General features: G+C 41.9%; 2 non-coding genes across 2 annotated transcripts; one reads left to right on the forward strand and one right to left on the reverse strand.

The window, feature by feature from the left end:
* Positions 1-13166: 13166 nt before the first annotated feature.
* On the reverse strand, positions 13167-13273 carry LOC141589084 (small nucleolar RNA R71). Its single transcript, XR_012520038.1, has one exon. It is a non-coding gene; the product is annotated as a small nucleolar RNA R71 (small nucleolar RNA).
* A 54372-nt stretch (positions 13274-67645) lies between these two features.
* LOC141589335 (small nucleolar RNA R71) lies at positions 67646-67752 on the forward strand. The gene has a single exon (XR_012520278.1). It is a non-coding gene; the product is annotated as a small nucleolar RNA R71 (small nucleolar RNA).
* Positions 67753-72089: the final 4337 nt, after the last annotated feature.

Below are 72089 nucleotides of genomic sequence, written 5' to 3' on the forward strand. Positions count from 1 at the left end.
GGGTGTTTTACAAGCATTCTAACAAGCAAAGTCTTAAGAAGAAAAAGTATCTACAAGGGCCTTATATACACTTGTCAAGCTTCCCAAATAGACGGTTTCACAAAATTTTTCCTAAATGCAACTATATGCCATGATGCAACTAACATATATATAACCTAATGCATGTGCTTCTACCAACTAGTATGCCAAATAATCTAAATGTAATCCTAAATTCACATTGTTTATACCGCATCAAACAAAATAAAGCCACATAATCATTAACATAAAGAGGAAAAAGGAGATTGGAAAGATCATACCATGCGGTCTTCTATATCCTCATGTCTCGGATGTAGCGTAGTCTATCAATGTGAAAAAGGATAAACAAACACAATATATACAATATATACAAGACTACACTATAAAGGAAATGAACATGTTTTTGGATTTTTGAATTTATCAATTTTTTATGGATTTTGTTTTAATGAAATTAAAAGACATGTTTTTGTATTTTTAAAAATTTTTCAATTTTTATCATTTTTGTTTAAAAAGTCATGTTAGAATTTCCCATCCCCACACTAGTATAGGCATTGTCTTCAATGGCCAATACGATAGGAAATTATGCAATTTATATGAAAATGCGTGATTTCTTAAGCTAAATGCAAACTATATGACATATAAACAAGAGTGAATGCAAACTAAGCTATGCTATATGATGCATGAGTTTTTGTTATGTTGGAGAGCATAATTTAGATTAGCTCCCGATGCATATGCATAAACTTCTCCAAACCCAAAGACACTATTTCTAATGTCAAAAATTGGGGGAGTTCATGCATAAGGATGCTATGCATGAAACTACATTTGTCATTTTGGATTTTGAATGTGGGAACAATAAAAGAAACACCTTAATGTGGCCGAGGTGTGAGTCCTCTAGATGATGCTAGGACTCCAAACTATGATCAAGATGCAAATTATATGAAAAAAATAAGAGAAATAGACAAACCTCAATCTTTGCCCATGGCGTCATCACTATCATCATCATCATCATCAACCTCCTCACTTGAGTCATCATCAACCTCCATGGATGCGGATTCATCACCATTCTCACTTGCACTTGAACTTCCTTCTTCTTCCTCACTACCATCTTCTTCTTCTTCTTCTTCTTCTTCTTCTTCTTCTTCTTCTTCTTCTTCTTCTTCTTCTTCTTCTTCTTCTTCTTCTTCTTCTTCTTCTTCTTCTTCTTCTTCTTCTTCTTCTTCTTCTTCTTCTTCTTCTTCTTCTTCTTCTTCTTCTTCTTCTTCTTCTTCTTCTTCTTCTTCTTCTTCTTCTTCTTCTTCTTCATTCTCTTCATTTTCTTCATCTTCTTGAGCACCACACTCAACAACAACCATCTCCTCTTCACCCAAGCTATCACCTCTAGAAGCACTAGGAAAGAAGGTTTCCTTATCCGCCCAACTAGGCAAAGGACAAGATGGGTCAAGAAGTCCTTGCCTAGCAAGATGTAGGAGACGCGGATATTGTGCTTTATAAGCATTGACTCTATCCTCATAAGCTTGCTTGTGCATTTCTTTCATCAAGAGAGTCAAGTAGTCATTCCCCGCCTTAACATTTTCGGGTTGAAATTCATGGTAGGTGAATGGGTAAGGTGGGGTGATAATGGAGGAGGAGGGCTCGGCAATGTCTTCCCCTTGGTGTTGTATAATATACTCGGCTTCCTCGGAGAGTGGGAGAAGGTAGTTTGGCCTATGAACATTCAATCGGCAAATCTTGCTTGGCAATGTAAGGGATTTAGCATCTTTTGTTAACCACCCAAATTTGTCATCAAGAGTATCATTCGTGACCCATTTGAATTTTTGAACCATGGTGGCTAGATCAATGATATGGCCTCCCTTAACCGGTTTATAGGTGCTATCCTTGTTGAAGTTCCGGTTGAAGTGTTTTGCCAAATAAGTTACCAAACCTCCATTAACAATAAAGGCCGTGCCTTCTTTGCCATGATCGACTTTTAGCCACCTCTCAATCAAAAGTTGAAGAATGTTGTACTTTTTGGTGAATTCTCTTCCAATGTTCAAGGTCGACTCGAGATAAATAAAGTCAAGTTCGGTGAATGGTTCGTGCCCTTCCTAGCAATCAAAGTATGGCCAACAACCTTGTGCCATACCCTTATGCCCGGATGATGGACAAAAGAGCACGGAAATCATGATAAGATGTAAACTCTCTCCCGGTAATAGCCTTCCATAGGGGAGAGGGGTCATACTTGGTAGGTTTCTTCGTGTAGGTCGGGTCATTGCTAAGGCCAAAAACATTACCAAATTCTTCAAAAGATAATTTCCTATCAATATTCTCGAGCCGGAATTCAATGTTCCTTAGAGCCTCCACTTTGGTAACTTTCAATGAGCTTAAAAACTCTAAGGTGAGGGATGAGTAAGTCAACTCTTGCATATTAAACAATGTACTCAATCCCATGGACTCGAAAAAGTTCTTGGTTTGTTCTAGGACACCCAATTTTGACAAGGTCTCTTGGCATATGAATTTGGTGGGTAAAATAGATTTCTTAGCAAAGGAAACAAATTTCTCCCTATGAGAGTCGGAAGTGAAAATTACCTCCGGATAATCATCTAGTTGTTCAACAACCGGAGTAGAAGTAGTAGCTTCCATAGGAGTAATAGACTCTTGAATTTCCAACCTTGCATTTTGAACCACCAATGCCTTTGATGCTTGAATAGCTTGAAGAGCTTGTTGTCTTTTGGAAAGGTTCTTATTTGGGGGTGCCTTACTTCCACCTTTTGTTCTTGCCATGCTCCTCTATGCAGTAACACCAAAGATAAGCTTGATTTCTTCAAATTTAAATAAGACCCAAATCGATTTAGGATAGTTGAATGTTGCCTTGTATCCCAAAAATTGACTCAAACTTTGAAGATGTTGGTGTTTTAATCACTTGTTGTTGGTGAAGGAGTCATTTAATTGTGTTTTGAGGAGGTTTGGATTTAATTTGGGTGATTTTGGTTGAGAAATTTGATGTTGGTTGATGGAGAGAATGAGGGTTTTGAGGGTTTGGAGTAGTGTTTATGTTGTGAATGAGGAAATGAATTGGGAAAGGGGTATTTAATCCCGTTATTTTTGAAAATCATAGAGGGAGACGAGTGATACGTGCCTAATGTATAGTCTTTTTAGACTATTTCAGCACGTATTTCTATGCATTTTCATATTGTTTTTATGGTATTTTGCCCCGAATTGGCTAATTTGGTTCGTTTTGTCCATTTTGTAGAAATGAACGCGAAAGTAGTGGAATCGTACCCTTTTTCGTCCTTTTTGCATGCATTTAGAGGAGACGGGATTTTCCTGAGTGAGATACTGCGTTTGGAAGCGTCGTGGCACGCAATACGAGGCACTCAGACGCGGACTTGAGCTGAAATGAAGATGAAGTACTCGATCGAGGAGTTTTACCACTCGATCGAGTGGTTTTCACGTCCTCTGATGGTCGATCGAGTGGTTTTTCACTCGATCCTTAAGCTGCACAAAGACCTGTTACTCGATCGAGCACCTTTCCAGTCGATCGAGTAGAAATTGCTGAAGAGTTGGTCGATCAAGTGGTTTTAAACCACTCGATCGAGTGGTTTCGTTGGTTTTGGGCTTTAAACAGCCCGTGAGTTGTTTATTTTCGCTAAACTTACTTTCTTTTGCTATTTAAGCACGCTTTACTAGGTTAATTAGGATTATCTTTCATATTATCAAACACTCTACTGTAAACTTTAGAACGCTGCTTTATTCCTCTCTACTGTTACTTTATTTTCGTGATTGTTTCACTTGGAATTTGTGTTCTTTACGCCGATTCGCTTGGATTGTAATTCCTTCTCTCCCTTTATTAATAATTAATCATTTGTTTGCTTTTATTACTTGTTTCGTTGCATTTACTTCTATGCCCTAATTTTCCTTATTGCGATCTATTGTTATTTCATTATGTTTTCTGCTGGAATTTTAATTGCTGTTAGTTTAATTAGCGAAATGAGTAACTAAATCCCTTTCATGTTGGGATTAGGGAATCTGCGGTAGAAATATGACGACGTAGTAAATGAATTAGATGAATTAATTGTGAGACCCTGTCACCATAGCAATTTAACTGTATTTATCCGACCTAGTTGAGTCCACGCTTCTATGTCACCCTTTAATCTGGCTAAAATTAATCCTGGATCGAAAGATTGGACTAAATAGGCCTGCTATGAAAAGTAGACTACCCTAATGAGGACGAAAGTTAAGTTAGTGGTATTTTAGGATAGAAAGTGGACCGAAAGGACCTTTCAACATCCGTCTCACATTAGTTCGTCTGAGTCATTTACAGCTGAGTTATTGGACTACCGTAGTGAACCGAAATCCCGACATGTCCCTCTCTTCTTGATAGTCTAAACCGATTTTCTGCCCTTATTGCTTTTGTTTTTATTTCTTTTTCCTTAAAATCTCGTAGTTTAGAAATCAACTCAACAAAACCCCCCATTGTTACTTTAGGACTAGAATTAGGCAGCTGTTAATTACATTACCTCCCTGTGGATTCGATACTCGACTGCCTCTGCTACATTTTAGTTGAGACCGTTAGGTTTTATCTTTGATAGGGTTGCGATAGTCGTGTCAAATTTTGGCGCCGTTGCCGGGGAGGCAATTGTTTTAAATTATTAGTTGTTTTATTTTTAGTCATTCTTTTAGTTTAAGGGGCATCCGTTCCTTAAACTATTCTTATATTCTTTTCGTAGTTTCTTCTTATGCGCAGGTCGCAGGGTGGTCCACTACTACCATTCAATCCTGAGATTGAGAGAACCTTGCGCGCAAAGAGGAGATTATTTCAAGACCAACAGTCAGAGGAAGAGTCTGGTTCGCATTCTAGCTTTTACGAGAACGAGCTGTTCGAGGAGGATCCACCTTCTTCTCCAGTTTCACATTCATCAGTTGAAACCGTTACTTCTCCAGACTTTCCCTAAATGGCTGAAGAAGCAACCATTGCTAGTCACTCTGAGCCTACAGCTGCGAATCTCTATAAGGGATTTGTCTTACCAGGGGAGGCAAGAAAATTCGAGCCGAAGCCGTCCCTTATCAATTTGGTTGAGAGGAATTAATTTGGGGGAGCTGCAACTGAAGATGCAGCCAAGCACATGGAAATATTTATTGATTATTGCAGTTCCATGTCTCCACCAGCTGGCGTGACTCCTGACCAAGTAAAGGAGACTATGTTTATATTCTCTCTTCGTGATGCTGCACGAGAGTGGTATAGGGATATGGACCGGGCTGCTCATGGGGTAACAGATTGGAATTCGCTAGCCTTGGCTTTTTACAAGAAGTACTTTTCCGCCTCAAAGACTAATGCTATTAGAGCTCAGATCACGAGCTTTAAGCAGGGACCTGACGAGAACTTTCATGAAGCATGGGTCCGTTTCAAGAAGCTGGTGCGAACCATTCCGCACCATGGGTTCGAAAAGTGGAGCCTTTGCAATCAGTTCTATAACGAGCTGTATGATGATCAGAGGGCTATTTTGGATGCTGCAACCAATGGCCGATTTGCTGAGAATATGGGAGAGACCAAGGGGTGGAAGATCATCGACGATTTGGCCACCCATAAGGCTGAATATGGGAACTCCAGAGGCAATCAAAGAAGAGCTGCTGAATCTTCTTCTGTAGCTGCACTAGAAGCTCTTACTACAAGATTTGATAAATATGAGTTGGGAGGAGCTTCCAAAGGAGGGATGTATCAGGTGAATGCTGTGACAGACGGTCCTTTCGTCTGTAGAAGATGTGGAGGAGAGGGACATGTCTCAGATCATTGTCCCAACTCTTATGAGTCTTGTGCTGCCTTTCAACATTACAGGCAGAACAACACTTATTACGAGCCGAACGTCCATCCCAATTTGAGGTGGAGTAGTCAGAATATGCTCAATCCCACTGCTCCTCCGAATCAGCAGCAGCCGTATATTCCTGCACACAAGAATCAACAAGGCTTTCAGAAGCCTCCTTCTTTCAATCCTCCTAACCATGGTGCATCATCTTCCAGTGGGGTGAATGAAATAGAAGAGATAAAGTCTATGTTGCAATCCATTACAAAGCAGTTGCAGCTGAGTGATCAACAGAAGGACGCGTCTATTAAGGAACTTGAAACTCAAGTTGCCCAATTGGCCGCGAATCAGTCCACGAGAAAGCAGGGTCATTTACCGACTCAAAATGAGAAGAATCCACATGAGACGGTAAATCTTATAGAATTGAGAAGCGGTCTTTCTTATGAGGGACCGAAAGTGTCGAAATCAGACCCGAGGGAAGCTGTAACTGGTGATGAACAGTATTCTGTTAAGAGAAAAGGGCTCACGACAAAGGAATTACTCGATCGACTGAAATCTGGTGTTCGATCGAGTAGAACTGAAGATGAAAGCCCTCGATCGAGTAGAACTGAAGATGAAAGCCCTCGATCGAGTGGTTTTTCCACTCGATCGAGTGAACAGGAAGAACAGGTTGGTCGATCGAGTAGTTTATCTACTCGATCGAGTGAAGCAGAAAGTGGAGTTGGTCGATCGAGTGGAAATTGTACTCGATCGATTGACATTGATGAAGAAGCGCTTTCGATCGAGTGAGCAAATTGGTCGATCGAGTAGTATTGAAGACGGGAAGCTTATTCGAGAGCCTGCTAGTGCTCGTTTAAGCGAGAAATCACCGGAAAGACCTCGTTCGAGAGGTAAGAAGCGTCCAAAGGATACAGAACTTGCACCGGAAGATACATTGGAAGCGAGAAACAAGGGACTTGAGATACCTATCACGGTTCCCTTCCTGAGACGGCTGCAAAATACTAAAGCTAATCAACAATTCGGCAAATTTGTCGAACTTTTGAAGAGCTTGGAATTCACCGTGCCGTTTGAATTCTCGACTAAGGTACCCTCTTATTTAAAGTTTATGAAAGAAATTTTAGCGCGTAAGAGGACTATTAATGACAGTGAGACCGTAGCTTTGACTAAGGTGGGGTCAGCCCTATTTCAAAATAAGTTACCCCCTAAGCAATCAGACCCGGGTAGTTTTTCAATTCCGTGTTATATCGGTATGCATTTGATTGATAACGCGCTATGCGATTTAGGCGCTAGCGTAAGTGTCTTACCTTTATCTCTGGCCAAGAGATTTGGTTTGACAAAGCTGAGTTGTACCAACATGACTGTCCAGATGGCCGACCGTAGTTTATCACGGCCACTAGGTGTAGTAGAAGACGTACCTGTTCAGATCGGGAAGTTCTTTATTCCCGTCGATTTTGTTGTCTTAAAAATCCCCGAAGATGCACACACCCCTATTATTTTAGGGAGACCATTTTTGTCTACTGCCCGTGCAGTTATAGACGTCGGGGGGAAGACTTTGACCTTTCAGGTAGGGGACGAGGAACTGATTTTTCATCAGTCTAAGTTCCGGAGAGCTCCCATGCAAGCCCAGCCTTGCAATGCTCTCTCTTCTATTGATCCTAGTATTGACACTCCAAATGAAAATTGGGAGAATTGTGCCGCTATTGTTAACCCTCCGCCTCAGACTGAGAGCAAAAAGGAGGAAAGTTCGTCTGTTTTCCTTGCTTTAGCTACAGATGAAAGTAAAGGGGAAGCTGTCAAAGGACATGGTGCAATCATTATCAATCAAACTGGAGATGTTGACGCTAAAGCTGGTGATAAAGGAGCAAGGACGAGGAAGGTTCACGCTTATGTGGATGTGAACTACTCCCCTCCTACCGTTTCAAGTGATTACTCATGCTCATGGAAGTTGAAGAGGACAATCAATTTGCCGAGGTGACGTCCTCTAGTGAAGCCCACCAAGGGGCTACTGAAATTTGATGGGAATTAAACGGGGAAATGCCCCGTGTAACACTTTGTAAAAGATAATTTTTGAATTTCTTTTGAATTTGTTTTATTGCGTTTTAATTAGGACAATTAGTTTTAGACAGTTTTTAGCATAAACGTAAGCTTATAGACTGTGCTTATGCGTATTTGGTATTTTGGGAAATTTTTGCATGTGTTTTTATGCAGGTTTGGGGAAGTTTTACGCATTCCAGAGGAAGAATTGACGAAATTAAAGAGCTTACGCGAGAAAAGTCCTCGATCGAGTACTTTTTGTACTCGATCGAGTGAAAAGTCGGTAGATCGAGCAGTTTTACAAGTCGATCGAGTAAAGCAAAAAGAGGGATTGGTCGATCGAGTAGAATGCTACTCGATCATGCAGCTGAAGCATCAACAGTGCTCGATCGAGGGGTTTAAAACCACTCGATCGAGTGAAATGAACAGGACACGGGAGTTTTTCTAACTTAAACTCTTTATTTCCTTTTCTAATTCATTTTGTCCCTAAATTTCGTCTAACACTTCCCTTTGTGCGATCAATTTCTTCCCCAAATCCCATATTTTCTTGCCCAATCTCCAAATCCGTCACCTACAATCTCTTGTTTGCTAATTGATCTTCAAAAGCCCCTTATGTTCCCCTTAATTTGTGTTGATTTTCACGGTTTTCAAAGAGGGTTAGGGTTTGCGGTTTTGAGCTCGAAAATCGCTTGTTTTTGCTTGATTTTTGAAGATTAATTGCATATTGTAGGATTCTTATCATCAAGTAAGTGTTTCCTTCACCTTCTTTGCATTTTAATTTCGACTATTTGGAATTTTATGAGGTGAAAGTCGAATTTAGGGTTTGTATATCCATTGTTGGTCGATTTTTCGATTTTAATTGAGTTTATTGCCCTTATTCTTCTTGCTTGATGATCATAATTCCCCTTCCTCGCTGTTTTGCATGCTTAGTTCGATTTTTACATGGATTTTTGCGATTTGGGTGCTGGACTGTCGATTTTTCGACTGTCAATTGGTGAATGCTGCTGTTTAGACTGTTATCACACCCCGTCGATACCTAACATGTTTCCATTCAAATTTTGTGCAAAATTCTTGCGATTAGGGCTGCCTTAGTCGACTTTTTTTTATTTGTCGACGATTATATGTCGCTCTGTTTATTTAACCTCGCATTCTTTGATGTCGCTTTTTGTTAATGTTTTTCCCGTCCTCTATCACCATTTGCATGCTGTAGTTCAGAATTTCCGAGGATTGTTGGGATTTGTATGCTGTAAGATCGAAATTTTCGACTGGCAGGGGAGTTTTTATGGTTTCACATGCTGTCACATGCCGGTTTTACGTGTTGTTTAGCCACGGTTAGCAGCTATTTTCTCATGATACCCCTTAAATTTTGTTTATAGGATGGATTCCAGTTCCTTACCATCCACTAGTTCATCCTCCATCCGTCTTGAGTGAGACAGTGGCCCTGCTGTTGCCACTTTGTCTCTACTTTAGTGACACTGCAGCCCAGATTTTCCTTGTTTGGTGCAAGTAGGCTGGTCTTTGCTCCGCTAGCTGGTGGAAGCCCGATTCAGTCGCCACTTCCACTACGGTCACCACCGCTAGCACCGCCTTTGCTAGTCCCTCTTCGATGGTGACCACGGCGGCCACTACGTGTACACCCGCCTCTACTTCGCACGTGGCGGACTCACTGCGGTTGCAGTTTGCCTTGTAGCGCCCGGTTCCTTACACCGTCCGAGAGCGAGCTGCTGCCTTGCGTTCCAGAGGCCGGGGTCGTAGACAGCCTCGAGCTACGCCAACTCCTTCTACCTCTACTTCCGCCCCTAGCACTTCTACAGTTGCTGCTCCTCTTCTACTTCTGGGACAGTTACAGTTCGAGGGGACACTTCCCTCGATTCTCACCCAGATTATCCACAGGTACTCTTTGTTAATGCTTTACACCGTGATAAATTTTATAACTTGTTGAAGTGTATACATGTGCCTTCCCGATTTTTGGATAAATCGGCATTAGAGAAACTCGGCATTTACGAGTCAGTCTGTACTTTACTACGGGTCACGGGGATGCCTGGGCTCGTTACTATGAGAGGCCACACCTTCTTAGAGCTGAGTCTCGAGTTTCTCAGCTCTTTTACCTTCTCCCGGATGCACATAAGACCGATCCCGACAGCGGTCTTTGGTCTCCTTCCGGTTGTTCAACCGGACTTTCCCGATGCCTCTAGCGGAGTTTGGTAGGTTACTTGACCTTACCTCCTCGGGTGTGACATCAGACTCGAGGAAGGTTTACCGTCAGGTTTGGCGGTGCCTGGCCCAGACCCGTTTCCAGGAGCGTAAGCTCCACCAGGTCCACCATCCCCCCGTTCGTTGTTTTCTTAGACTGATGGGGAGCTCTATTTTCGGCCGAAAGGAGCCGAACAACACTACCAACACCGAGCTCTCCATCGGGCGGTTATCCGAACGTCGATCGTGAAGGTCCTTTTACCTTCAACATTGCCTACCTCACCGCCCGCACCTCCACGACTGGGGGAAGAAGGAGGCGGGAACCATTACTGCGGTGGCATAGCCACCATTTCTTGCCATCGCCTTTTCCCCCACTTGGCCTCGTGACTGCAGTACCTCGAGGGAGAGAGGTCACCGAGTCCGGCTGCCATGCTCGCTCGGCATTGGCTTACCCAGGACTACCGGACTTGGAAGATTGACGGCTCCTTGTCTGTGACTTACCTTGCGACAGTCTCCCCGTCTTGAGCCCTTACCTACTGTGGTAAAGGGCCATCGTCTGCCTGCTTTGCCTCTACTTCACCTTCCACTTCAGTCTCGTCCACCTCCTGCTGCACCCGCCGCTAAGAAGCGGCGACTTGAGACTGGAGAGGGGTCCACACCTTCAGGGAGTACCCAGCTGATGTGACCACAATTGGCGCATATTTAGCCCCCGAATTACCATTGTTTTCATGCTTTTTAGTGCCTATTTGGGTCATTTCTTATCTTTAGTTCTTTGTTTTGCATATTCTTTGAGATTTTGATCCCTTGGTAGGAAAGGAGTAAGAATCTTGCATTTTCGTGGCAAAACGAGGCTAAATTGATCGTATTCAATGACCAAGCATCAAGGAGAGACAAGACTAGAAGGCCTTTGTACATAGCATAGTAGAAGAGCAATGTTGAGAAAAGGATCCTTGAGTCCCCAAGGAAATCCCCAAGGAATTCATGAAGAAAAGGGAAGAAAAGAAGAAGAAAAGATCTTCGCCATACAATCCGAACGGATTGTACACAATCCGTCCGTCCGTCCAAGCCCAATCCGAGCGTCCCGCAAAGGAATCCGCTCGGATTCCCCCTCGCCAATCCGAGCGTCTTGCCCAAGGATCCGCTCGGATTCTCCAGCCCAGATCCGGCCGTCCCGACTCCCATCCGCACGGATTTCAAGACAAACACGTTTTCATTCTTCAAGCCACGATAAGAGAAGCCCTTCTCTCGGAGAATACCGGAGTCTCCTTGCTCAACTTAAAAGTGTAATTACTAGTTTAGCCCTTAGTTAACCCTAATGCATCCTCCCTAATTTTCACTATAAATACCCCATTAGTCTAATTAGAGGAGCATGTTCTTCTTATCAATAATTAGTGTAGTTAATATCAATCAAATCTCTCTTCAATATTGTAATCAAATATTAATCAAGTTTTAATCCAAGTTTTAGTTCTTTAATCTCTCTCTTGTTCTTACTTTATTTTGGGTAATTGAAGATTATTTGGGTTATTATTGGGAGATTGACAACCTCTCAATCTAGGATTCAAGTACTTCTATTATTCTTGCTTTATTATTGGAATCATTAGTAGGTATAATCTCTTAATCCCTTTTTAATTATTGCTAATTACTTTCATTTATTCATCATGTTTCATTATGTTAGTATGATTGACAACCTTTCTAGCATGATCAATATGATAATGAGTGAGTAGTATCTTAGCTAGGGTTTAATGGGTGATTAGGGGAAATCAACATGGGGAATGATTCATGCTTAAATTAATATGCTTTCATATCTTATTTGCTTGCTTGTTTTGATCTTAATACATGCACATGTTATATTTGATGAAATGCTAAGCCTATGAATCCTTGCATTTACTATCATCACCTATCTTTTCAACTTGACTTGTAAGACATAACCCAACTCGAGTCTTGTTAGACCATGCATGTGTTGAGTAGGAAAGATTAAGTCGACTTGTAGGTGTTGAACAATCTAATCGATTCGGCTCCGGGACCCAAACTTTCCTAGGATTGTAAGATATAACCCAACTCAATCCATCACAACAATAATTGCTTGCTTATAATTTGAGAACATGTTTGTATGATCATATCCCATGATTCCCCTATGAACCCATGACACCCTAGTGCCTTTAATCAATTGTTTACACCCCTTATTTTATTTACCTTGTTAGTTTATTTTCATTACTATTTTAGTTTAGTAACCTTCTACATCAACCCAATTTGTGACACCCCCTAGACACTACTAGTTACAATAGAATTCTCATTTCAATACCCGTCCCTTGGGATCCGACCTTTACTTGCCTCTTTACTAATTGTAGAGTTGTTTGTGAAGTATAAATTGTGTTTTGTATCGACCATTGACCAACGACCACATATGCTTAATTTGTGAAACAAAATGGACTCGATCAAAAATGGCGCCGTTGCCGGGGACGGTGTTTAATTGATTTAAGATTTCTTTTATTGTTTTTAGTTGTGTCTTTTTCACCTTGGGGAAGTAAAACTCCTCAAGGTTTTTTCTAATTGTTTTTGAGTTGTTTGATATTTTGCATGTCTAGAAGGTTACAAAGAGATTTGTTACCTTTTGACCGTGAAATCAAAAGAACCTTGACGAATAATAGGAGACTTGTTAGGAGGAATTTGGGAGGTGTTGGTGAAGTTGTTCAACCCACTAGTGAGTTTGTCAATCCTTTCGCAATAGAAGGAGAAGAGAACCCATTAAACAATACCACACAAAATCCACCTACAATGCCTAAATTCTCGTCACACTCTATACCCACCGAGGAGGATTTACCAAATGGTACTCCTACCCCACAACATCTTACCGGAAACTTTATTGCCAAGTCCGCCTTCATCCAACTAGTTGAGAGGAGCCAATTCGGGGGAATGCCTAGTGAGGACCCTCATTCTCATATGGAAACCTTTTGCGATTATTGTGAAGCTATCTCTCAAACGGGCGTGACTCAAGACCAAATAAGATGGGTCTTATTTCCTTTTTCGTTAATCGGCACCGTAAAGCAATGGTTGAAGGGCCTTGATAAGGCCACCCTTGGAATAGATTCTTGGAAGAAGCTAGCTCTAGCTTTCTACAAAAAATTCTACCCACCGGAAAAGACCAATATGCTAAGAGCTCAAATTACGGGTTTTAAGCAAAGGGATGAAGAATCTTTGTATGAAGCTTGGGAGCGGTTCAAAGGTATTTGTCGCTCATGTCCTCACCATGGACTTAGCGAATGGTTTTTAGTGCAACAATTTTGGAATGGTTTATATGAAGATTCAAGGAACATTCTCAATATGGGATCAAATGGAATGTTCACCGAAGTTGATGACAATCAAACATGGAACAAGATTGAGGAAATGGCGGTCCATAATTCACAATATAGTAGGCCTCGCAAGGCTACTAGAGGAGGAAAGTATGAAGTGGACACCGTTACTCAATTGGGTGCTCAACTTAGTGCTCACATTGACACAATCAACTTGAAATTTGAACAAGCTATGGCTAGACTTGAGGAAAACTCAAAATCATCAAAGCATCATGTCAATGCCATGACGGCATCCTCATCAATCCCAAGCGGGATATGTGAGAATTGTGGAACCTTGGGTCATGACTCAAGTGAGTGTAGGGGAACAACCGAACAAGTCAATGCTTTCCAAGCTTACAAAAGTGGTACCCCTTATTCAAATTTAAACAATGAAAACACCAAGTTCCATCCAAATCTCTCATACAAAAGCCAAAATGTTCAAAACCCTCAAACAACATACACTCCACCACCCATGAGAAATCAAAATCAAAGACCCTTTTACAATCAAAACCAAGGTTACCAAAATCAAAATCCATACAATCACCAAAATGATCAAGGTTTTGATGTCCAAAAAGCGGTCCTCCAAATGCAAAGGAATCAACAAGAATTTTTCACCCAAATGCAAAAAGATAGCCAAGCAAAAGACACCACCATCAACAACATTCTAGCTCACACCAAGATGTTGGAAACACAATTGACCCAACTAGCATCTTCAAGCTCACAAAGACAAAAGGGGCAATTACCACCTCAAAGTAATCCCCCTAGACATGAAACGGTTAGTGCCATTCACTTGAGAAGTGGTACAAGATATGAAGCACCGAAGAAGCAAGTTGAGGATGAAGTTGTGAAAGCTAGTGAAAAGGAAGAGATTGTGCAAAGTCCCAAAGAAGGGGAATCATCAAAGGAAGAAAGTTCAAAGAAAAATGAAGACAAAGCCAAAGAGAAGGAGCCCATTGTGATTAGACTTCCTTTTCCAAGTCGTCAAGCCAAGCCTAAATTTGATGATCAACTTGGAAAGTTCATGGAAATTGTGAAGAACTTAGAAGTCTCAATTCCTTTCACGGAATTAATCAATCACGTTCCGGCCTATGCAAAGTACATGAAAGATATCCTCACAAAGAAGAAGTCGATCCGGAAACTTGAGACTATCGCCTTCACTAAGATGAGTAGTGCAATACTTCAAGGGAGTTCACCTCCAAAGCTAAAGGATCCGGGAAGCTTCTCAATACCGTGTACCATTGGCGACACAACGATCAACAAACCCTTATGTGATCTAGGGGCTAGTGTGAGTGTCATGCCGTACTCGGTGAGTAAAAGGTTGGGAATGGGAGAGCTTAAATGCACCAATATCACTCTTCAAATGGCCGATAGATCGACGAAGACACCATTAGGGATATGGGAAGATGTCCCCGTGCGAATTGGGAAGTTTTTCATCCCGGTAGACTTTGTCATTGTTGATATGGAGGAAGATTCCAACATTCCAATCATCTTAGGAAGACCTTTCCTACACACCGCGGGTGCGGTGATTGATGTGAAACATGGAGAGCTCACTCTAGAAGTGGGAGATGAAAGCATAACTTTTAATCTTGACAAGACCATGAGAGCTCCTCTTTTGCATGAGCCATGTTTCATGATTGACCATTATAGCCGAAAAGATGAAAAGAAGAAATCGGAACTCCAATGGAGGAAGAAAGTTGTAGATGCTCCATTCAAAGAGCAAGTGAATTGTGACAAGGAGAGCTTGCAAAGCTCATCAAAATCAACCAAGGAAGAAGAAGATGGCCTCATTGGCCAAGAGAAGAAATTGGGAGAGTTGTCTCCATCTAAGCAAGAGATTTTCAATGATCAACTCATTGAAGTTTGTGGTCTTTGGGACGACGAATTTGAAGGGATCTTTAATCCCTACATTGGGCATGCCATCGATCATGATCAACAACAAGGGCCACGGTCTATTGAGGACCTCTACCATAACAATGAACAAGCTTTTGATTACTTCTTCAAGGTGTTGAGCAACATCAACAACACCTTGAACATGCCCCCTTGACATCTCATCAAGAATGAGAGTTTGGTGGAGTCCTCCCTAAACCACCACTTGTAAATATTTCTAACTCCCTAACTTACTTTTCAATTTTTGTAATGCATTTTTGTCATTTTTGGATTTATTATTACTTTGATCAAAATAATTGTCATGTAAGAGAGAAGTGAGGGAGGGACTAATGATTTTAATTGATGTGTAGTGCTTTACCTTAGTGTGGGGATGGCAATTGCCTAGGCTATTCATGCCTTAGTAGTGCCCCCACAATGAAGAACACAAGATTTGAAAGAAAGAAAGAAAGAATGATAAGGGAATGCGTTTGTGCACGGATGGAACTGAATCCGTGTACACAAGGACCAATCCGAGCGGATTCCGAGAATCCGCCGTCGTCGAAGAAGATCCGAGCGTCTGCTGAAAAAGACGCCCGTCTTGGGCTGTCTTTGAAATTGCAAATTTCTTGATGTCAAAGAATCCGAGCGGATTTCGGAAAGACGCCGTCTCGAGAATCCGTCCGTCTTTTGAAAAAGACGCCGTCTCAAAGTGAAGAAAAACAAGGAAAAATCTCGGATGAAATCCGTCCGTCCCGCACGAAATCCGCCCGTCCCATTTCAGAAGAATCCGAGCGGATTCCCCAGAATCCGCCCGTCTCTAGGCGGGATTTTGAAAATTTTGAAGCTGTAGAATCCGCACGGATTGCGCCCAATCCGCACGGATTGTCCCTGCGTCCTAAAATTGTCGAATTCTTTAAATACCACCCCACCCTCATTCATTCATTCATAAACACTACCCATAACATCAAAACCCTCATCCTCTCCATCTCAAAAACAAAAACCCTCAACAAAATCCACCAAAATCAAATCAAACCATCTTTCAAACAACAAATCAATCACTCCATCTTCATTAACAATCAAAACCAAGCACAAAATCTTCACCTTTGAGTCGATTTTTGTTTTTATAAAGGCAAAGCCTTTCACCTTCAAAATCGATTTGGGCATTCTACAAGTTGAAGATTTTTGATTCTTTTCTTGGTTAGTTCATCAAATGGCAAGAACAAAGGGAGCAACAAGGGCAACAAAGGCACCAAAAGCAAAGGCTCTCTCTCAAAGGCAAAAAGCTCTACAAGCAAAGAAAGCTTTGGCAATGGTGGTATCAACACCAAACTTGGTAGTGCAACAACAACAACAAATTCCTATGGAAGCATCACCTTCTACTCCGGTAATCGATCAACTTGCATTTTCCGGAGGTAACATTCATTTCCGATACCCATAGAAATACATTTGTCAAGTTTGCTATGAAACAAATTCAATCCACCAAATTCATATGTCAAGATGCCTTAGAGAAATTGGGTGTTCTTGAACAAACAAGAGTCTTTTTCAATGCCATGGGTTTGAAGAAATTGTTTGAAATGAAGGAAGTAACATACCCCTCCCTTGTCTTGGAATTCTTAAGTTCTTTAAAAGTGACAAAAGTTGAAAATAGGGAAAATATTGAGTTTCGTCTAGCTAACACTAGTAGACGCATTACCTTTCCGGAATTGGGTGAAATTTTGGGTCTTAGCGATGAACATAAATTTTATAAGCAATATGGGAAGTATGATCCCGAGCCTCTTTGGGAGGCAATCTCCGGGAAGAAATTTGAAGATTTTCATGCTTGTCGTGCTCTTTTGGTCCATCATCCGGGCATAAGAATATGGCATAAAGTTGTGGGAAATACCATAATTGCTAGGAAAGACACCAATCATTTCACGGGACTCGATTTTATTCTCCTTGAATCAACTTTGAATATTGGAAGAATTCACACCAAGCCTTACAATTCCTTGAGGCTATTGGTTGATAGATGGCTCCATGTAGATACTAGGAAGAAGAGTTCAAACCGCAAGGAGTTGAAATTGGAAAAGACTATGTCACTCTTCTTATGCAAGCCATGCACAAGCAAGCTTATGAAGATCGGAAGAATGCATATTTGGCTCAATATCCTCCCCTCTTACATCTAGCTAGGCAAGGACTCCTTGATCCATCTTGTCCTTTGCCTAGTTGGGCGGATAGAGAAGCCTTATTTCCGGGTGCATCAAGGGACGTGGTGGAAGACAATGAGGTTGTTGGAAATGGTGAAGAAATTGATGATAATATTGAGGAAGAAGCAAGTGGAGATGAAGAAAGAGATGGTGAAGATAATGATGAGCAAGATAATGGAGAAAGTGATGAAGAAAGTGCCAAGGAAAGTGGCAATGTGACCGCTTCTCATGAGGGAAGTGGTGATGATAATAGCATGATGGAAGACTAGCCTTGGAGACTCCTACTCTCCCACGGTTTGTCTATATCTCTTTGTATTTTATTTTCATTTTGATCATTGTTAGTTTAGTCCTAGCAACATCAAAGGACTCACACCTCGGTTCCTTTGAGGTGTTCTTTATTGTTCCCATTTTTGAAAATCCAAAATGACAATCTAGTTTCGTGCATAGCATAGTGTGTGCATGAACTATACCCATGCTTTGACATTAGCAATAGTGTCTTATTTGGTTTGGGGAAGTTAATGCATACACAACGGGAGGTAATCTAAATTATCCTCTCCGTCATAACAAAACAACATGCATCATGTAGTATAGCTTAGTGTAGAATTGCATTTAGTATAGAAATCATGCATCATTTTTGCATAATTTCCATCATTTTGGCCATTGAGGACAATGCCCATATTGGTGTGGGGATGGGAATTCTAACACTTAACTTTTATTCAAAAACCATAAAAATTGAAAAATTTCAAAAATCATAAAAATTTAAAAATTTGAAAAATCCAAAAACAAGTTCATTTCCTTTGTATATATTGTCTTGTATATATTGTGTTTGTTTATCCTTGTTCACTTTGATTGACTACGCCACATCCGAGACATGAGGATATTGAAGACCGCATGGTATGATCTTCCCAATCTCCTTTTTCCTCTTTATGTTAATGACTATGTGGCTTTATTTTGATTGATGCGGTATAACAATGTGAACCTAGGACTTGCATTTAGTTTATTTGGCATATTAGTTGGTAGAATCATTTGCATTAGGATGTTTATATGTTAGTTGCATCATGGCATGTAGTTTGCATGTTAGAAAAATTTTGCGAAACCGTCTATTTGGGAAGCTTGACAAGTGTATATAGGCCCTAGTAGATGCTTTTTATTCTTAAGACTTTGCTTGTTAGAATACTTGTAAAACACCCTAGGATGTGTCATGCTAGTATCCTTTGACCCATGGTTTAAGGCCTAGTCAAGAGTACCTTGTGGTGTGATAACTCCTTGGCTACCGTTTATTCCAAGGTGACCCTTGAAACCATGCATACTTCTATCATTCATCCATGTTCTACCACATTTTTGTCATCAAAGGGAATGGGCACAAAACAAAAAGAAATCAATTTGAGTTCAATGAAATGAAAAGTGAAAGAAAGTTTGCAAAATGCATCAAAAGAAAAGAGGAGCAAAATAGACTCCTAAAGCTTCAAATACAAGGCACCCTCGTTACTAATTGGGGTGACTTTGAAAATGTTCAAAAAAAAAGGAAATTCAAAAAGTTGTCAAGTATTGAAATGCCAAAAATCAAAAGAAATGGCAAAGAAAGTGTTCTCAAATGTCAAATGCCAATGAAATTGGGGGGAAAACAAAAATAAAAGCAAACTCCCAAAGTGAAACTCAAATATCTATCGATCCCTTTATCCATCGTATCCATTTTTGTGCATGGTAGAGAGGGGACGACCCTTCTTCTTGTCTAGGCAAGAGGGGGAATTCCGCGATCCTCCAGTGTTTCTAACACCATAGGGAGTCTACTCTTGACAAAAGCATTTAACGATTGAGGACAAAGGTACCCTAGCTTGACACCTTTTGGAGGTGATTTATTGGTATCCTTCTAGGCCTAGTAGTTTGAACAAATTGCATCTATGAAGGATTGTGCACCCTTGAATTGCTTCCCTTGTAGATAATTTCCGCCACTTAGATGAGGAAAGTGGCTATTCTTTTTGTAGATGCATCCATTATGTGTTTTTGTGTGCTTAATGTTTGGATGTGTCGCCATTTTGGCAAGACCCACCTTGCCTTGCAAGAAGGCATCCTACCTCATGGTTGTCTTGTTGTGAGTTAAAGGGGCGGAGTGAGACCCGCTAATTGTCTCATACCGGCTATTATTATTAGGTTAGGTTAGTATTGGTCCTAGTCTTTGTCACCTCTTTACTCGGGACGAGCAAAGGTTCGGTTTGGGGATATTTGATGTGACCACAATTGGCGCATATTTAGCCCCCGAATTACCATTGTTTTCATGCTTTTTAGTGCCTATTTGGGTCATTTCTTATCTTTAGTTCTTTGTTTTGCATATTCTTTGAGATTTTGATCCCTTGGTAGGAAAGGAGTAAGAATCTTGCATTTTCGTGGCAAAACGAGGCTAAATTGATCGTATTCAATGACCAAGCATCAAGGAGAGACAAGACTAGATGGCCTTTGTACATAGCATAGTAGAAGAGCAATGTTGAGAAAAGGATCCTTGAGTCCCCAAGGAAATCCCCAAGGAATTCATGAAGAAAAGGGAAGAAAAGAAGAAGAAAAGATGCTGCCATACAATCCGAACGGATTGTACACAATCCGTCCGTCCGTCCAAGCCCAATCCGAGCGTCCCGCAAAGGAATCCGCTCGGATTCCCCCTCGCTAATCCGAGCGTCTTGCCCAAGGATCCGCTCGGATTCTCCAGCCCAGATCCGCCCGTCCCGACTCCCATCCGCACGGATTTCAGTACAGCACATTTTCATTCTTCAAGCCACGATAAGAGAAGCCCTTCTCTCGGAGAATACCGGAGTCTCCTTGCTCAACTTAAAAAGTGTAATTACTAGTTTAGCCCTTAGTTAACCCTAATGCATCCTCCCTAATTTTCACTATAAATACCCCATTAGTCTAATTAGAGGAGCATGTTCTTCTTATCAATAATTAGTGTAGTTAATATCAATCAAATCTCTCTTAAATATTGTAATCAAATATTAATCAAGTTTTAATCCAAGTTTTAGTTCTTTAATCTCTCTCTTGTTCTTACTTTATTTTGGGTAATTGAAGATTATTTGGGTTATTATTGGGAGATTGACAACCTCTCAATCTAGGATTCAAGTACTTCTATTATTCTTGCTTTATTATTGGAATCATTAGTAGGTATAATCTCTTAATCCCTTTTTAATTATTGCTAATTACTTTCATTTATTCATCATGTTTCATTATGTTAGTATGATTGACAACCTTTCTAGCATGATCAATATGATAATGAGTGAGTAGTCTCTTAGCTAGGGTTTAATGGGTGATTAGGGGAAATCAACATGGGGAATGATTCATGCTTAAATTAATATGCTTTCATATCTTATTTGCTTGCTTGTTTTGATCTTAATACATGCACATGTTATATTTGATGAAATGCTAAGCCTATGAATCCTTGCATTTACTATCATCACCTATCTTTTCAACTTGACTTGTAAGACATAACCCAACTCGAGTCTTGTTAGACCATGCATGTGTTGAGTAGGAAAGATTAAGTCGACTTGTAGGTGTTGTACAATCTAATCGATTCGGCTCCGGGACCCAAACTTTCCTAGGATTGTAAGATATAACCCAACTCAATCCATCACAACAATAATTGCTTGCTTATAATTTGAGAACATGTTTGTATGATCATATCCCATGATTCCCCTATGAACCCATGACACCCTAGTGCCTTTAATCAATTGTTTACACCCCTTATTTTATTTACCTTGTTAGTTTATTTTCATTACTATTTTAGTTTAGTAACCTTCTACATCAACCCAATTTGTGACACCCCCTAGACACTACTAGTTACAATAGAATTCTCATTTCAATACCCGTCCCTTGGGATCCGACCTTTACTTGCCTCTTTACTAATTGTAGAGTTGTTTGTGAAGTATAAATTGTGTTTTGTATCGACCATTGACCAACGACCACATATGCTTAATTTGTGAAACGAAATGGACTCGATCACCAGCCTTCCACGGCTACTCCCGATCCGACCCCTACTCCCACTACTACTACCACTCCTACTCCTGCTCCACCTCCCACTGATCAGACACAGACTGAGCTGGTCTTCCCGGCTACTTTTAGACCACCTCCTCCCTTTGTAGCGCCCGCGGTCCAGGACCAAGGGGGCGCAATTTACGGTTTGTTAATCGAGCTTGCAGAGCGTCAGGCTCGTATGGAGAGGGACTTAGCTTTGACCCTACACCCTCTGTACGAGTACCACTTGCGGCGACACAGACCGATCCCGGAGGGTTGGCCACACCCTTCCTTCTTCCAGTACCCAACTGAGGGGTACCCGGCATCACAGGAGGAGGAGGAGGACGAGGACCCCGAGGTTGCAGTGGAGAGAGCTAGCGCTGAGGAGCGGAGGAGGCGAGAGGAGGAGGAGGACCCGGAGTACATGGTGGATGGAGACGACGACGATGACGACGAGTAGCTACTGGTCTACTCACTTCCCCAGTTTTCTGGCTGGTTTGGGGAAGTTCGTATTTTGTATGTATCTCTTACTCTTTTATTTTGTCTCCTTTATTTTATTATTTTTATTTTGTTGGTTGTATATGTTGGGGCTGGTGTCCTTAACAGTTAGTGCAAGGACTTATAAATCTCTAAAAGGATCAAAGGGTATACTTTTGGTATTATTATCAGTTGATCCACGTTTATCAATAACGGTTGGCTTGCTAGATAAGTTTGACGTTATTGTCATACAGATGGCGGTGATCAACTGGTCCCTAAAAGTCACACCTATAGGATACGTTTGAGAGATGTGACGGTATGAAAATACTGTCATGTAGATGCCAAAATTGACTAACCAGTTAGTCCGAGTTATTTGACTAATAATAAGTCAAAATGTGATGTTGAGATATGTTATTTAATACGGATTAAATAATAATGGCTAAGGCGAATTAAGCAGTTAATTCGTAAATTGAATATAAGCGTTTTATATTTAATTAAATGTATATTGAATATAATTATACAATATCGTCTTTGTCGGACATGTATTAATGTTTCAACTAATCCGTACTATTAGTTGATGCTTTAATAACCGATAACCGATGACGATTTATAACAAAACCGCGTCATATACATTTTAGCGATTTACGAACCGGACCATGAGCTAATTCTAAAAGGAAGTGGAAGCCCACTTCCCAAGGCCTCTCTCGGTTTTGCCGAGATTAGGAGAACAAAAGGAGAGCTTCTTCTTTTGCTTAACCTAATCATCATTAGTGAAAAACAATTAGGGTTTCAGTGCAACTTTCTCTGAAATTCCTAGATCTCACATCGTAAAACCTCACAAGAGCTTTCTCTATATTGCAAGTCAATTAGAAAGCATTTCTAGCACAAGGGCATAGTCTCAGACGGTCTTGGGTGCAACAATTAGGAGGGAATCTCTGTTGATTTCTGTTCTTTACGCCGCACTACAAAGGACCCGAGGTTGATTCTTAATCTTTATCGTTTCATTGTTGTATTTCGTTTATGACCATATTTCACATGTTAAATTTACGTTATAGTCCTAAATTTAAAGGGTCTTATACGGATATTACCCTACAAGTGGTATCAGAGCCAGGCCACGTAAATTATCATTGTGATTTTTCATAAAACGAGTTGAAACGGTTGTTTTTGTCTCGAAAACCGTGTCTTGTTTACACGGCTAATTTTTTTTGAAACCGTGACATGTTTTACACGGTTGTTTCATCTTATTTTCGTTTTGTTTTTGTGCATATTGTTGTTTTATACGGAGATTATAACAATATGTCAAGTTTTGTCAAATTGTGAAATTGTTTTGATGCGGTTTTGATCAAAATTGTTTTTGTTTTGTTTCGTCAAAATAGTTTTCACGAGGGTTTTGTTTTTTCCAGAAATTTTTGTACTCGATCGAGCATGTTTTTAATCGATCGAGTGGTTTTTTCTGTCTTGTTTTTGCTCGATCGAGTCCTTGTTGTACTCGATCGACCCCTTTCAAAACCCCTCTGCTCGATCGAGATGTCCTCGTACTCGATCGAGCAGATTTGCTGATAAAAGTACTCGATCGACCACCAGTTTAGTCGATCGAGCACTTTCTGTTTGGCAATCCTCTCGATCGACTTGCAGTTCAGTCGATCGAGCCCTTTTGTTCCTCGATCGAGCACTAATGTCCCTGGATCGAGGGATTTGGTTTTGGCAGCTTTGAAAATTTATTCGTTTTGCTTTAAATTTTCTTTTGGCCTTAATATGTACTTTATACGGATATTGTACACTCGCTATGATTGTGAAACGGTTCACACACGTACCATTAAGTTATTTTAAAGCGTATTTAAAGTAACGGACTGTATTAGATTAAAATTAAATTGATAGAAGCGGTTTTATCACATGAATTTTAATCATTAAAAGGTGGTTTGGATCAATTTAACATAATTACGGAATTATGTCACGAATGAATTTGTTTTTAGTTGATGCATTTATTTATCGTTAATTTTGAATGTTTTTGAATGCCTTTTATTACGTATTTATTTTTACAATCTGTTGTAACTTAGTGTGGCCTTAGTAGAACGTGTTACCGTAATGATGGAACACGGTCTTGGTTGTATTTTGAGATCTCGTATCTCCGTTTTGGATTTTTCACTTGTAATTACAGTTTTTAATTAGAATGTAAATAGGTTTATATTTGTAATTTTAAATTGTATTTTTTGAGAAGACCAAAGATGGAGACCGGATGCTCACTCCCGCTACATGGATCAAGATGGAACATCAAGACAAGCTTCTCGGGTCCAACGGTGGATTCCAAAGTTGTTTTATGTTCTTTTATTAGGATAGGCCACACTAGGAATTTTATTTACGTATTGCATTCTTTTATTTATTTTTCGTAACGATTATATGCATCATATTCCGCCTAAAAACCAAACCACCTATTTATTGCATGAAAACTGACACATATAGAGGTCACGAGTTAGTTTTCATTGACATTCTCATGTCACACGATCTATGCTAAGCCATCACCTAAATTAATTCATTCACGCAGACGCTAGTTATTCGTTCACTTAATATGAATTATAATTTAGTTGATGGGATCTTCCTCGTATAAACAAAAATTGAGAACGGTCTTTATAGGTCAAACTCCAATGAGTCCCTTCTTCCTCGGTAGGCATAATATGACCCCTTCTACGTCGGGTAAGTTGGAACCGATTGACCTATTTTATCTCAACACTATGGTCACTCGTACGATCCTGTGACTATGGTGGACTATAGATAGGATTTACGGAAATCCATCGACCAAGAGTTCTTAGGGAAGAATTAGCTAAACAGTTGGCTTATCAATTTACAGAAATTGAGTCTTGGGATCACTTATATCTTTCTTGAGGGAGATCAATTATGCAAGTGTGCGAGAGTCTACACGTTAAAATGAATTTTAAAATAGACTTAAATCACCTCGATGAGTTGCTTATTTCGTTTTTGTTTTTCTTTCTTTTTCAGTGTAGATCACGAACTTTTAAAGCGCTAATAACAAATGGTGGTTCTACTTGATAACCCAATGCCAAGTGCCACATTGGACCGTGAGTCCCGGCTTCGGATCTTCATGAATCAGATGAATCAGTCTACTCGACCGAAGAATGATGGATCAAACTTCGCGGACTGGGAGGCGGCATTACGGAATGCCGCGCCGCCGACGGAAGCTCAAATATCTATTAGAGCCCATCCCGCAAACCCAGGTCCCACGGCTAGAGTCTGAAATCACCAAGTTTAATGATTTCGTATGGAAGCGGGTGCGATTAAAAACGTACTCATTTTTGCAATGGAACCCAATTTGCGGAAACGCTTCATAGCCCATGGTGCGAACAAGATTTTCACCACGCTCACCAAGGAATTCTCGAAAGCACCGAGAATCGTGACCTATGAGCATACCACTCGCTTCTTTGATGCGAGACTCGTAAGGGCCAACTGTTAGCCCACACATTCTCGCATGATTGAGAATGTCGAGAAGTCGGAGACCTTTGATTGTAACATCAGCGAGAACATTGTTATCGACCGCATGCTTCATTCACTCCACGATGGTTTTTCGCAATTTAGAGCGAATTACTATATGAATGATTTGAAGAAAACCCCCATGAATCGCACTCCCTTCTCGCATGCACCGAGAAGGACATGAAGTTCAGTGGGAGCTTGAAACAGGATGTTCTCGTTGTGACAAACAAGGGGAAAGGTAAGGGCAAAGCTCGGCAAACCTAGCGCAGAGGTAAACCGAAGTTCAAGAAGTCGGGTTCGGGTAAGAGTGGGCTGGTGAGTCGAGCACCTCATCAGGCGCGACAAAGAGCAAGAATGAAAACATGGAATGCCATCATTGCCACAAGACTGGGCATTGGAGGCGTACATGTCCTGTTTATCATGAGGACTTAAAGGCGGTCGTGTTAAACTGTTGGTATGTCTTCTTCTTCTTCTACTTTTATTCATATGATTGAGATTAACCACGCAAGTTACGGAACTTGGGTACTTGATACTTGTTGTGGTTCTCATCTGTGTAATCATGTGCAGGGGCTCCGAAACATCGAACCCCTCGTAAAGGGTGAGGTGGACTTGCGTGTTGGGAATGGAGCTAGAGTGGGCTGCCGTCTCAAAGGGGACATATGTGATCCGACTTCCTAGCGGATTTGAGTTGTCATTATATGACTGCTATTATGTACCCAGTCTTTCTAAGAACATTATTTCGGTTTCGCACTTGACAAACTTGGATTTTCATTTGTAATAGAGAATAATACTTGCATTTTCTCATTACACGATATGATTTATGGCAAGGCAGTCTCCATGAACGGAATTTATGTTTTAGATCAGACCACCGAAATATTACACGTAATGAATAAAAAGTTAAAGGTTGGTGACAAAGATCAAACGTATCTATGGCACTCCCGTATGGGACACATTAATGAGAAACGCGTAAAATGCTCATAAAAAATGGAGCTATCTCGGCCTTTGATTTTCAATCATTTGGCACGTGTGAATCATGTCTCATCGGTAAGATGACTCGGATTTCCTTCAAAGGTGTTGGAATGCGCGCTGCTGACCTATTAGGACTCATACACACGGATGTATGTGGACCTATGTCAATCACCGCACGAGAAGGCTATAGGTATTTCATCACTTTCACGGACGATTTAAGTAGATATGGCTATGTCTACTTAATGAAGCACAAAAGTGAATCCTTTGAGAAATTCAAGGAATACCAGAATAGGGTACAGAACCTATTGGGTAGAAAGATTAAAACACTGCGTTCGGATCGTGGTGGCGAGTATCTTTCTCACGAGTTTGATCAACACCTTAAAGACTGTGGGATTGCCTTACAGTTAACTCCACCTGGAACACCTCAGTAGAATGGTGTTTCCGAACGGAGAAATCGAACGCTACTTGACATGGTTCGATCCATGATGAGTCACACCGTGTTGCCTGACTCATTGTGGGGTTATGCTCTTTTGTCAGCCGCTCTAATACTTAACCGAAGTCCGTCTAAAGCTGTTGACAAGACTCCATATGAACTATGGAAGGGAACGGTCCCTAACTTGTCCTTTATACGGGTTTGGGGCTGCGAGGCTTATGTCAAGTGGAGACACGAGGATAAGCTCGGCCCGCGAGCGGTCAAGAAGTACTTTATAGGTTATCCTAAAGGAACGCTTGGTCATTACTTTTATTCGCCAACCGAACAACGTGTTTTTGTTGCGGCCAGTGCGACATTCTTAGAGAAGGAATTTCTCGAGAATGCAAAGAGTGATAGAACCTTCGAACTGTCGGAGATTCCACAGAACCAAGTACCGAGCAACTATTGGAGGAACCTGTTCCTTTAATCTCGGTTGCGGTTAACATTCCTGAGGAACCTAGGAGGTCGGGAAGAGTCTCTATTCCTCCGGACAGATACATTGGTATGGTCGAGGAACATGACATAGATGACGTTCTACTCTTAACGAGTAGTGAACCCGCAACCTATAAAGGTGCCATGACCAGATTCGACTCGAAGCTATGTCTTGAGGCCATGCAATCCGAGATGGACTCTATGTATGAGAACAACGTATGGGATCTCGTTGACTTACCCGCTAAGGTTCGTCCCCTTCAATGCAAATGGCTTTACAAGATAAAGCATTCTGTGGAAGGTCAACAAGATATCTATAAAGCACGACTAGTTGCTAAAGGTTTCACCCAAGTGCCGTGTCTGCACTACGATGAAATTTTTGCACCCGTAGTCATCTTTGCGTTCCATTCGGATTATCTTAGCGATCGCCGCTTTTCATGACTATGAAATTTGGCAAATGGATGTGAAAACCGCCTTCTTAAACTGTTTTTTGGAGGAAGAGTTGTACATGGTACAACCCGAAGGTTTCATCGATCCACAACATCCTAAGAAAGTATGCAAACTTAAGCGTTCCATTTATGGACTTAAGCAAGCATCTCGGAGTTGGAATCATCGCTTCGACCAAGTGATTAAAGAAAATGGATTTACTCGATCGGTCGAGGAACCATGTCTTTATATCAAGTCGAGTGGGAGCAAGATTGTCTTCCTAATATTGTATGTCGATGACATACTCCTGATTGGGAATGACATACCTCTCTTAACTTCGGTGAAAGTATGGTTGAAAAACCATTTCCGGATGAAAGATCTGGGAGAGGCACAAAGAATTCTAGGCATCCGTATCTATCGAGATAGATCACGACGGATGTTATCTCGATCGGGAGTCTTACATAGACAAAGTCCTAGAGAGATTCAAAGCATGACTAACTCCAAGAAGGGGTTCCTTCCTATGGCTCCGGGGTGCATCGAGCAAGTCTCGAGGCACCGGAGACACCGGAAGAGAAAGAGCGCATGACACGGATTCCTTATGCTTCGGCAATAGGATCAATCATGTATGCCATGATATGCACACGTCCGGACGTGGCATATGCATTGAGTATGACAAGTCGATTCCAACAGCATCCAGGTGAATCACATTGGCTGGCTGTCAAGAACATTCTTAAGTACCTACGGAGGACTAAAGATTGGGCATTGACTTATGGAGGCCCTCAAAAGCTATGCGCAACCGATTCTGCAGATGCTAGCTTCCAAACGGATCGAGATGACTCGAAATCTCGGTCTGGATTCGTTTTTACTCTTAATGGCGCCGTCATCACTGGAAGAGTTCCAAACAAACTGTTAGCAGATTCTACGACCGAGTCCGAGTACTATGCCGCGTCTGAAGCTACAAAGAAAGCGATATGGATGCGTCAATTCTTACATGGGCTATCAGTAGTGCCTAGTTCGAATGACCCGATCACCATCTATTGCGACAATAGTGGTGCCATCTTCCAAGCTAAGGAGCCAAAGTCTAGCAACAAGTCTAGACATGTACAACGGAAAGCTCATCTAATCCGGGATTACGTGGAGCAAAAGGAAGTAGTGATAGAAAAGATTGCTACGAGATGATAACATAGCGAGATCCTCTCACTAAACCACTACGACAAGATAAGCATGAAGGGCACGTCAATTCCATGGGAATTAAACGTGTTCCTAAGTTGTAGTACTCCTTTATGGATCAGATTCATTCCCTTTGTACTCTATACAACATCATCGTTTTGATATTTATATATTTTGTTTTTCATGTGGAATTGTACGACAATTTTTGAACACCACAAAGTGAACTGAACGAACATTATATTTTTCAGTCCTTAATTGCCCACATGAGCTGATAACTCTGGCAATTATTTTGTGACGTTGGTTGATGGTGGGTTCAACGAGCCATAAGTCAACCGGTTGATCGACCAATCACGAGGCGATTTATACGGATATCTCGTAGGACACAATTGTGACATCGACGTGGAGTCCTAAATGTTTTATAACATTCGGTGCCCGGTCGTGGATAGGACTTCCATGGTGATCCTAAGAGTCGATTCTTTTGACTATCGACTGTCTCTTGAGACTAAGGCAGATTTTGGGTGACTTTGGTTTCTTTCTCACGGTCATCCGTAATAGGGGGCCAAGTAGATTTTTTTCTGGGTCATTTCATGCTTTGCTTAGATCGGAAGGAGTTCGAGTTGAAGGAAATATTCAGCCTTTATCGGGTACTCGATATTTCTCAGGGCCACTCGAGGAGTCAGAATCGAAATGCATGGCCATGCTCGGATACGGATTCGTTTTATCAGTTAAGTTACTCTCTAGTCGGGGAAACCACTCTTGATCCAGATCGATTGTAAAATACGACCTTTGTGGATCCAGATCTGCAAATTGTTTTACATTGAGTGGGAGAAATTTTAAATGAATATGAGAATCGGTTATCGCACATACACTTGTACGGACAAGTGGGAGTTTGTTGGAGCTTGTGTCCTCCAGTTAGTGCGGATAACGTCATTGCACATACACTTGTACGGACAAGTGGGAGCTTGTTGGGGCTGGTGTCCTTAACAGTTAGTGCAAGGACTTATAAATCTCTAAAAGGATCAAAGGGTATACTTTTGGTATTATTATCAGTTGATCCACGTTTATCAATAACGGTTGGCTTGCTAGATAAGTTTGACGTTATTGTCATACAGATGGCGGTGATCAACTGGTCCCTAAAAGTCACACCTATAGGATACGTTTGAGAGATGTGACGGTATGAAAATACTGTCATGTAGATGCCAAAATTGACTAACCAGTTAGTCCGAGTTATTTGACTAATAATAAGTCAAAATGTGATGTTGAGATATGTTATTTAATACGGATTAAATAATAATGGCTAAGGCGAATTAAGCAGTTAATTCGTAAATTGAATATAAGCGTTTTATATTTAATTAAATGTATATTGAATATAATTATACAATTTCGTCTTTGTCGGACATGTATTAATGTTTCAACTAATCCGTACTATTAGTTGATGCTTTAATAACCGATAACCGATGACGATTTATAACAAAACCGCGTCATATACATTTTAGCGATTTACGAACCGGACCATGAGCTAATTCTAAAAGGAAGTGGAAGCCCACTTCCCAAGGCCTCTCTCGGTTTTGCCGAGATTAGGAGAACAAAAGGAGAGCTTCTCCTTTTGCTTAACCTAATCATCATTAGTGAAAAACAATTAGGGTTTCAGTGCAACTTTCTCTGAAATTCCTAGATCTCACATCGTAAAACCTCACAAGAGCTTTCTCTATATTGCAAGTCAATTAGAAAGCATTTCTAGCACAAGGGCATAGTCTCAGACGGTCTTGGGTGCAACAATTAGGAGGGAATCTCTGTTGATTTCTGTTCTTTACGCCGCACTACAAAGGACCCGAGGTTGATTCTTAATCTTTATCGTTTCATTGTTGTTTTTCGTTTATGACCATATTTCACATGTTAAATTTACGTTATAGTCCTAAATTTAAAGGGTCTTATACGGATATTACCCTACAGTATATTCCCATTCCCCTGTATATATCTGCTGGTGTATGCTGGAGGACAACGAGGGCGTTGTCCATTTTGGTTTGGGGAGGGTATTGCATCCTTTTGAGTCTGCATCTGCATTTGTTTTGCATCCACGTTTATTTTTCAGCCTTGCATTGTTTTATTTCATTGAAAAATCCAAAAAAAAATTTGAAAAATTTCAAAAATTCAAAAAAAAAATTCAAGTTTATTTCTGCATATAGTTGAGTCGGAACGGTAGATTCCCATGATGACAATGCACTATAACTTGTCTTTTTGCTTGAGCCTTGCACTTTTATTGATAGTTATTAGCTTTGTCATACGCATAGTCTACGAATTTTTATTCAAATATAGCTGACTGTTTAGACTTGACCGATAAATTGGCAAACTACTTACAAATTCTGAGTTTTAGAGCCATAACTGGTGACATTCATGACCAGTTCATTAGGAATTGAGAGTAGTACTCCTTGCATAGCATGTTCATCATTTTTCACATTCATGACATTCAATTTCTTGTTAAATGCACATATTCGGGTTTGTGGTTGGTGTCACATGCAGGGAGGTGTTTGCAAATTCCCCTTTCCTTATACTTTTCACCCATTTAGCTCCAAATTAGCCAAAACTTGCCTTTTTGACCCATTAGCTACATTCCAAATTAAGCCTGCCTAGTCAAGCTAGTTTAGTATGTTCTTTTGTGGTATGAGTTTTCGTCTGCAGTTTGGCCGTATCCCTTTTATATGGAGTTGTTGGAAAGTTGAGGAGAAGGAGAAAGAAAGGAAAAAAAGTATTGAAAAAAAAGGGGAGAAAACGTGGAAGAAGAAAAAAAAAAGAAAAAAAAAACGAAAAAAAATGAAAAAGAAAAGAAGGCTGGAACGTGTAAGAAAGAAATAAAAGAAAAAGAGAATGTGAAAATGGAGGAAACAGACGTGCTCCTCTTGTCTGAGTTAAGAAGATGTTCGAAGATGTACAATCGAAAGGTTGATTTGTTTCAGTTAGTTATTTCAGACGGTGTTTAAAAAATGGAAGTTTGTGACCGTCTGACTCCTCCGTTCTATCCCATATTTTTTGAGGAGATTGTGTTTTGAGTCTAGTGAGTTTTGTGCCGAATGAAGGGCACCTGTACTTAGTCTTTTAGTTAGTTGAGATTCGGATGGTTTCATTATGGTCCTGTTAGGAACTAGCTTGACGCTTTTACCTCCACATTTCCATAACATGTTTTGCCTTTTCTTACCTGAACCTCACTATTCCCAAATCATTTGCAAACCCTATTTGTGACGGACATTATTGGTTGGAATGTGTGCATTAGTACTTGAATTGTCTTTCATTTTTGTTGCATGCATGCTATGTAGGTCGCAGTTAGGTGAGTGACTGTCTTTCCTTCTCTCTTTTACATATAACATTCACCCTTTGCTTCATGAGAGAAGAGTGACCACGAGAGAGTCCGATTTGTTGGTCTTGCAAGGTCGAAAGGTTGGCTATATTTCTGAACAGCTTATAATTCGTTTGCGTATTGACTGCTTAGCTTTAACTGTTAATTTTTGTTGCATTAAATTGGTTCAAGTAGTCAAGTTAAGCTAGCTCTGAGTTATCAATTCCGTTCCATTAGTGTATAGTTTTAAGTTTACTAGAGGACGAGTAAAGGTTCGGTTTGGGGAGATTTGATACGTGCCTAATGTATAGTCTTTTTAGCCTATTTCAGCACGTATTTCTATGCATTTTCATATTGTTTTTATGGTATTTTTCCCCGAATTGGCTACTTTGGTTCGTTTTGTCCATTTTGTAGAAATGAACGCGAAAGTAGTGGAATCGTACCCTTTTTCGTCCTTTTTGCATGCATTTAGAGGAGACGGGATTTTCCTGAGTGAGATACTGCGTTTGGAAGCGTCGTGGCACGCAATACGAGGCACTCAGACGCAGACTTGAGCTGAAATGAAGATGAAGTACTCGATCGAGGAGTTTTACCACTCGATCGAGTGGTTTTCACGTCCTCTGATGGTCGATCGAGTGGTTTTTCACTCGATCCTTAAGCTGCACAAAGACCTGTTACTCGATCGAGCACCTTTCCAGTCGATCGAGTAGAAATTGCTGAAGAGTTGGTCGATCAAGTGGTTTTAAACCACTCGATCGAGTGGTTTCGTTGGTTTTGGGCTTTAAACAGCCCGTGAGTTGTTTATTTTCGCTAAACTTACTTTCTTTTGCTATTTAAGCACGCTTTACTAGGTTAATTAGGATTATCTTTCATATTATCAAACACTCTACTGTAAACTTTAGAACGCTGCTTTATTCCTCTCTACTGTTACTTTATTTTCGGGATTGTTTCACTTGGAATTCGTGTTCTTTACGCCGGATTCGCTTGGATTGTAATTCCTTCTCTCCCTTTATTAATAATTAATCATTTGTTTGCTTTTATTACTTGTTTCGTTGCATTTACTTCTATGCCCTAATTTTCCTTATTGCGATCTATTGTTATTTCATTATGTTTTCTGCTGGAATTTTAATTGCTGTTAGTTTAATTAGCGAAATGAGTAACTAAATCCCTTTCATGTTGGGATTAGGGAATCTGCGGTAGAAATATGACGACGTAGTAAATGAATTAGATGAATTAATTGTGAGACCCTGTCACCATAGCAATTTAACTGTATTTATCCGACCTAGTTGAGTGCACGCTTCTATGTCACCCTTTAATCTGGCTAAAATTAATCCTGGATCGAAAGATTGGACTAAATAGGCCTGCTATGAACAGTAGACTACCCTAATGAGGACGAAAGTTAAGTTAGTGGTATTTTAGGATAGAAAGTGTACCGAAAGGACCTTTCAACATCCGTCTCACATTAGTTCGTCTGAGTCATTTACAGCTGAGTTATTGGACTACCGTAGTGAACCGAAATCCCGACATGTCCCTCTCTTCTTGATAGTCTAAACCGATTTTCTGCCCTTATTGCTTTTGTTTTTATTTCTTTTTCCTTAAAATCTCGTAGTTTAGAAATCAACTCAACAAAACCCCCCATTGTTACTTTAGGACTAGAATTAGGCAGCTGTTAATTACATTACCTCCCTGTGGATTCGATACTCGACTGCCTCTGCTACATTTTAGTTGAGACCGTTAGGTTTTATCTTTGATAGGGTTGCGATAGCCGTGTCAACGAGCGGACAGGCGTCAGGACGAGCGGATTCTTCTGTTTTTGGCTTCAGGAAAAGACGCGCTGGGGACGAGCGTCTTATCAGCAAGACGAGCGTCTTTTTGTGGCAGGACGAGTGGACTGGATTGGAGACGCTCGGATTCTTTATCAGGGAGAAATCCCAGAATTCTTCAGCAATAAGACGAGCGGATTCCTAGTCGGACGAGCGACCTGACTGAGACGAGCGGATTCCCAAGTGGGACGCTCGGATTCTTAGTCAGACCCAAAATTTTCTTTTCCAGCTTCACAGGACGAGCATATCCTACCCAGGACGCTCGGGTTCTTCTCTGGACGAGCGGATCCTCGTCGGGTCGCTCGGATTGTCCCTCTGCCACACGGATTCAGGTCCATCCATGGGCGTTTCCTAACCCGTGTCATTCACTCTTCATTTCTTGTGATCCTCATTGTGGGGGCACTACGAAGGCTTGGATAGCCTAGGCAATTGCTGTGGGATTTATCTGTATGCATCCCTTTAAATTTAAGGATTATAACGAATTATAACATGATGAAACTAGTCATAAAATTAAATTGCATAAACAAAATTGTAAAGGATTAAGAAATAACCTTCGGTCCTAGCAAATACGGCCTAAGAACAATATCAAAGTTGATATTCCCCTATCAGTTGCACCCAAGACGATATGAGAAATGCCCTTTGATTATGCTAGAATCGATCCAAAAATTAATAGATTAATTTTAGGTTTTTTGTGTTTTTCTGATGAGAGGAGGCAAGGTTGAGTTAGGGCAAAAATTAGGTTAGAATGAATTCACCCATCTCCCCTCTTAAACCGTGTATTAGGGTAGATTAGGGTGGATTTTTCATCCTCTAATTTCCGGCCCAATTACCGAAATAATAAGGAGTTTTAATTCCTTATTTTCGGTTTCCAAAAATGTAAAAATGTGTTAAATATAAATTGTCATCTACTGAGGATCGAACCCATGACCTCTTGGTTTGAGTACCCTCACTATTACCACTATGACACATTCATCTTGTTGATATTAAATATAACCGATTACATTTAATTACGAATTAACAGATTAATTCGTCCAAGCTAACATTACATACATTTAATTAAATATAACTTATTATATTCAATTTACGAATTGACAGTTAATTCGTCTCAACTAATATCATTTAATCGGCATTAAATAATCGTCTCATCAACACATTGACTAACTGTTTAGTCATATAAGGCATCAATGTGATTACATTTCCATAACCACATCTCTCAAACACATCCTATAGGTGTGACCTTTAGGGACCAGTTGATCACCGCCATCTGTATGATAATAACGTCAAACTTTCTAGCAAGCCAACCGTTATTAGGTAATCATTAATCAACTGATTAAAATACGAAGTATACCCTTGTGAGCCTGTAAGAGATTTACAAATGTTATCACACTAATTTGTGGAGGACACAAGCTCCAACAAACTCCCACTTGTCCTCACAAGTGTATGTGCGATAACCGATTCTCATATCCTAAAATTTCTCCCACTCAATGTAAAACAATTTGCAAATCCGTATTCATAAAGGTCGTATTTTACAAGCGATCATCATCAAGAGTGGTTTCCCCGACTAGAGAGTAACTTAACTGATAAACGAATCAACATTCGAGCATGGCCATGCATTTCAGTTACAACTCCTCGAGTGGCCCTGAGAAATAACTATACCGATAAGGGTTGGATATTTTCCTCAACTCGAATCCCTGAGATGTAAGCACGTATGAAATGACCCAGAAAAAATCTACTTAGCCTCCGATTCGGCAGATCGTGAGAAAGAAACCAAAGTCACCCAAAAGCGCCTTAATCTCAAGAGACAGTCGATAGTCAAAAGAATCGACTCTAGGAACACAATGGATGTCCTATCCACGACCTGGCACCGAATGTTTTAAACATTTAGGACTCCATTACGTTGTCACAAAAATTTGTCCTACGAGGTATCGTTATAATCTCGCATTTGTGATCGATCAGTCAACAGTTTGACTTATGGCTCGTTGAACCCACCGTCAATCGACTGCACAATATAATAGCCGAAGTTATCAGCTCACATGGGCGATTACGGACCAAACAAATATAATGTAATTCAGTTCACTTTGTGGCGTTCAATGTTGTCAGTACAATCCACATGAAAAACAAAATATTATATAAGAACGATGAAGTTATAAATAGTATATGAAAAAGATAATGTATCAAATCCATAATCAAGTACTACAACTCAGGAACACGTTTAATTCTCATGGAAATAACGTGCCCTACATGCTTATCATAATTCAACGGTTTAGTGAGAGGATCCGCGATGTTATCATCCGTCGCAATCTTGTCTATCACTATCTCCTCTTGCTCCACGTAATCACGGATCAGGTGAGCTTTCCGATGTATATGTCTAGATTTGTTGTTAGACTGTGGCTCCTTAGCCTGGAAGATGGCACCTCTATTGTCACAATAGATGGTGATCGGGTCATTCGAACTAGGAACTACCGTAAGTCCTTGTTAGAATTGACGCATCCATATCGCTTCCTTTGCTGCCTCCGAAGCGGCATAGTACTCGGATTCAATAGTAGAATCTGCTACAACACTCTGTTTGGAACTCTTCCAGCTGACCGCAGCACCATTAATAGTGAAGACGAACCCGGACTGAGATTTTGAATCATCTCGATCCGTTTGGAAGCTAGCATATGCGTAACCGATTGCGCATAACTTAGTATCGCCTCCATAAGTTAATACCCAATCCTTAGTCCTCCGTAGGTACTTGAGGATGTTTTTAACAGCTATCCAGTGTGTTTCACCTGGAGTCTTTTGGTACCGACTCATCATACTCAATGCATATGCCACGTCTGGACGTGTGCATATCATGGCATACATGATCGATCCTATTGTAGATGCATAAGGAACACGACTCGTGCGCTCAATCCCTTCAGGGGTCGTGGGTGACTGAGACTTGCTCAACTGCATTTTAGTCGTCATTGGAAGGTTCCCCTTCTTGGAGTTGGTCATGCTGAACTTCTCAAGAATCTTATCCAAATAAGACTCCTGACTAAGTGATAACGTCCGTCGTGATCTATCTCGGTAGATACGGATTCCCAGAATGCGTTGTGCCTCACCCAGATCTTTCATCTGGAAATGGTTCTTCAACCATCCTTTAACCGAAGATAGGAGAGGAATGTCATTCCCAATCAAGAGTAAGTCATTGACATACAATATCAAGAATACAATCTTGCTCCCACTCGACTTGATATATAAGCATGGTTCCTCGACCGATCGAGTGAAACCATACTCTTTTATCACCTGGTCGAAACGATGATTCCAACTCCGAGAAGCTTGCTTAAGTCCATAAATGGAACGCTTAAGCTTGCATACTTTCTTAGGATGTTCAGGATCTATGAAACCATCGGGTTGCTGATACGTGCCTAATGTATAGTCTTTTTAGCCTATTTCAGCACGTATTTCTATGCATTTTCATATTGTTTTTATGGTATTTTGCCCCGAATTGGCTACTTTGGTTCGTTTTGTCCATTTTGTAGAAATGAACGCGAAAGTAGTGGAATCGTACCCTTTTTCGTCCTTTTTGCATGCATTTAGAGGAGACGGGATTTTCCTGAGTGAGATACTGTGTTTGGAAGCGTCGTGGCACGTAATACGAGGCACTCAGACGCGGACTTGAGCTGAAATTAAGATGAAGTACTCGATCGAGGAGTTTTACCACTCGATAGAGTGGTTTTCACGTCCTCTGATGGTCGATCGAGTGGTTTTTCACTCGATCCTTAAGCTGCACAAAGACCTGTTACTCGATCGAGCACCGTTCCAGTCGATCGAGTAGAAACAGCTGAAGAGTTGGTCGATCGAGTGGTTTTAAACCACTCGATCGAGTGGTTTCGTTGGTTTTGGGCTTTAAACAGCCCGTGAGTTGTTTACTTTCGCTAAACTTACTTTCTTTTGCTATTTAAGCACGCTTTACTAGGTTAATTAGGATTATCTTTCATATTATCAAACACTCTACTGTAAACTTTATAACGCTGCTTTATTCCTCTCTACTGTTACTTTATTTTGGGGATTATTTTCACTCGGATTTCGTGTTCTTTACGCCGGATTCGCTTGGATTGTAATTCCTTTCTCCTTTTTAATAATAATTAATCATTTGGTTGCTTTAATTTATCGTTTGTGTTATTACTTCTTTTGCCCTAATTTACTTTTATGCAATTTATTGTTTATTTTATAATGTTTATTGCTGGGAATTTAATTGCTGTTAGTTTAATTAGCGATATGAGTAGCTAAACCCCTTTCATGTTGGGATTAGGGGATCTGCGGTAGAAATATGACGACGAAGTAAATGAATTAGACGAATTGATTACGAGACTCTGTCAACATAGCAATTTAATTGTATTTATTCGACCTAGTTGAGTGCACGCTTCTATGTCACCCTTTAATCTGGCTAAAATTAATCCTGGATCGAAAGATTGGACTAAATAGGCCTGCTATGAACAGTAGACTACCCTAATGAGGACGAAAGTTAAGTTAGTGGTATTTTAGGATAGAAAGTGGACCGAAAGGACCTTTCAACATCCGTCTCACATTAGTTCGTCTGAGTCATTTACAGCTGAGTTATTGGACTACCGTAGTGAACCGAATTCCCGACATGTCCCTCTCCTCTTGATAGTTCAATCATATTTTATTGCCTTTACTGCTCTTTACTTTATTTCTCTTCCTTTCAAACTTCGTAGTTTAGAACCAAATTCAAACAACCCCCCATTGTTACTTTAGGACTAGAATTAGGCGACTGTTAATTACATTACCTCCCTGTGGATTCGATACTCGACTGCCTCTGCTACATTTTAGTTGAGACCGTTAGGTTTTATCTTTGATAGGGTTGCGATAGCCGTGTCAAATTTTGGCGCCGTTGCCGGGGAGGCAATTGTTTAATTTATTTGTTGCTTTGTTTTTAGTCCTTTTCAGTTTAAGGGACATCCGTTCCTTAGACTATTCTTATATCCTATTTGTAGTTTCTTCTTATGCGCAGGTCACAGGGTGGTGAATTATTGCCTTATAATCCTGAGCTTAAGAAATTTTTGCGCGAGTTGAGACGATCACAAAGGGTATTACCGATAGAGGAAGAGCTGAGTACTCTGTCAAGCTTTTTCGAGAACGAGCTGTTCGAGGAAAATCCACCTTCATCTCCAGTTTCCAATTCATCAGCTGAAACAGTCACTTCTCCAGATTTTCTAGAAATGGCCGAAGAAGCAACCATTGCCAGTCACTCTGAACCGACAGCTGCGAATCTCTATAAGGGATTTGTACTACCAGGGGAGGCAAGAAAATTCGAACCAAAGCCTTCTTATATCAACTTGGTTGAAAGAAACCAGTTCGGGGGAGCTGCAAATGAAGATGCAGCTATGCACATGGAGACCTTTATCGATTATTGCTGCTCCATACCCCCACCAACTGGCGTGACACCAGATCAGATAAAAGAAAACATGTTTATTTTCTCACTCCGCGATGCTGCAAGGGAGTGGTATAGGGATTTGGACCGGGCTGCTCACGGGATAACTTACTGGAATTCACTGGTTTTAGCATTTTACAAGAAGTACTTTTCTGCATCGAAGACTATTGCCATTAGAGCTCAGATCACGAGCTTTAAACAAGGGCCTGACGAGAACTTTCACGAGGCATGGGTCCGCTTCAAGAAGTTGGTGCGAACCATTCCGCACCATGGGTTCGAAAAGTGGAGTCTATGCAATCAGTTCTATAACGGGCTGTACGACGATCAGAGAGCTATTTTGGATGCTGCTGCCAATGGCCTATTTGCTGAGAACATGGGAGAGACTAAGGGGTGGAAGATCATTGATGATTTGGCCACCCATAAGGCTGAATATGGGAACTCCAGAGGCAATCAAAGAAGAGCTGCTGAATCTTCTTCTGTAGCTGCACTAGAAGCTCTTACTACAAGATTTGATAAATATGAGTTGGGAGGAGCTTCCAAAGGAGGGATGTATCAGGTGAATGCTGTGACAGACGGTCCTTTCGTCTGTAGAAGATGTGGAGGAGAAGGACATGTCTCAGATCATTGTCCCAACTCCTATGAGTCTTGTGCTGCCTTTCAACATTACAGGCAGAACAACACTTATTACGAGCCGAATGTCCATCCCAATTTGAGGTGGAGTAGTCAGAATATGCTCAATCCCACTGCTCCTCCGAATCAGCAGCAGCCGTATATTCCTCCTCACAAGAATCAACAAGGCTTTCAGAAGCCTCCTTCTTTCAATCCTCCTAACCATGGTGCATCATCTTCCGGTGGGGTGAATGAAATAGGAGAGATAAAGTCTATGTTGCAATCCATTACAAAGCAGTTGCAGCTGAGTGATCAACAGAAGGACGCGTCTATTAAGGCACTTGAAACCCAAGTTGCCCAATTGGCCGCGAATCAGTCCACGAGAAAGCAGGGTCATTTACCGACTCAAAATGAGAAGAATCCACATGAGACGGTAAATCTGATAGAATTGAGAAGCGGTCTTTCTTATGAGGGACCAGAAGTGTCGAAATCGGGACCGAGGAAGTCAGAATCGGTGATGAACAAGATTCTCGTTAAGAGAAAAGAGCTCACGACAAAGGAATTACTCGATCGACTGAAAGCTGGTGTTCGATCGAGTAGAACTGAAGATGAAAGCCCTCGATCAAGTGGTTTTTCCACTCGATCGAGTGAACAGGAAGAACAGGTTGGTCGATCGAGTAGTTTATCTACTCGATCGAGTGAAGCAGAAAGTGGAGTTGGTCGATCGAGTGGAAATTGTACCCGATCGACTGACATTGATGAAGAAACTGCTCGATCGAGTGAGCAAATTGGTCGATCGAGTAGTATTGAAGACGGGAAGCTTATTCGAGAGCCTGCTAGTGCTCGTTTAAGCGAGAAATCACCGGAAAGACCTCGTTCGAGAGGTAAGAAGCGTCCAAAGGATACAGAACTTGCACCGGAAGATACATTGGAAGCGAGAAACAAGGGACTTGAGATACCTATCACGGTTCCCTTCCCGAGGCGGCTGCAAAATACTAAAGCTAATCAACAATTCGGTAAATTTGTCGAACTTTTGAAGAGCTTGGAAGTCACCGTGCCGTTCACGAATTAATTTCGACTAAGGTACCCTCTTATTTAAAGTTTATGAAAGAAATTTTAGCGCGTAAGAGGACTATTAATGACAGTGAGACCGTAGCTTTGACTAAGGTGGGGTCAGCCCTATTTCAAAATAAGTTACCCCCTAAGCAATCAGACCCGGGTAGTTTTTCAATTCCGTGTCATATCGGTATGCATTTGATTGATAACGCGCTATGCGATTTAGGCGCTAGCGTAAGTGTCTTACCTTTATCTCTGGCCAAGAGATTTGGTTTGACAAAGCTGAGTTGTACCAACATGACTGTCCAGATGGCCGACCGTAGTTTATCACGGCCACTAGGTGTAGTAGAAGACGTACCTGTTCAGATCGGGAAGTTCTTTATTCCCGTTGATTTTGTTGTCTTAGACATCCCCGAAGATGCACGCACCCCTATTATTTTAGGGAGACCATTTTTGTCCACTGCCCGTGCAGTTATAGACGTCGGGGGGAAGACTTTGACCTTTCAGGTAGGGGACGAGGAGCTGATTTTTCATCAGTCTAAGTTCCGGAGAGCTCCCATGCAAGCCCAGCCTTGCAATGCCCTCTCTTCTATTGTTCCTATTATTGATACTCCAGATGAAAATTTGGAGAAATGTGCTGCTATTGTTAACCCTCCGCCTCAGACTGAGAGCAAAAAGGAGGAAAGTTCGTCTGTTTTCCTTGCTGTAGGTACAGATGAAAGCAAAGGGGAAGCTGTCAAAGGACATGGTGCAATCATTATCAATCAAACTGGAGATGTTGACGCTAAAGCTGGTGATAAAGGAGCAAGGACGAGGAAGGTTCACGCTTATGTGGATGTGAACTACTCCCCTCCTACCGTTTCAAGTGATTACTCATGCTCGTGGAAGTTGAAGAGGACAGTCAATGTTGCTGAGGTGACGTCCTCTAGTCAGAAGCCCACCAAGGGGCTACTGAAATTTGATGGGAATTAAATGGGGAAATGCCCCGTGTAACACTTTGTAATAGATAATTTTTGAATTTCTTTTGAATTTGTTTTATTGCGTTTTAATTAGGACAATTAGTTTTAGACAGTTTTTAGCATAAACGTAAGACTATAGACTGTGCTTATGCGTATTTGGTATTTTGGGAAATTTTTGCATGTGTTTTTATGCAGGTTTGGGGAAGTTTTACGCATTCCAGAGGAAGAATTGACGAAATTAAAGAGCTTACGCGAGAAAAGTCCTCGATCGAGTACTTTTTGTACTCGATCGAGTGAAAAGTCGGTCGATCGAGCAGTTTTACAAGTCGATCGAGTAAAGCAAAAAGAGGGATTGGTCGATCGAGTAAAATGCTACTCGATCATGCAGCTGAAGCATCAACAGTGCTCGATCGAGGGGTTTAAAACCACTCGATCGAGTGAAATGAACAGGACACGGGAGTTTTTCTAACTTAAACTCTTTATTTCCTTTTCTAATTCATTTTGTCCCTAAATTTCGTCTAACACTTCCCATTGTGCGATCAATTTCTTCCCCAAATCCCATATTTTCTTGCCCAATCTCCAAATCCGTCACCTACAATCTCTTGTTTGCTAATTGATCTTCAAAAGCCCCTTATCTTCCCCTTAATTTGTGTTGATTTTCACGGTTTTCAAAGAGGGTTAGGGTTTGTGGTTTTGAGCTCGAAAATCGCTTGTTTTTGCTTGATTTTTGAAGATTAATTGCATATTGTAGGATTCTTATCATCAAGTAAGTGTTTCCTTCACCTTCTTTGCATTTTAATTTCGACTATTTGGAATTTTATGAGGTGAAAGTCGAATTTAGGGTTTGTATATCCATTGTTGGTCGATTTTTCGATTTTAATTGAGTTTATTGCCCTTATTCTTCTTGCTTGATGATCATAATTCCCCTTCCTCGCTGTTTTGCATGCTTAGTTCGATTTTTACATGGATTTTTGCGATTTGGGTGCTGGACTGTCGATTTTTTGACTGTCAATTGGTGAATGCTGCTGTTTTTCTGTCTAAATTAGCTTCTTTGTCGCTTAATTGCTGCTGTTTAGACTGCTATCACACCCCGTCGATACCTAACATGTTTCCATTCAAATTTTCTGCAAAATTCTTGCGATTAGGGCTGCCTTAGTCGACTTTTTCGACTGTCAGACGATTATATGCTGCTCTGTTTATTTAACCTCAGCATTACTGATGTGTTGCTTTTGTTAACTGTTTTTTCCGTCCTCTATCACCATTTGCATGTTGTAGTTCAGAATTTCCGAGGATTGTTGGGATTTGTATGCTGTAAGATCGAAATTTTCGACTGGCAGGGGAGTGTTTATGGTTTCACATGCTGTCACATGCTGGTTTTACGTGTTGTTTAGCCACGGTTAGCAGCTATTTTCTCATGATACCCCTTAAATTCCGTTTGCAGGATGGATTCCAGTTCCTTACCATCCACCAGTTCATCCTCCAGTCCGTCTTCGAGTAAGACAGTGGCCCCTGCTGTTGCCACTGTCTCTACTTTAGTGACCACTGCAGCCCCAGTTTTCCTTGTTTCAGCTGCAGGGACGGTCTTTGCTCCAGCTAGCTCAGCTGGAAGCCCAGTTCAGGCTGCCACTTCCACTACGGTCACCACCTCTGCTAGCACTGCTGCTAGTCCCTCTTCAGTGGTGACCACCGCAGCCACTACGTGTACACCAGCCTCTACTTCCACTACCGTCCGAGAGCGAGCTGCTGCCTTGCGTTCCAGAGGCCGGGGTCGTAGACAGCCTCGAGCTACGCCAGCTCCTTCTACCTCTACTTCCGCCCCTAGCACTTCTGTACCGCTCCTCCCGCTTCTACTGGGACGCATTAGTTCGAGGGGACACTTCCCTCGATTCTCACCCAGATTATCCACAGGTACTCTTTGTTAATGCTTTACACCGTGATAAATTTTATAACTTGTTGAAGTGTATACATGTGCCTTCCCGATTTTTGGATAAATCGGCATTAGAGAAACTCGGCATTTACGAGTCAGTCTGTACTTTACTACGGGTCACGGGGATGCCTGGGCTCATTACTATGAGAGGCCACACCTTCTTAGAGCTGAGTCTCGAGTTTCTCAGCTCTTTTACCTTCTCCCCAGATGCACATAAGACTGACCCCGACAGTCTTTCAGTCTCCTTCCGGTTGTTCAACCGGACTTTCCCGATGCCTCTAGCGGAGTTTGGTAGGTTACTTGACCTTACCTCCTCGGGTGTGACATCAGACTCGAGGAAGGTTTACCGTCAGGTTTGGCGGTGCCCGGCCTGCACCCGTTTCTAGGAGCGTAAGCTCCACCAGTCCACCATCCCCCGTTCGTTGTTTTCTTAGGCGATGGGGAGCTCTATTTTCGGCCGAAAGGAGCCGAACAACACTACCAACACCGAGCTCTCCATCCTGGGCGGTTATCTGAACGTCGACTGTGAAGGTCCTTTTACCTTCAACATTGCCTACCTCACCGCCCATACCTCCACGACGGGGGAAGAAGGAGGCGGGAACCATTACTGCGGTGGCATAGCCACCATTCTTGCCCATCGCCTTTTCCCCACTTGGCCTCGTGACTGCGCAGCACCTCGAGGGAGAGAGGTCACCGAGTCCGCCGCCATGCTCGCTCGCAAAGATTGGCTTACCCCGCACTACCGAGACTTGGAAGATTGACGGCTCCTTGTCTGTTGACTTGCCTTGCGACAGTCTCCCCCGTCTTGAGCCCTTACCTACTGTGGTAAAGGGCCACCGTCTGCCTGCTTTGCATCTACTTCACCTTCCACTTCAGTCTCGTCCACCTCCTGCTGCACCCGTCGCTAAGAAGCGGCGACTTGAGACTGGAGAGGGGTCCACACCTTCAGGGAGTACCCAGCCTTCCACGGCTACCCCCGATCCGACCCCTACTCCCACTACTACTACCACTCCTACTCCTGCTCCACCTCCCACCGACTGGAGACATGACATCGAGCCGGTCTTCCGGCTACTTTTAGACCACCTCCTCCCTTTGTAGCGCCCGCGGTCCAGGACCAAGGGGGCGCAGTTTACGGTTTGTTGATCGAGCTTGCAGAGCGTCAGGCTCGTATGGAGAGGGACTTAGCTTTGACCCTACACCCTCTGTACGAGTACCACTTGCGGCGACACAGACCGATCCTGGAGGGTTGGCCACACCCTTCCTTCTTCCAGTACCCAACTGAGGGGTACCCGGCTTCAGAGGAGGAGGAGGAGGACGAGGACCCCGAGGTTGCAGTGGAGAGAGCTAGCGCTGAGGAGCGGAGGAGGCGAGAGGAGGAGGACCCGGAGTACAAGGTGGATGGAGACGACGACGATGACGACGAGTAGCTACTGGTCTACTCACTTCCCCAGTTTTCTGGCTGGTTTGGGGAAGTTCGTATTTTGTATGTATCTCTTACTCTTTTATTTTGTCTCCTTTATTTTATTATTTTTATTTTGTTGGTTGTATATTCCCGTTCCCCTGTATATATCTGCTGGTGTATGCTGGAGGACAACGAGGGCGTTGTCCATTTTGGTTTGGGGAGGGTATTGCATCCTTTTGAGTCTGCATCTGCATTTGTTTTGCATCCACGTTTATTTTTCAGCCTTGCATTGTTTTATTTCATTGAAAAATCCAAAAAAAAAAATTGAAAAATTTCAAAAATTCAAAAAAAAAAATTCACGTTTATTTCTGCATATAGTTGAGTCGGAACGGTAGATTCCCATGATGACAATGCACTATAACTTGTCTTTTTGCTTGAGCCTTGCACTTTTATTGATAGTTATTAGCTTTGTCATACGCATAGTCTACGAATTTTTATTCAAATATAGATGACTGTTTAGACTTGACCGATAAATTGGCAAACTACTTACAAATTCTGAGTTTTAGAGCCATAACTGGTGACATTCATGACCAGTTCATTAGGAATTGAGAGTAGTACTCCTTGCATAGCATGTTCATCATTTTGCACATTCATGACATTCAATTTCTTGTTAAATGCACATATTCGGGTTTGTGGTTGGTGTCACATGCAGGGAGGTGTTTGCAAATTCCCCTTTCCTTATACTTTTCACCCATTTAGCTCCAAATTAGCCAAAACTTGCCTTTTTGACCCATTAGCTACATTCCAAATTAAGCCTGCCTAGTCAAGCTAGTTTAGTATGTTCTTTTGTGGTATGAGTTTTCGTCTGCAGTTTGGCCGTATCCCTTTTATATGGAGTTGTTGGAAAGTTGAGGAGAAGGAGAAAGAAAGGAAAAAAAGTATTGAAAAAAAAGGGGAGAAAACGTGGAAGAAGAAAAAAAAAACAGAAAAAAAAAAGAAAAAAAATGAAAAAGAAAAGAAGGCTGGAACGTGTAAGAAAGAAAGAAAAGAAAAAGAGAATGTGAAAATGGAGGAAACAGACGTGCTCCTCTTGTCTGAGTTGAGAAGATGTTCGAAGATGTACAATCGAAAGGTTGATTTGTTTCAGTTAGTTATTTCAGACGGTGTTTAAAAAATGGAAGTTTGTGACCGTCTGACTCCTCCGTTCTATCCCATATTTTTTGAGGAGATTGTGTTTTGAGTCTAGTGAGTTTTGTGCCGAATGAAGGGCACCTGTACTTAGTCTTTTAGTCAGTTGAGATTCGGATGGTTTCATTATGGTCCTGTTAGAAACTAGCTTGACGCTTTTACCTCCACATTTCCATAACATGTTTTGCCTTTTCTTACCTGAACCTCACTATTCCCAAATCATTTGCAAACCCTCGGCTGTGACGGACATTATTGGTTGGAATGTGTGCATTAGTACTTGAATTGTCTTTCATTTTTGTTGTATGCATGCTATGTAGGTCGCAGTTAGGTGAGTGACTGTCTTTCCTTCTCTCTTTTACATATAACATTCACCCTTTGCTTCATGAGAGAAGAGTGACCACGAGAGAGTCCGATTTGTTGGTCTTGCAAGGTCGAAAGGTTGGCTATATTTCAAACGACTTATAATTCGTTTGCGTATTGACTGCTTAGCTTTAACTGTTAATTTTTGTTGCATTAAATTGGTTCAAGTAGACAAGTTAAGCTAGCTCTGAGTTATCAATTCCGTTCCATTAGTGTATAGTTTTGAGTTTACTCGAGGACGAGTAAAGGTTCGGTTTGGGGAGATTTGATACGTGCCTAATGTATAGTCTTTTTAGCCTATTTCAGCACGTATTTCTATGCATTTTCATATTGTTTTTATGGTATTTTGCCCCGAATTGGCTACTTTGGTTCGTTTTGTCCATTTTGTAGAAATGAACGCGAAAGTAGTGGAATCGTACCCTTTTTCGTCCTTTTTGCATGCATTTAGAGGAGACGGGATTTTCCTGAGTGAGATACTGTGTTTGGAAGCGTCGTGGCATGCAATACGAGGCACTCAGACGCGGACTTGAGCTGAAATGAAGATGAAGTACTCGATCGAGGAGTTTTACAACTCGATCGAGTGGTTTTCACGTCCTCTGATGGTCGGTCGAGTGGTTTTTCACTCGATCCTTAAGCTGCACAAATACCTGTTACTCGATCGAGCACCTTTCCAGTCGATCGAGTAGAAATTATTGAAGAGTTGGTCGATCGAGTGGTTTTAAACCACTCGATCGAGTGGTTTCGTTGGTTTTGGGCTTTAAACAGCCCGTGAGTTGTTTATTTTTGCTAAACTTACTTTCTTTTGCTATTTAAGCACGCTTTACTAGGTTAATTAGGATTATCTTTCATATTATCAAACACTCTACTGTAAACTTTTGAACGCTGCTTTATTCCTCTCTACTGTTACTTTATTTTGGGGATTATTTTCACTCGGATTTCGTGTTCTTTACGCCGGATTCGCTTGGATTGTAATTCCTTTCTCGTTTTTAATAATAATTAATCATTTGGTTGCTTTAATTTCTCGTTTGTGTTATTACTTCTTTTGCCCTAATTTACTTTTATGCAATTTATTGTTTATTTTATAATGTTTATTGCTGAGAATTTAATTGCTGTTAGTTTAATTAGCGATATGAGTAGCTAAACCCCTTTCATGTTGGGATTAGGGGATCTGCGGTAGAAATATGACGACGTAGTAAATGAATTTGACGAATTGATTACGAGACTCTGTCAACATAGCAATTTAATTGTATTTATTCGACCTAGTTGAGTGCACGCTTCTATGTCACCCTTTAATCTGGCTAAAATTAATCCTGGATCGAAAGATTGGACTAAATAGGCCTGCTATGAATAGTAGACTACCCTAATGAGGACGAAATTTAAGTTAGTGGTATTTTAGGATAGAAAGTGGACCGAAAGGACCTTTCAACATCTGTCTCACATTAGTTCGTCTGAGTCATTTACAGCTGAGTTATTGGACTACCGTAGTGAACCGAATTCCCGACATGTCCCTCTCCTCTTGATAGTTCAATCATATTTTATTGCCTTTACTGCTCTTTACTTTATTTCTCTTCCTTTCAAACTTCGTAGTTTAGAACCAAATTCAAACAACCCCCAATTGTTACTTTAGGACTAGAATTAGGCGACTGTTAATTACATTACCTCTCTGTGGATTCGATACTCGACTGCCTCTGCTACATTTTAGTTGAGACCGTTAGGTTTTGTCTTTGATAGGGTTGCGATAGCCGTGTCAGTTGCACCATGTAAAACTCTTCCTCCAAATAACCGTTTAAGAAGGCGGTTTTCATATCCATTTGCCAAATTTCATAGTCATGAAATGCGGCAATCAATAAGATTATCCGAATGGAACGTAGCATGACTACAGGTGAAAAAATCTCATCATAATGCAATCCGTGCACTTGAGTGAAACCTTTTGCCACTAGTCGTGCCTTATAGGGTATCTGGTCGCGCTACGTAACGCTTTATTTTGTAAAGCCATTTGCACTGTAGAGGTTTTACCTTATTAGGTAAATCAACAAGATCCCATACGTCATTCTCATACATGGAGTCCATCTCGGATTGCATGGCTTCGAGCCATAGCTTTGAGTCGGAACAGGTCACGACACCTTTATAGGTAGCGGGTTCATTACTCTCTAGGAGTAAAACGTCATTCTCCTCGACCATACCAATGTATCTGTCCGGAGGATGAGAGACTCTACCCGACCTCCTGGGTTCCTCAGGAATATTAACCGCATCATCAGTTGGAGGAACAACTTCCTCCATCCGTTCCCCGGTTGTTGGTTCTGGAATCTCCGACAGCTCGAAGGTTCTATTACTCGTCTTGTTCTCGAGAACTTCCTTCTCTAAGAACGTCGCACTAGCCGCAACAAAAACTCGATGTTCGGTAGGCGAATAGAAGTAATGACCAAATGTTCCTTTTGGATAACCTATAAACTATGTCTTGACCGATCGCGGGCCGAGCTTATCCTCGTGTCTCCACTTGACATAAGCCTCGCAGCCCCAAACCCGAATAAAGGACAAGTTAGGGACCGTTCCCTTCCACATTTCATATGGAGTATTGTCAACAGCTTTTGTCGGACTTCGGTTAAGTATAAGAGCAGCTGACAAAAGAGAAAAACCCCATAATGAATCAGGCACTACCGTGTGACTCGTCATGGATCGAACCATATCAAGTAAGGTTCGATTTCTCCGTTCGGACACACCATTTAATTGAGGTGTTCCAGGTGGAGTTAACTGCAAAGCGATTCCACAGTCTTTAAGGTGTTGATCAAACTCATTTGAAAGATATTCGCCACCCCGATCTGAACGGAGTGCTTTAACCTTTCTACCCAGTTGGTTCTGAATCATGTTCTGGTATTCCTTGAATTTCTCAAAGGACTCACTTTTATGCTTCATTAAGTAGACATATCCGTATCTACTCAAATCGTCCGTGAAAGTGATAAAATATCTATAGCCATCTCTAGCGGTAATTGACATAGGTCCACAAACATCAGTATGTATGAGTCCTAATAGGTAACTAGCGCGCATTCCAACAACTTTGAAGGAAATTCGAGTCATTTTGCCATCGAGACATGATTCACACGTGCCATATGTAGAAAATTCGAATGCGGGAATAGTCCCATTATCGACGAGTTTCTTTACGCGTTTCTCATTTATGTGTCCCATTCGACAATGCCATAGATAGGTTTGATCTTTGTCACCAACCTTTTACTTCTTATTATTCATGTGTAATACTTCCGTGGTTTGATCTAAGATGTAAATTCCATTCATGGAAACTGCTTTACCATAAATCATTTCATTCAAAGAGATAATACAGCTATTATCCTTTATTGAAAATGCAAAACCGTCTTTAGCAAGTAAGGAAACAGAAATAATGTTCTTAGACAAACTGGGTACATAGTAACAGTTATTTAAAAATAACTCAAAACCACTAGGGAGTTGGATTACATATGTTCCCTTCGAGACAATGAAAGAACTCGTGCTCCATTCCCGACTCGCAGGTCCACATCACCTTTTTCGAGAGGTGTGATGTTCTTTAGGCCCTGCAAATGATTACAAAGATGAGAACCACAACCAGTATCAAGTACCCAAGTTCCGAAACTTGCATGGTTTATCTCAATCATATGAATAAAAGATGACATACCAACAGGAACGACGCGGCCTGCTTTGATGTCCTCACGGTAGACGGGACAGTTCCTCCTCCAATGTCCAGTCTTGTGACAATGGTGGCACTCTATGTCACCGCCCTTGCTCTTTGCCTTGCCCTGTGAGCCACTAGTCTCACCAGGCCCACTCTTACCGTTTCCTGGCTTTTTAAACTTTGGCTTACCTACAGCTAGGTCGCCATGAGCCTTGCCCTTACCTTTACCCTTATTGGAAATCGTGAGAACATCCTGCTTCATGCTCCCACTCACTTTCATATCCTTCTCGGTCTGTACGAGAAGGGAGTGTTGCTCATGAAGACTCTTTTTCAAGTCATTCATGTAGTAGTTCGCCCTGAAAAGGGAAAAACCATCGTGAAGAGAATGAAGCATTCGGTCAATGACAATGCTCTCACTGATTTTACAATTCATTGCCTCCAGCTTCTCGACATTCTCAATCATGTGCAGAATGTGTGGGCTAACCGGTTGGCCCTTCTGGAGTTTTGCATCAAAGAAGCGACAGGTATGCTCATATGTAACGATTCTCGGTGCTTTTGAGAACTCGTTAGTGAGCGTGGTGAAAATCTTGTTTGCACCTTGGGCAATGAAGCGTCTCTGGAAATTGGTTTCCATTGCAAAGATGAGTACGTTCTTTATCGCACCCGCTTCCATAACGAAGTCACTATAAGCAACTGTATCGTTGACTCTTGCATTTGGGCCTGGGTTTGGCGGTATTGGCTCAATTAAGTACTTGAGCTTACCGTCAGCAATGGCAGCATTCCGTAGTGCTGCCTCCCAGTCCGCAAAGTTGGACCCGTCATTTTTCAGACGTGTGAACTGATTCATTTGGTCCATAAAAACTTTAAGCCAGGACGCGCGATCAAGTGTGGCACTAGGCATTGGGATTTCGTTATTTCCAGCCATTTTGTTGTAACAGTATTATCAAAATAAACGTGTTCTACACTGCGAGAAGAAGAATAAAAATAATAAGCATGTGCATCGTTTATATTTTTAAGTCTAATGAACTATTGTCATAACGCGAAGACTCAAAACATTTATACAATTTACCTCCCTCAAGAATTATATAAATGATCCCAAGATTCAATTCTCTGTAAATAGATAAGCTAACCTTTTAGCTAATTCTACCGTTAGAATTCTTGGTCGATAAATTTCTGTAAATTCTATCTTTAGTCCATCATAATCACGAGAAACTCTTCGGACTATGATGTTGAGGTAAACTAAGTCAACACAACTACTTACCCAACGTAGAAGGGGTCATATTATGCCTACCGACGAAGAAGGGATTCATAGTTGTTTGCCCTTATAAAGACTAATCTTAATTTCCGTTTTAGAGGAAGATCCCATCAATTTTATTTTAATTCATTTTAAGTGAACTAATATCTAGCATGCGAGAATGAATAAACTAAGGTGATGGCTTAAAATATGTGACATCTGTATGTCCATGAAAACTAACATACAACCTGTATGTGTCAATTTTCATGCATTTTAGTAGTAGGTGGTTTGGTTTTAGGCGGAATATGATGCATAAACTATCATGTGAATGAAAAGCAATAGGAATGAAAAACGTAAAAGCAATAATAAAGTCCTAGTGTGGCCTATCCTATCAAAATGAAAATTAAATACAAGTTTGGAATCCATCCTTGGACCCGAGAAGCTTGTCTCGATGTTCCATCTTGATCCATGTAGCGGGAGTGAGCTCCAATCTCCATCTTTTAGTCTTTTTTGAAAATTACAATAAATAAGTATACATAATAAACCTATTTATTACATTCTAATTTCAAAACCCAAAAACTAAAGAAAAATAAAGGAGATTCGAGATCTCATAATTACATTAAAAATTATGTTTCCTTCATTACGAAAACATAATTTGACTAAGGCCACACTAAGTATTACAAATTACAACCGATTGCAAAAAAAAAAAAAAGTAAATAAATTCATTCAACGATTCATTCAACAAAAATAAAATGCATCAACTAAAAATAAATTAAACATACATGACACAATTCCTTAATTATGTTGATTAATTTATCCAAACCACCTATTAAAATTAAATTAAGTGACAATTCCTCAATTAATCACATTAATTTCAATCTTAATTCATATTAAACTTGTAATATGAATTTAATCCATCAATATTTTAAACTGCTTTAAAATAATTAGGTATCTATTAATTATGAACCGCTTCACAATAATCAATTGACCAAAATAAAAAAAAAAAACAAAATCCTTTTTTTTTCTTTTGGTCTCGGCTGAACAAAAAAACAGAATTTTTTTTTTTTTTTTTATAATTTGAGCACGGCTAGGCTAAAAAAAAACAGAAAACAGCTTTCCATATTTTTTTTTTATTTTTGTTGCTCACGGCCAAAAAAAAAACAATAGCAAAACCCCCCTTTTTTTCGGCTGGAACAAAAAAATAAACAGCAGCAGCCAATTTTTTTTTTTTTTTTAAAACGGCATTCATGAACAAAAGCATTCGGCCGAAAAAAAAATAAAAAAACAGCCCTATAATTTTATCTTTTGCGGCAAAAATGCCCTAAAACAAAAAATTGTAGATGAACTAATTCATTTATAGTAGCTATTAGCACAAGATTAGCATACAAATTAATGAAACATGATTAACTTATATGCCAAAAACTATATAGCAAAACAAATTATCATCATCAATCAAAACTATTCCATTTACATTTTAATTTAATCCTAATTAAATCAAAACATCTACAAATTTATCATATTATCATCTTAACCGATTAAAACAATCAATATGAAAAATCAAAATGGAATTCAAAGTGACAAAAACCGAAAACAACTCGGCTGAAAATTTGTTTTTTTTTTTCGGCAAAAAATAAAAACAACAGCCGATTAATTTTTTTTTCGAAACCCTAATAATTGCTTACATACAATTTTATGAAAATCATCAAAATAAATTCGTGGCCTTGGCTCTGATACCACTTGTGAGATTTATCTGTATGCATCCCTTTAAATTTAAGGATTATAACGAATTATAACATGATGAAACTAGTCATAAAATTAAATTGCATAAACAAAATTGTAAAGGATTAAGAAATAACCTTCGGTCCTAGCAAATACGGCCTAAGAACAATATCAAAGTTGATATTCGCCTATCAGTTGCACCCAAGACGATATGAGAAATGCCCTTTGATTATGCTAGAATCGATCCAAAAATTAATAGATTAATTTTAGGTTTTTTGTGTTTTTCCGATGAGAGAAGGCAAGGTTGAGTTAGGGCAAAAATTAGGTTAGAATGAATTCACCCATCTCCCCTCTTAAACCGTGTATTAGGGTAGATTAGGGTGGATTTTTCATCCTCTAATTTCCGGCCCAATTACCGAAATAATAAGGAGTTTTAATTCCTTATTTTCGGTTTCCAAAAATGTAAAAATGTGTTAAATATTGTTTAGGTATTTTTACCCAAGTCGATTAATTAGCGTCAATGTAGTCTTTATTCGTTGGTTGAGTGTATGTTTGTACGTATGTCAATAAGTAAAGATAAAGGTAAAGTGCGTAATGTAAGTTGACACGTAAGATTTGGTGACGCGGAAAACCCAATGTGGGAACAACCACGGGAGGGACGGTACCCTGCCAAGTATTGCACTATATGAATAGGAGGATGATTACAATTATGGCACGAAGCTAATCCTGCTGGCCCTAGATGTCAGGCCTGCAAGATCCTAGACTAGCGTTTATTTGAGTATAATATGTCGAGATGTGATTTAGGATGTGGACGTGTGAATATGGTGTGTTGTTGAATGAATGCCTTCTTGACATGCTCCTTTGGCTATTTATAGGGTAAGAACCCTAGTTATGTTCTATCTTGAATATGGAAAGGGAATATAATTTCCATAAGGACTCTTTCCAAACCCGGACTCCCTTGCCAATTCTCCATGATCTCCCTAACTTCTCCCTAACTTCTCCCTGACACTTCTTTCCTTAATGCGGACGCCTTCTATGATGGGCTCCTAATCTTCCTTGAGCCCGTTTCCCCTTTCTTCAACCGCGGGCCTCCTTCCTCCTTATCACTTCTTCCATAACCTTTACTTTATTAAGTGAGCCTTCTTTATTGTGCTATTTTTAGCCCAAACAGTTTGCCCCAAATTTCTTGTGAAGTACGCTTTCAAGTATCGAGCAAGGAATTTTACGTAACCAAATGCTAAAAACCCTACGCCGTCTTTTTTACTCCTTCCCATGCAATCCATCATTTCAGCCGCCCTTCTCCTCTTTTCTCGCACCCAACTCCCTCTCTCCTCTTTATAACTCCAACGTCCATGTTCCACTCTCATTAATCCCAAATCATTTCAAAAAAAATCTTCTCTCTCTTAAACCCTCAATCTTCCTTTTCCTTCGTTCCTCGCCGGCTTCACTGTTCCTCTTCCTCCGTTTCCTTCATCAGGTAATCCTTCCTCATTCCTTCTTTAATTTTCATTTCCTCTCTCCACCATGGGTAAAACTCGACAATCTTCGTCAACCTCCACACCCTCCGACCGTAATCTTGACCCAACCTTCCCTTCTCGGGGACTTTTTAAGCATCCCCACGACTGCGACTCTGCTCTAACTCCGCCGACATTCCCACGATCAAGAATCTGCTTGGTCTTGGTGACGGGGTGGATATCGCCATCCCTGAACCGGGACAAAAAGCTGACGCCCTCCGTCCAGGGTGGGTTAGTTTTTACCTGTACCCGTTTAGATATGGCCTCCGTTTTCCTTTCCCTAAACTCATTCAAGACTTCATCTTCACCAACAACTTTGCCATGGCACAAATTTCTGCTGCCATTTGGAGAGTTCTTCTCTATTCTCTGGCCGCTGGTTAGAGCACTGGTAAACATGTCACTTTGGGTGATCTAGCCCACATGTACAGCATCAGATCCCTGAGCAGGGGTCAGTTCTCATTCCCGGGTCATGGAGAGGCTCCCTTCAAACACGCGTCCAAATCCCGTGATGAGAAATGGTTCGAGGACTTCTTCTACGTGAGGAAGGACTCCATCCAGCCTCCTGCTGATTACATTTTCGAGAAATGGGTTCTAACTTCGAGTAAGTAGCCTTCCTGTTACCTGATTTATTTAATCTTGCTGCTTACTTCATCGTCTTCGTGCAGGCCCCTGTGACCTTATCCGTATTGGTGCCAAGATCCCCGCCCGCAGCAAATTGTTTAGCATCTCCGAATCTGAAAGAAAGTTCCCAGACCTGCTTCCTGGTTTTTCACCCGCTTCCTCCTCCAATCCTCCTCAGTCAGCCCACAGTATGTCTTCTGGTAAGGCTTCTACAACCACTTTCATTTGCATGCTGTTTCTGCTGATGTTTTAAGCATTCTGTCACCTGAGGCCATATGTGCTTGCAGGTTCAAAAGTCGATCAGTTGGAAATCATCCTCCAAAGTGCCAAAAGAAAGAGACCTTCTGCTAGCCCTGATGTGGCCTCTGCCTCCAAGAGGAGTGCTCCTGCTGCCTCCTTTCAGACTCCTCCCACAGTTTCCAGTTCTGCTGTTCGTGAACCCTTGGAGGTCAACCCGTTATCTCGCCATTCGCCTACTCCTCCTGCCAATCCTCGTGCTTCGTCTAGTGGAGGCATCATTGCTCACTTCCTAGAAGGCTTTGGGAATGTGGACAAGGTTCCGTACTGGCCGGAGATTGACCAGCTGCTCTTCCCTCCTGTTGAGCAGACGTTCTCAGAGTTCTCCCCAGAGGAGATGGCTGAGAATGACGTGCATAATGCCTTCATGGTAAATATTCTTCGTCCTCTACCCGTTTGTCTTTTCTTGTTTAGATTCCATCTCTCGACTTTCTTGCTGACTTCTGAATTTTCCTGCCCCAGACTCTTCAGTCTGCGCTCTACAACAGGAAGATGATCAACATAGTGCAGACCACCAGCCGTGCTACCGGCGCCAAGAACCGGGAGTCAAGGAGATCGTTGCGATCTGGCGCGCAGCCGGATTGATCTCGAAGGAGCGTGTAGTGGAGCTGAAGACGGAGCTTGCTCTCACCAAGAAGAAGCTGAAAGAGGGGGCTGATCAGCTGGCGCGTACTCAGGCGGTATGCAATACTTTCTTTGACTCCCTCAAGCGCTCTGATGAGAAGATCAGCGAGCTGATCTCCCTGGCCACCAACGTTGTTGCCTATGCTACCTGGCGGGGAAAGATCGGCGGGATGCGTGCGCCCTCGAAGAGGCTCCTACCAAAGAGGCTATAGAGGAAGAGGAGAAGCGGTGGAAATGCTCTACCCCACCCAACCCGATCCGAGCGTGCGATGCCTCGAAGTTGGGGAGGTGAATTCTCCGCTTTGGCCGAGCAGGTGGCTGGGATGGAGCTGGGATGTCCCAGGATGCTGCTGACGGAGCTCAAGGAGCTATGGCGGCTGAGGATGCGCAAGCTGGTACGGTACCTGAAACAGGGGGTCAGCAGGCAGAGGAGGCGCCAGAGGTGGAGGTCATTAATGTGACCGATAATTAAGTATTTTCGTGTTTTGAGGAACTTTTGGTAGTCTGGCTCAGAGGTGGCAGACTTTGTAATATTTTTTTTTTTTAAAAACTCTTTCTGTGGTTGCTCCGCCAAGGTGCCGGTTAAACTTTGGGTCGTACTTTTGGCCATATTTTGAAAATGCCCCTTGCCATAGTTTGGCAAAGCTTTAGCTTACATATCGTGTGCTTGTTATTTACTTTCCCTATTTTCAGGAAATTTGCCGTGTCAGCCTGTTTGGCTGATTTCGGCGAGTCCTGTCATCCTGAGAAGGCTGACGTTCTGACTTAGCTAGCTGCCGTGTCAGCCTGGTGGCTGATTTAGGCGTATGCCGCAGTGTAGGGAGGAGTGGCCGTGTCAACCTAGGAGGCTGATTTAGACCAGCCTGGCCGGCTGAAAAGGCGATCCGACTAAGCTACTTTGTCGTCGTGCCAGCCTGATGGCTGATTTAGGCGTATGCCGCAGTTTTTGGACTACTTAACCTTGTTCATGACGCAAGGTGTGTTCATCTCGTTTAAAGCCGACAGGGGCGTCATTGAGGCAAGTTTATCGTCATTCTAGGACCGATGGAGACGCTGCAGGATTCTGGTAGCGCAGATATCCCTACGTTCCATGTTCGTGTGCATGCATCTTTGGGCCCCGATTAATTGCGATTAGTGCGAGCTACGTCCGGGGGTGGTATCGGGGTATTTGGGTAAGCGTATTCATTTTGTCGCCCAAGCTCCCTTTCGTATGTTCCACAGTCCGCCTGGTGAGGGTGGTCCTTGTGGATAAAATAGGTTAGGCATGTTGAAGTGCCATGTGCCTTGTCACCCCGCGTTGGCAGTTGACAGTCCTGCTACACATCCTTTCAAAGTACCATTGATACCAGAATTCAAAATGGTGTACTTAGAGAAGCCTGAAAATAAGAGAATATATTAAAATGATGTGAAGTACCTGTCGCCATCTCATGGGGTACCAGAGCAAGTGTGGTCCCAGGACGCTGCCATACCACACCATCTAATAGTAGTTTAAAGTCTTAAAAATAACTAGAGACACCAGAAATGAAAGTGAAATTGGCAGTATGCCTACTACCGGATTTTTATTTTAATTTTTAAAAGACGGTTTGGCTTTTCAAAGTACATCATTCTGAAAGCTAGAGTCTACTTATTATTAAAAGTAATATCTCTTCAGGTGAAGTATGTTCCATGGGCATTGTATGATTTGACCGTCCATAGTCATCAGTTTGTATGCACCATGGCCAACAACTCCTTCTACCTGGTATGGTCCTTCCCATTTGTAGGCGAATTTGCCTGCTTTTCGATTCTTGGTGTTTTGAAACACCTCTCGGAGAACCAGGTCTCCTACCTCCAGGAGCCTGACCTTCACATTCTTGATATAACTCCCGGCCACATGTTTGTAGGCGGGGATGGATGGATTTTTGCGCTTGCTCGCAGCTCGTCAATTGTGTCCCGACTTCTGGTCATCTCTGCATTGTTTAGTTCCCCTGTCATATTTTCATACCTGTGAGTGGGAACTATAACTTATGACGGAATGACTGCTTCTGCGCCAAACACCAGGCTGAAGGGTGTTTGACCTGTTGCTATCTTTGGTGTCGTTCTGTCTGACCATAACACTAGTGGCAATTCATCTGCCCACTTTCCTCCTAAATCCCGTAACCTCCTTCTCAGATTGTCCATGATGATTTTGTTGCTGGATTCAACTTGCCCGTTGGACTTTGGAGTCCTAGGTGTTGACTTTTTTAAGGTGATGTTCAACCTGGCACAGTATCCCTCGGTATCGTTTGAGATGAATTGTGAGCCATTGTCACATATGATTTCTGATGGGATACCAAATCTGCAAATGATGTTTCGTTTTATGAATGAAATGACTGTTTGTCCTTTACCTCCGTGAATGCTTCGCCTCTATCCACTTGGAGAAGTAATCTGTCATTGCTAGCATCCGGTTCTATTTCGTGGCACGTGGTAGAGGGCCTACTATGTCCATGCCCCATGCCATGAATGGCCAGGGAGAAATAATAGGGTGCGGGGGCTCACGGGTGATGGATCATTGGTCGAGCGCGGCAGGCGTCACATTTTCGTGCGTACTCTGCCGCATCTCGCCATCATTGTAGGCCAATAGTATCCTTGTCGAGGGCTTTATTTGCGGACTCCGCCCCCGCATGGTTTCCACATTCGCCATCGTGGAGAGCATGCAACACGATCTGTGCTTCTTCCTTGTCCAGGCATCGTAGGTAGGGGCCTGCTAGCAATTTTTTGAACAGTGTATCATCAATAAGTATGAATCTGGAGGCCTTTACTCTGAAATCTCTCACTTCCTTCTTGTCATCTGGTAGCTTGTTATAGCGCGACCGATCTAGGTAAGGTGTGCGCTGATCGTCGCTCGATCGGCTATTTGGTCCAGTGTCCGCTGTTTGGTGGGAGTTCTAACCTTCCTCTCAGAATCGCTGGATTTCTTTCTCGCTCTGTGGATCCTCCAGTTCACCTCTGTCTATTTCGTCCGCCTTTTGAATAGACGGTTCCAGCATGTGTGCTATTGGAATCTTTGGATAGCTCTGTTGGTTTAAATGTTGCCCCGTGGTTTCTAGGGCATCTCGCTTCCACGTTCGATCTCGGGGATCTGTTTAAGCTTGCAAGTTTCGAATTTCTGTTTTAACTCCTTTGCTACTTTTAGGTATGCAATCATCTTCGAATCTCTGGCTATAAAATCATCATTTACGTGGTTGACTATTAATAGAGAGTCACTTGGATATGAGCGGTGTGCGACCCCTAACTCCAAAGCTAGCTTCATTCCTAATATCAAGGCCTCATACTATGTTTCATTGTTGGTTGCCTTGAATTCACATCTTATCGCTTGCGCTATCGGGTCTCCCTGTGGTGACCGCAGATTAATCCTACGCCCCCCTTTGGTTGGAGGCTCCGTCAATATGCATCTGCGGACTTACGCCTCCTTGCTTCCTTCTAAGGTGAGGATCTCTGTATCCGCGGATTCGGATGGCGGGGATCAAGTCCGATACGAAGTCGGCCGGTGCTTGTGATTTGATTTTGTTCGGGGTCATATTGGATGTCGTACCCACCGAGGTGTACAGACCATTTCGACATTCCGCACGATAGTTCGGGCTTCCTCATGATAGCTTTTAGCGGGTAGTTGGTCACGACATGTATGATGTGGGACTCAAAATAGGGCGTTAGATTTGCGAGATGCTACTACCAATGCTAGTACTAACTTTTCAAGGGATGTGTACCTGGTCTCTGCTGGCAGCAGAGACTTGCTCACGTAATATAAGCTTCTCGCTCCCTTTCTTGCTCTCGACCAGGACAACACTCACCGCCATTCGTGACGGCTAGGTATAGGAATAGTGGTTCTCCGGCTCCGGATTTGATAGCGGCGGTCGGCCGAGGTAATGCTTCAGCTCTCTGAAGGCTTGCTCGTGCTCAAAGGTCCATTCAAACTTCTGGCTTTTCCTTAGTACGTTGTAAAACAGCCTGCATTTGTCTGAAGATCTTGAAATGAACCTGTTCAGGGCTGCTACCTTTCCGACTAGTCTTTGAACATCCTTAGGCTTCTCAGGTGATTCCAGTGTAAGACGACTTTGATCGCTTTCGACATCGGCTTCTATTCCTCTTTGAGTTATAATATAGCCTAAGAATTTGCCGAGGAAGATACTCGAAGGTGCATTTAGATGGGTTTAACTTCATTTTGTACTCCCGAGGGTGCTTGAATGTTTCGCGCGGATGCCGCATGTGATCTTTGGCCTTTCTCGATTTCACCACCATGTCATCAATATACATCTCCATTGTTCTTCCTATCTGTTCTTTGAACATTCTGTTAACCAGCCTTTGATATGTGGAGCCTGCATTCTTTAGGCCGAATGGCATGACGTTGTAGCAATATATTCCTCTTTCAGACATAAATGCCGTCTTCTCTTGATCTGCAGGATCCATCTTGATCTGATTGTATCCACTCCATGCGTCCAGGAATGTTAACATCTCGTGTCCAGCTGTTGCGTCCACCATTGCATCAATATGAGGCAGCAGGAATGGATCTTTAGGGAATGCTTTGTTGAGATCGGTGAAGTCCACACATACTCTCCACTTCCCATTATTCTTAGGCACCACCACTACGTTAGACAACAATTCTGGGTATTTTACTTCTCTTATTTTCTTTGCTGCCAGCAGGCTATCTACTTCCTGGTTGATTACCTTGTTTCTCTCCCCTGCAAACTTCCTTCTTCTCTGTTGGACGGGCTTACACTTTGGGTCCACACTAAGCTTATGTGTTATGATGGATGGATCTATTCCTATCATGTCATCGTGTGACCATGCAAAATAATCCATGTTATCCTGTAAGAACTTGACTAGCTGTTGTCTTAAGCTTCCTGTGCATCCTGCTCCAATGAGCACTGTTCGTTCTGGGTGCAGCTTATCCAGGTTGATTTGATTCAGCTCTTCTGCTGGAGGTTCGATGTATTCGTCCTGGATAGGCTGCTTCTGTAATTGCTATGCGGGAGGGCTGGCAGTGCACTTGAGTGCCTTCTTATAGCAGCCTCTAGCTTCCTCCTGATCTCCTCTTACTGTCTCTACTCCCCATGGTGTGGGGAATTTTATGCACTGGTGGTATGTTGAAGGGACTGCCTTCATCTGATGCAACCATGGTCTTCCTAAGATGACGTTATAAGTAGAGGGGCCGTCTTTAACCAGGTACCTGACCTGCTTGTTGACTCCTCCCACGTAGGTTGGGAAGACTATCTCCCATAGCGAGCTGGTTGTTTCTCCACTGAAGCCTACTAGCGGAATAGTCTTCTTCTGTAAATCCTTCTCGCTGAATCCCATATTTTCTATAGTTTTCAGCATGATTAAGTTGACCGAGCTTCCTGTATCTACCAAGACCTTTCTAACTGTGCAATTGGCCATTGATAAGGTGATAATTAGTGCATCATGATGTTCTCGCTCATCGTATGTATCTCCTTCATCAAAGCTGACCGCTGGCAGGTCACTGTGAGAAATTCTGCACGAATTGGCTGGCCTATCTCCTTTGGTCTCCATAGCACGTCTCTTAGCTGCTGAATACGTCCGCCCGCTTATGTCTGAGCTGACTGTTATCACGTTTATAATTTTGGTGCATGTGGGTGGGTCTGCCGGCTTGGCGGAGCCTACCTTATCTTGTTGCTTGCCCCCACGTGGTAATAGGTGGCTCAACTTTCCTTGTTCGTACAGGCGCTTGATCTCTCTTCGTAATGTATAGGAATCCTCAGTGTTGGGCCCGATATCCCGGTGGAATTCACACTTCTTCTTGATGTCCTTCCTCCATGCTTGCTCTCCTACTGGTGGGTTGGGCCACCTAACTCCATCTCCCATCTCCCTGAGTGCCTTCAAGATTCCTCCGATTCCTGTAGTGAATCCGTATTCGCCGCCAGTGGGGAGTAGCTGATTTTCTTCGATTCTGTTGACTCCCCTCCCGTATGGTCTGTACCTCTCATCCTTCTTGCTGGTGGTTTGCTTTCTTCCTGATTTCTCCACGGATGAGGTACTAGAGATACTAGGCGCGCTTAGCAAGCTGGCTCTGGCTAAGACATCTTCCTCCAACCTGATTGCGGCGGCTGCCTTCTCCTGCACTGCCTCAAAACTATGGCATGGATGCATGGTTAACTGCTTATATAGGTCGGAGTCGTGGTGAAGGCCTCTTCTGAAGGCTTCTACTGTTGTTGAGACATCACACTCTCGTACTGCTACCTTCTCATTGTTGAACCTAGTATTGTATTTTCCAACGCTTTCTCCTGCCCCCTGGACGATTCTGTACAGGTCTTCTGCGTGCTTCTGTGGTTTTCTGCTGCTTGCAAACTGTTGAGTAAATGCATTCACCAATTCAGCAAATGTAGATATCGACCTGTTGGGCAGGCTCACAAACCATCGAAGTGCGGTCTGTTAGGGTGGACCCGAACCCTTTGCACATGCAAGCCTCCTTGACTTGCCCTATAGTCATTACCGTCATCATTTTCTCGCTTATCTTTGGTGATACGATCAAAGGGATCTGTGCCGTGTCGTCGAAGAGAGGCATATTTGGATTTGTGAATCCCTTTGGTATGGCTGTGATGGATATGGTGTCCACGAATGGTGAGTCGGCGTAACTGTCTAGAGCTGCTTTCTCGAGTGGGGGTGGTAGCCCTGGGCACCTGCTCAGCATCTCCTTTAGTTCCAATACTTCGCGATTAGTTATCTTTTGGTGAACTGGGTCCGCACGTCGGTATCGCATATTTCCTCCTGATCCGTGCTCTTGAAGGTTCTGATAGGCTCCGACAGCAAAGGGGGTTGTAGTAACGATTGTTCCCTGCTGCCAGTCCATTTGTTGGTTTGACTCGGATCCTGCTACAGGCGTATGATCGATTGCTGCGGGCCGGCTGACGGAGAGGCCACCTGTTTGTGTCCCTATGCAGTTGGCCGGCTGCCAGCTATCTGGTGTGAGGTATCCCAACCCTCGCGGGGTTATTCTTCCATCTGACGGTATTGTAGCCAAGTCTAATCTTGTTATTAGTTCAGCTGGTATCTGCCTTCTGCCTGATGCTCCCTGTGTCAGATCTACCAATGGAGATCTTCTTTCACCTGTCCCGCTTACTGGGGTGACAGACTGCTGTTTTAGGAGATCAATCTGTGCCCAGAGCTCTCTGTCTCTCCTTCTTGCTTCAGTATCTGCTCTCCTTTGGTCTTCTCTCATGTTTTCCATAGCTTTTTGAAGATTCTCTACGCCAGTGAGTAAGATTTGTGTGGGACTAGGTGGCGGAGTGAGGCCTGAACTTGCTGTTCCCTTATCTGTTCTGGCCTGGGCCACGACAGCAGGAGTCCTGGGAGGTAGAAAGGCTTTTGTTGTTGGTATGATTCTTGAGGTGTGTCCGGGAGCCTACGTGGCCACTGTTGATGTTGGATTTTGGGTAGACGGTGGCGGTGGCGATGGTTGCCTGCTCCCTGACACGGCTTCAGATGCTTGTTTTTCCATTGTATATCTAGAATATCAACGATTGACGACCACAATGCCCCACGGTGGGCGCCAAACTGTTTAGGTATTTTTACCCAAGTCGATTAATTAGGGTCAATGTAGTCTTTATTCGTTGGTTGAGTGTATGTTTGTACGTATGCCAATAAGTAAAGATAAAGATAAAGTGCGTAATGTAAGTTGACACGTAAGATTTGGTGACGCGGAAAACCCAATGTGGGAACAACCGCGGGAGGGGCGGTACCCTGCCAAGTATTGCACTATATGAATAGGAGGATGATTACAATTATGGCACGAAGCTAATCCTGCTGGCCCTAGATGTCAGGCCTGCAAGATCCTAGACGAGCGTTTATTTGAGTATAATATGCCGAGATGTGATTTTGGATGTGGACGTGTGAATATGGTGTGTTGTTGAATGAATGCCTTCTTGACATGCTCCTTTGGCTATTTATAGGGTAAGAACCCTAGTTATGTCCTATCTTGAATATGGAAAGGGAATATAATTTCCATAAGGACTCTTTCCAAACCCGGACTCCCTTGTCAATTCTCCCTGATCTCCCTAACTTCTCCCTAACTTCTCCCTGACACTTCTTTCCTTAATGAGGACGCCTTCTATGATGGGCTCATAATCTTCCTTGAGCCCGTTTCCCCTTTCTTCAACCGCGGGCCTCCTTCCTCCTTATCACTTTTTCCATAACCTTTACTTTATTAAGTGGGCCTTCTTTATTGTGCTATTTTTAGCCCAAACAAATATAAATTGTCATCTAGTGAGGATCGAACCCATGACCTCTTGGTTTGAGTACCCTCACTATTACAACTATGACACATTCATCTTGTTGATATTAAATATAACCGATTACATTTAATTACGAATTAACAGATTAATTCGTCCAAGCTAACATTACATACATTTAATTAAATATAACTTATTATATTCAATTTACTGAATCGATGATTAATTCGTCTCAACTAATATTATTTAATCGGCATTAAATAATCGTCTCATCAACACATTGACTAACTGTTTAGTCATATAAGGCATCAATGTGATTACATTTCCATAACCACATCTCTCAAACACATCCTATAGGTGTGACCTTTAGGGACCAGTTGATCACCGCCATATGTATGATAATAACGTCAAACTTTCTAGCAAGCCAACCGTTATTAGGTAATCGTTAATCAACTGATTAAAATACGAAGTATACCCTTGTGAACCTGTAAGAGATTTACAAATGTTATCACACTAATTTGTGGAGGACACAAGCTCCAACAATTGCTATCCCCACACTAAGGCAAAACACTACACATCAATAATCACATAAGTCCCTCCCTCACTTCTCTCAAAATGATGAAAATATTGATCAAGGCATAAAAATGTAAATCCAAAATTGACAAAAATGCAATACAATAATTAAAATGCGAGTTAGGGAGTTAGAATATTTACAAATGGTGGTTTAGGGAGGACTCCACCAAACTCTCATCCAATAATGAGATGTCAAGGGGGCATGTTCAAGGTGTTGTTGATGTTGCTCAACACCTTGAAGAAGTAGTCGAAAGCTTGTTCATTGTCATGATAAAGATCTTCAATAGTCCTTTGCACTTGTTGTTCTTCATGGTGGTCTTGGGTCATAGCATTATCGATATAGGGATTAAATATCCCTTCAAACTCATCATCCCAAAGACCGCATACTTCGTCTACTTGATCCCTAAAAATGTCATGAGTTGATGAAGACAACTCTCCTTCTTTCTTGTCTTGGCCAATGAGGCCTTCTTCTTCACTTGTCATGGGTGACCTTTTCAAGCTCTCTTTGTTGAAACTTCCTTGCTCTTTGAATGGAGCATCATCCACTTTCTTCTTCTATTGAAATGCCAACTTCTTGCTATCATCTTGCCGGCTATAGTGATCAACCATAAAACATGGCTCATGTAATCGGGGAGCTCTCATTGTCTTGTCAAGATTAAAAGTGATTGTTTCATCTCCCACTTCAAGGGTGAGCTCTCCATGTTTCACATCAATCACCGCTCCCACGGTGTGTAAGAAAGGTCTTCCTAAAATGATAGGAATGTTGGAGTCTTCTTCCATATCAACAATAACAAAGTCCACCGGGATGAAGAACTTGCCAATTCTTACCGGCACATCTTCCCATACCCCTAAAGGTGTCTTCGTAGATCGATCCGCCATTTGAAGTGTGATAGTAGTGCACTTAAGTTCTCTCATTCCTAGCCTCTTGCTTACCGAATATGGCATAACACTCACACTTGCCCCAAGGTCACATAGAGCTTTGTTGATTGTGGTGTCGCCAATGGTACATGGAATAGAGAAGCTTCCCGGATCCTTTAGTTTTGGAGGTGAAGTTCCTTATAGGATGGCACTACTCACTTTAGTGAAAGCAATATTCTCAAGCTTCCGGATGAATTTCGTTTTTTTGTAATAATATCTTTCATATACTTAGCATAGGCCGGAACATGATTGATTAATTCCGTAAATGGAGTTGAGACTTCCAAGTTTTTCACAATCTCCATGAATTTTCCAAGTTGGTCATCAAACTTAGGCTTAGCTTGACGACTTGGAAAAGGAAGTCTAATCACAATAGGTTCCTTCTCTTTGGCCTTTTCTTCATCCTTCTTTGAAGCTTCTTGAATGGTGGGTTGTTCTTTCCTAAAGTTTTGCACAACTCTTTCCTTATCACTACTCTCCTCAATGTCATCCTCAATTTGCTTCTTTGGCCCTTCATAGCTTGTACCACTCCTCAAATGGATGGCACTCACCGATTATTGTCTTGGGGGATTACCTTGAGGTGGTAATTGCCCCTTTTGTCTTAGAGAGCTAGAAGATGCTAATTGAGTCATTTGGGTTTCCAACATTTTGGTGTGGGCTAGGATGTTGTTGATGGTGATGTCTTTTGCTTGACTATCCTTTTGCATTTGAGTGAAAAATTCTTGTTGATTCTTTTGCATTTGGAGGACCGCTTTTTGAACATCAAAACCTTGGTCATTGGATTGATTGTATGGAGTTTGATTTTGGTAACCTTGGTTTTAGTTGTAAAAGGGTCTTTGAGCTTGGTTTCTCATTGGAGGTGGGGTGTATGTTGTTTGAGGATTTTGAACATTTTGGCTTTTGTATGAGAGGTTTGGATGGAATTTGGTGTTTTCATTGTAATAGTTGGAATAAGGGGTACCACTCTTGTATGCTTGGAAAGCATTCACTTGTTCACTTGTTCCCCTACATTCACTTTGGTCATGTCCCAAAGTTCCACAACTCACATATTCTGCTTGGAATTGATGAAGATGCCACCATGGCATTAACATGTTGCTTAGGTGATTTGGAGGCTTCTTCAAGCTTAGCCATAGCCTTCTCAAACTTCAAGTTAATGGTATCAATATGAGCACTAAGTTGAGCACCCAATTGAGTAATGGAGTCCACTTCAGGCTTTCCTCCTCTAGTAGCCTTCCGAGGTCTACTATATTGTGAGTTATGGACCGCCATTTCCTCAATCTTGTTCCATGTTTGATTATCGTCAACTTCGGTAAACATACCATTTGATCCCATGTTGAGAATATTTCGGGAGTCTTCATAAAGACCATTCCAGAATTGTTGTACCAAGAACCACTCGCTAAGTCCGTGATGAGGACATGAGCGGCAAGTTCCCTTGAATCGCTCCCAAGCTTCATACAAAGATTCTTCGTCCCTTTGTTTGAACCCCGTGATTTGGGCTCTTAGCATGTTAGTCTTTTCCGGAGGATAGAACTTTTTGTAGAAAGCAAGGGCCAATTTCTTCCAAGAGTCAATACCAAGAGTAGCCTTATCAAGGCTTTTTAACCATTGTTTCGCGGTACCAATCAAAGAAAAAGGAAATAAGACCCATCGAATTTGGTCTTGAGTAACTCCGGTTTGAGAAATCGCATCACAATAGTCACAAAAAGTTTCCATGTAAGAATGAGGGTCTTCACTAGGCATCCCCCCAAATTGGCTTCTTTCGACTAATTGGATAAATGCGAATTTTGCAATAAAACTACCGGTTAAATGTTGTGGTGTGGGAGTACCATTTGGTAGGTTCTCCTCGGTTGGTACGGAATGTGATGAAAATTTAGGCATTGTGGGTTGATTTTGTGGTTGATTTTGTGTTGGGTTATCCTCTCCTTCTCTTGCAAAAGGGTTAATGAACTCAATTGTATTTGGTTGAATATCCACAATCTCACCAATACCTCTCAAAGTATTTCTAGCAAGTCTTCTATTGTTGGTCAAAGTTCTTTCAATTTCAAGATCAATGGGTAACAAGTTACCTTGTGATCTCCTGGACATGCAAAATATCAAACAACTCGAAAACAATTAGAACAAACCTTGAGGAGTTTTACTTCCCCAAGGCAAAGAAAGACACAACTAAGAACAATCAAAGAAAATCAAATCAAGTTAACACCGTCCCCGACAACGGCGCCATTTTTTGTTCGTCGGTTTTGTTACTCGTCGTCAAAAGTTACCTAGACCAAAACAATATTTATAACTTCACAAACTACTCTACTATTAGTAAAGAGGTAAGTAAAGGTCGGATCCCAAGGGACGGGTATTGATGTAGGATTTTCGATTGCAAATGGTTGTGTCTAAGGGTGTCACAATTTGGGTTGAGGTAGGAGATCAACTAAGCTAAAAAGCAATGTAAATGAAACAAGCAAGATGATTAAAATGAGATGTAAACAATTGATTAAAAGTACTAGGGTGTCATGGGTTCATATGGGATTCATGGGATTTGATCATACAAACATATTTTCTACTAGATTCAAGCAATTATTGTTGTGATGGGATCGAGTTAGTGTATATCTTACAATCCCTAGGAAGGTTTGGGTCCCGGAGTCGAATCGATTAGATTGTACAACACCTACAAGTCGACTTAATCCTCCCTATCCAACTATATGCATGGTCTAATGAGACTCGAGTTGGTTTATGTCTTACAAGTCTCATTGAAAAGGTAAGTGATGGGTAAAAAATGCAAGGATTCATAGGCTCGCATTTCATCAAACATAACATGTGCATAAGTTGAAATCACAACAGGCAAGCAAATTAATTATAAAAGCATATTAGATTAAGCATGAATCAATCCCCATGTTGGTTTCCCCTAATTCCCCATTAACCCTAGTTAAGGAAACTACTCACTCATTATCAAGTTTAACATGCTAACAAGGTTGTCAATCATACTAGCAAGGCAAAACATGATGAACAAATGAAAATGATTAACAATAATTAAAAAGGATTAAGAGAGAATTATACCTAAAGATGATTCCAAATAATAAAGGAAAGAATAATAGAAGTACTTGATGATTGATGGAAGGTTGTCAATCCTCCAAATAAACCCCAAATAATCTTCAATTACCCGAAATAAATGATGAACAATAGAGAAATTAAGCAAAGATTAAGAAATGAGATTTGTATTAATGCTAAATTAAGAGTTGATTACAAGATTTAGATGAGATTAAGAATGCATAAGAAGAACATGATAATCCAATTAGTACAATGGGGTATTTATACTAAGGATTAGGTACATAAATTAGGGTTACTAAGGGCTTAAATGACGATTAAGACCCTTAAGAAAAGTTGAGGAAGTGCTCCTCTCGAAGGAGATGCGCATATCCGTTTTAATAGTCTTCAAGAAATACGCTCGTCCCGAGCGGCTTGGCTGAGGGACGGTTTGCACTGGAGAGGAATCCGAGCGGATTGGGGAAGGCGACGCTCGGCTCATCAGGTACCAAGATGAGCGTCTTGGACACGGGACGCTCGGATTGTGGCAAGGCTGGACGCTCGTCCCGAGCACTGCGACGCTCGGATTGCTGGGCAGTCACTTCTTCTTCTTTTCTTTCTTCAACAATCCTCAAGGATCTTGTTGGAGATGGAAGGACCCTTTCATCATTGCCCAATTTACTTTATTATCTACATATGCCTTCTAGCATTGTCTTCCCTTTGATGCTTGGTCATTGAATTCGATCAATTTAGCTCCATTTTGCCATGAAAATGTAAGGTTCTTACTCCTTTCCTACCAAGGGATCAAAACCTCAAAGAGTATGCAAAACGAAAGACTACAGATAGTAAATGACCCAATTATGCACTAAAAAGCATAGGAACGAGGCTAATTCGGGGACAAATTTGCTCAAATATGAGTCACATCAATCGAGTACGCCACCTACTCGATCGAGTGCCTCTTACTCGATCGAGTAACCCACTTACTCGATCGAGTACCCGTCAGCAGAACACTGTTTTGAAAACCAAACATACTTACTTAACAGAGTAAGCCCCACTCGATAGAGTACCCATATACATAGAAAACCGTAGTATTACAAGGGGTCATTCCTTTGATCGCTTCTAAATTAAAGAAAAGTAATCAAATAAGGATCGAAGGCACTTACGCTGTCCAACGTCAGGGCATTCACGCCCCATTGACAAACGTCGTAAGAAGAACGCTGGCTCTTCCTATGGCACACCACCCAGTCCCTCACGACAAGGTACGCCATCGGCTCAGGCTCCGTCATCTTGGGCGCGAAGCTGGGAAAGTAGGAGTACACCCACGCCTGCAGACAAGATAATCATTTATTTTTCTACATGGCAATAAAGAAATGAAGAAATAATGATCTTTCATATTGCAAAGGAAAGGTTCATACCTCCAACAAGAGTCCAGGACCGACAGTAGCAGGAGAAGTCCTCTTCTCCATCAGCTCCGTACGTACTATGGCCCTCATGTAACGAGTGGGGACCGCAAAGCCAGGACTAACCCAGTCCCAACGACCTAGGCTACTCAAGTCAGCAAGAAAAGGAAGAAGCTTCGTCGACAGCCTCTCCCCCTTATCTCCGAGGTAAATCGAAGACAAGAACCACCACAACCACATGCAAGCCCTCTGCTCAGCAGTACAGGGAGGAGGAGGCACCTTCCTCGCATCCATCATCACCGTCGCCGGGACCCTACCTGCAAAGTAGTCCCTGACGTAAGAACTCGGCACCAACCCGGGAACGCTGGCAGCACCTGCCGCCAGGTTCCATCCGATCAGCCACCTCGCCTCAGCCGAGTCCACCCTCATGGCCGTCGACGGCCACACCAAAGTCTCCTCTCCACACGGCAGGCCCGAGATCATGTCGTAGTCCTTCAAAGTGACCTCGACCTCTGCAAAAGGCATATGGAAAGTCGAGGTCGTGTCCCATTACCGATCAAGGAAAGCTCGAACCAGGCTAAGGTTAGCGCGAATCTTCCTTTCCCTAATCGCCCTCCAAGCTCCCACCAAAGCCCCGAAGGCTCCCAGCTCGATGATGGCCTTCTCCTCCTCCGACAGCCTCCCGAAGGCATCCATCATCTTCATGTAACCAGAAAAGGACCTCATGTTCCCGACCTCCTGTATCATTTCAAAACAAGAGCTATCTTTAGCATCAAGACAAATGAGAAATGAAACGGCAAATAAATAGGAAAGGTAATAGAAAGTAACAAGCTTGAAACTTACCAAACTCCTCGCTGTCCTGTAAGACAGGTGGCTCTCTGCCGCCCAAATGAGATGCCTACCATCCCGTTTCTCGGCCCACTCGAGTGCACCCACCAGTTGGCGACCACCTCGCCCCACGTTGGCCCTCCTCGGGACCTCCTCAACCTCCTCCTCGATCTCCTCCTGCCTCTCTCCCCCCCACGAGAGCATGAGAAAGGTCGAAGTCTACGTCCATGGGATCCCTCCCCGACGTAGAAGACACGTCATCTGCAAAATCAAGATAAACCAGGCCATGTCAAGCCATGATAAGCCTCTTTGAGGTCGTTTCAAGCACTTTCGAGCATTAAAAAGTGGTTTTCTCGCCATCTTTGGCCATTTCTTTCAAAACCCGACCACACATGTGGAATGTTGGGGCAATTCAAGTCTAAGTTCAAGCCTAGTTGCGCGTTTGAGTCGAAATTTCGGCAGCATTTCGCTACAATAGCGATTATGCCCTAAAAAGTGTCCTGGAAGAGTTGTCAGAAATCAAAAATACGACATGATAGCAAGTTTACTCATTAAACAAGAACTTCCAAAACACCAAGTTTCATCAAAAATGGACAATCCTAA

The sequence above is a fragment of the Silene latifolia genome, chromosome 6, assembly GCF_048544455.1.
Source record: "Silene latifolia isolate original U9 population chromosome 6, ASM4854445v1, whole genome shotgun sequence".
NCBI lineage: Eukaryota > Viridiplantae > Streptophyta > Magnoliopsida > Caryophyllales > Caryophyllaceae > Silene > Silene latifolia.